Consider the following 72089-nt stretch of genomic DNA (forward strand, 5'->3'; position numbering starts at 1 on the left):
TTTAACATTCCTAATTAAACTTTTAATATACATCAAAATTAAACCATTTAATCAAAATTTAAATTCCAAAACTTGAGGGCAAGTTTTGAAACCTTTTTCAAAACATTTGGGTTTCAACTATTTAAATTTCAAAACAACAAAACTTTTGGGTTCAAATTTAAACTATAAAACCTAAGGGGAAAATATGAAACTTTTCATAACAACAAGGATCAAATAAAAAATAATCTAAATTAACAATTAATCACATAATTATCCATATTTGATTTATTTAATGATTTCTTGCAAAACAATTTACCAATTTAATCAAAATAATTAATCAATTATCACATAAGGAAACAATTATCCTATTAATTGATAAATATCTTCAATTAGATCAAAAACATAGTCAAATATATCATATAATCGGATTAATATTGATCTAACATGATAAGGTAACCATCCATAATAAAAAACAGCAAGAAATCCCGAATATACCTCTGTCTGACGCACCGACTCGCCGAGTCGACGCAACTCGCCGAGTCCACAGTGGGACTCGCCGACTCCATCAAGCAGAACACCAAAAATCGAATTTTTCAAACATATCAAGCATCAATACAATAGAAACCAGTCAAGGCTCTGATACCACTGATGGGTTTTGGTCATAAGACATCCTATGTGCTCATACAAACCCTAATGCTTGGATCTAGGTTTCTCTATTATACATGCTTTGAATTCAAGACTATAAACCCTAATTCTAGCATATGGAAATCAATATTAACATATAATTAGGTTTATGATATTACCTTGATTGTTATGTAGCTATAACAATCCCAATTCCTCCTTGAATTGACTTTGGAAGGCTTAGAGTCACAAGTGTCACTCCTCTAATGGCTCACAAACACCAAGAGCAAATGGAGAAGGTATAAAGAGAGAGGATAGAGGTAGGAATTCGTCCTAAGGACTTCTTGGGAAGGCTTAGACAAATTCATGAGCTTTAGGGGGTTTATATAGGTGTAAAGATTAGGGTTTTAGTCATTATCCTTATCTAGTTGCTTGCCCACCAAGCAACCATAAGATAAGTCTTAGAAACCCTTATCCTAGTCGAATTCTAAGGCATTATCTCCTTAAATTCGTTCACCCTATATTTAAGATAATCCTTACCTTATTTTGTAACTATCACATAATTACAATTCAGCCGCTCTAGTTTAATTAATTACACTTGATCACAAAATTAATTCTTAATTAATTATTGACCAATATTAATTAAACAAATATGATTTCTCCTTTAATATATTATTCTTATAACATATTAATAAATCATAATAACCTCTCTCTCTATTTATTTCTCCAATCAAGTTGCTTTGGTGAAGGCAACCCAAAAGGACCATGCACCATTGGGTCAAGTACATACCAAAATAGTTATGGACTTAGACACTAATCCAACAGTAATGTCGTTGACTCGTCGATTTGGTGTAATACGGATGATCGAATTCGATTGCGTTGATTTTTTTGGTGTATTACGTGGGTTTTGTTGGGTAACGATCGATAGAAAAGAAGTTCGAATAAGCAATCATGTTAGGAAAAAAAATGTGACTTTTCATATTCAGTTCGGTCCTTTTGGACCGAATAAGCCCTTATTTGGGTAACCCGAACCAAATAACCCGAAAACCGAATAAGCCTTATATAGATACCCGAAAACCGAATCGAATTGCTTATTCGGGTCTAATTCGGTTCAGTCCGGTTCGGTTTTCGGTTCGGTTCGGGTTTTCGAGCCAAATTTTCATCCCTACTGGACACATTGCCAAAAATTGTCCAAATCACGCATGTGTTCCCTACTATGCACAATGCTGACAGAACGCACAAAGAGGGAGCTTTTCTAAAAGAAAACCTTCGAGGCCACGTTTTAAAAATGGTTATTGGAACGTGCAGAAGGCCAAAAATCAAAATCCCAATGTCAAGAAGGGAATGCCGGCCAAGAATTCCAATCCAAAAGATGCTCCAGTGAAACCAAGATAGGTTAGATGAAATTCATCTCGAAGATCGGCTTCAAGTTCAAAATCAAGTGTTGAGGCACCCATCTGCTCGAACAACAAATGGGTTAAACCCAACTACAGTTGGGTACCAAAGGTTCAATCTCCCAAAGCGTCTAATGATTCTAACATTTCTTCATCTTCTGTTTGTGATAAGCAAGATATGTCATGGGAGAGAGTACCTTGCAAAGATGACAAAGGTCGACTAAGTTTCAAAATGGACTGGGTTCCAAAGACCAACTGATCCCGCTCTGTGCTGGAGTAGCTATGGAGGCATATCATCATACTTTGTTTTGTTGGTAGTGGATGTTCTAGGCATATGATAGGAGACATCTCTCAACTGTACAACATTCTGAACTTTGTTTGAGATTATGTGTCCTTTGCGGGAAGGGAAGAAAGGAAAGGATCACACATGGGGTTTGTGCTTAACGATGTGAAGAATTTTCGGATCTGTTTTGAGATCAAAATATGCATGCAGTTATCAGACCTTTTGAATGCAAATTCAATCAGTGACTTATGGTTTGAGTTTTCTTCTCGTTTCTCCTGAGTTTATCTTAAAATGATTCGTTTTGAAGACTATATTTTATTTTCTTATAGTTATTTGTTTGTAGGTATTGTTTGGGAAGTGATATGAAGTATAGTGCTAAAAGGAATTTATGATTCGTGTAATGCATTAAAGCTGAATTGTTTAGAATTTGTGTTTAATGTGCTGGTAGGCACAAAGGATTCAAAAGCACTAGACATAGATTGACAATGAAAGGACTAGGCAATATGAACATATATAGTTTCATTTGAACTAACCATACGATGCTTGGGTGGATTGAGCAGTGAGATAAACATGGGAACCTGCGAGATACATTAAAAATAAATCATCTAGAACTGTGGCTCAACATTTCATTGATTTATGGACTTATGTCCTTAATTCTAGTACTGATAGGGCAACTGAGGGTTCTGATAAAGTAGGTCTATAGGAAATTATTTTCTTGCTTTCAATTTGTCAGTCATATGTTGGCTCCTTTGTGCTTTTGGAACTTATATGACCTGGAATGCAACATATGCAACTCTATTTCTATGCATCTTCTGATCTATGCAATTCTTTTTATCTGTTAGCCATATGTTGTTCCCTCTGCGTGATCAGAAGATCTGAACTGGGACACAAAATATTCACCCTTCTACTTCTCTGTCCCTCTATCTATGTTAGTCATATGTTGTTCCCTTTGCATGATAAGAAGACATCCGACCTAGGATACAACATATACATCACTAAATCTGACTTCTTTCTTAATGATTGAATACTCACCTAAAGTAAGGACTTCTTTGGAAGTTCTTGATAACCAGGGTATATCGGGAAGTGGGAAAAACGTTCTAGTGCATCTAAAATTGAACAATTTAAAAGGTTGTCTGTAGATCTCGCTGCTGAATTTAAGTGGACAACAATATCCTTGGTCGTCGTCAGCTAAATGATCTATTTAGGAATATAGGTACAACTGTCCTGTCACTTATAATCTATTCAATTTTTAAACATCCTTTGTGTTTAAGTGGACCACAATACCGGTGATTGACCAGATCTAAACATGCAGGTGTGTGCTGATAAACGATATTGAATCGCTTGACAACTTTGAACCCAAAAGTTTTTAAATTTAGTCATCATTTTTGTTTTTGTTACATTTGTTCATAGTTTTCCTCTATGAAAAAATTTAAGGGGGAGAATTAAAAAAATCAAACAAAAATCATAAAATTCAAAAATCCAAAAATAATTGTACTTCTGTTTTTATTTATTTTTTTAGAAAAATATGAAAAATCCAAAAATATTGTGTGCTTAGTTTGTTTTTAATTTTGTTTTTATCTCAAATTTCATTTGCCTTGAAAGGTGAATTCAGATGTAGATGAGACTCAAGGAGAGTGTATCGAGATTTTCTGAGCCAAGGTTGGGTCCTTGAATAATTGTGGTGAGAACGGTTTTCATAACTCTGTGATCCACAATGACTTTTTAGTCATGTTTACTTTTCAAGGCGCATTCGGGATCATTGAAGAATTCTCATTCGAAGGAACAAGAAATGAAGATTATTCTTTAAAATACCATCTTTCAACCCCAGAAGCAAGGTGAAGCTGTACTTGAAGATCATGTGACAGATTGCGTTGATGCGTCCTCAATCAATTTGCTGCTATCTATGTACCTGCTGAAGTGATCCAAAAGATTTGATCTCTCTGATATTCTCTCTGAAGATTCTCAAGCTGAAAGCACAGATTTTCAAGAATCTATACAAGAATCCTCCACACCTAACATGTTTTCAAAGTCAAATTTTGAAGAAAAGCTTAACTGTTTAAGATGAAGCCATTCACCTAGAAGATCCAGTTGTTTATCTTGAAGTTGTGAAGAAATAGAAGACAAAAAGCTGGAGCCAAGCTCCAAATGAAGATTGATAATAAAAAGCAGCTACATTTTTAGGGGGATTTTGTTGTGTCAAAGAAAAGAAAGCTATAAACCAAGGGGGAGATTGTTGGGTCAGAAGTATGGTTTATACTTTGCTTTTCTATGCATTTATTGTTTTTAGTCTTGGGCCGAAAATAATATTTGGCTTATTTGTAGCATGGACTGGAAACTAATGGGTTTTTGGTCAGACCTTTGTATTTTTGGCTTGGGTGTAGTCCATAAGTATAAATAGGGTGCAAGGGGAGTGTTTTAGGAGGATACGAGAGGATGGGGGACCATAACAAAAAGGGAAGACATTGTTGAGGGGGAGAGAGATCTAGAGAGAGAAACAAGTGAGAAGTGTGAATCTTATGTAGTGTTCTTCCTTCTTATCATCCAACACATCATAGATTCATCAAGTTCTTCTTCTTCTTCTTCTTCTTCTTCTTCTTCTTCTCCATTCTATCTTGCATCATCCACTTGATTGGGATTACGCACCATCAAGTGGATCTGATTGATACATCAAGCTAATTTTTAGGACTTACAACCCTGACCGAAGATCAATCTTGGAGAACTAAGATGCACCCCGAAGTTGATCAAATAAGTCGTCAATCCTCGGAAGTGGATAACAGTTCTTCACCGTTAGCTTGTTCAATTCCCAATAATCTATGCATATCATATATGACCCATCCTTCTTTTTCACGAATAGAATCAGTGCTCCCCATGGATAACTGCTTGGATGGACAAAACCCTTGTTTAGCAGCTTTTGTAGTTGTGTAGACAAGTCCTGCATCTCAGGAGGGTCTAGGCTATATGGCGCCTTGGCAATCGGAGCCGAACCAGGCATCAAATCAATCTAGAAGTCAACTTGCCTCTCGGGAGGCACCCTCGGCAACTCCTCAGGAAAAACATTAGGAAAGTCCTGCACAATGGGTACCCTGCTGAAGTCTTTCGTGGTCTCAACCTGCGTATCTGAAACATAAGCCAAAAATCTAGAACAACGCTACTTAAGAAACCTCCTAGCCCTTGCAGCCGAATAGAGAACTGGCCCATGCGAATCTCTCTCACCAGGAATAACCAGTTCTATACTTGGGGTTTGAACTCTAACCAACTACCGCTCATAATCAATCACGACCCCATTGCGCCCCAACCAGTCCATGCTGATGATCACCTTCAATCCCCTTAAGGGAATCGATACCAAGTCGATAGGAAACCTCTCACTGAAAATGTTCAGAATACATCTTCAGAATACCCTCGCAACACTCACCATATGATCATCTGTAATCTACACCTCCATAAGGGAATCCTAAGTCCCTAGAGCATCTCGAAACTTCTTGCTGAGTGCAAGAGGTACAAAGGACCAGGTAGCCCCCGAATCAAATTAAACTTGAGCCAACATAACAAACATAAGCATAACAAGAAAACAATAAAGATAGAGATAAGTCACATACTAGTAACGACATCCGATGCTGCTCGGGCCTTATCAGCGGTCAACTCAAACACTTTACTCTTCACCGCAGGAGCCTCCGCCTTGCCCTGGCGGCCATCCGTAATCCTCATGGTGGCTGGCGTAGGTGATACCACCGCTTCACCAGACAACCTCAGACAATCAGTCTTGTGTGACCGGTCAAGTTTCAATGAAAACAAATCAAACCCTTCTTGAGGCACTCCTTACTCATGTGGCCCGATTGGCCACAGCTGTAACATGCCGAGCCTGCTACCCAATAGGCTCCACTATGCGGCTTGCCACACTTGGCATAACGGTCCCGACGCTGCTGGCCTCTACTAGAAGTATCAGAGGTCTTGGGCTTCTTGGCTTGGCCCATTGCTGTTTGAACTTGTTTTGGTTTCCGCTTCGTCTGGAGTTCGAACTCGATTTCCCGATCACGGGCCTTCTCAATCATGTCATTCAGGGTCTTGCACCTTGAAAATCTCATGAACTCCCAGATATCATCCCTCAGCATATCATGATACCTTGTCTTCCTCATCTCCTCCTCCGTAGCGTACTGCGGAACTAAAAATGCCCTCTCCCTGAACTTGGTGGTAATCTCCGCCACAGTCTCCGTAGTCTTGTGAAGGTCCAGGAACTCCTTCAGTATATGTTACACCTTAATGGGCGGTGAAAAATCCTGATTAAACCTCCACATAAAATCCTCCCATGTCATCACTGCCACACCCGCCGACCCTACCTCATGGGTAACCTCCTGCCACGAATCCCGCGCTTGGTCCTTCAGCATACAAGATGCGAATCCCATCTTTTCTGTGTTGGGGTAAAAGCTCATGCACTGTGCATTCTCCATGTCAGCAATCCAGTGACGACTAGCGATGGGGTTCTTAACCCCAAAGAACTTAGGTTCTATGCATGCCTTGAACTCCCGGAATGAGTGAGTTCGAGTCCCAATCTGAACCGCACCAATCTCGATTTGGAAAGACCTGATCCGCTGCTCCATAATCTCCATGATCCCCTCCTTGACGGTACCGAAAATCACCATGGTAACGTCAAGGATGCCGTGAGTAACCTCGGCTGTGATAAGCTTGTGCAGCCTCTCATCAATCGGCTCGGCACTGGAACCTGAACCCGATCCTAAACCTGATCCCGAACCTGAACCTCCTCGTGTAGCCATCACCATCCTCAAACTGAAAATACAACATAGAAAGCAACCAATAAGGAAGTTCGAAGGGATTCCTCCTCACCGGACTCCTTAGAGTTTCCAAGTCTGCCCTTGTCTTGGGTACATGCCATATGCTTTCAGTAGGACGGGCCCAATACTACCTTCCACACCTACCTGTACCTACCCCAAGGTCATACTTGATACCCCTAATTCACCCTACCATACTTAAAACATGACCCACAAAACACAGAACATACACATATCCTATACTCTTATAGGATTTCTCAATCCTCACTGAACTAGAAACCTCAATCAACACCACAGGTTCCCTTATGCATGCAAGTTATACATAAATAGAGTCGCATAGACTGTCAAATAAAATTTCTACCCTAATTCCACAACCAAACAAGGAACTAGAAATGAGGCAGAATCCATCATTCTAGGGCTATGCAATCCTAAGCATATATAACTTTGAAAGCATACACTTAGAAAATAACAGAGTTAACATTGATTCCGAGAAATATATAGCATTGAATTTTCCTAGGCTACAAGGCATCACACAAATCAGAAAATTTTATCACATAACTGCTAAAGGTATCCTTAGCCATACTCTAGCATACACTTCACATATTAACATACTAGTTGCAATTCATAAGCATTGTTTAATTTTAGGAAACACTTAGGGGCTGTTTGGCAGGATCTAAATTTTTAAGATCTGAATTTTTAAGAGGTTTAAATTTCTAAGAGGGTCTGAAATTTTAAGAGCTGAATGTTTAACATCCTGTTTGGTTGGGACCTCTGAATTGTTCTGTTGAGTTATTAAAATGACCATTTTACCCTTCTGTTTTATTTTTTATTAATTTCAACTGTTTATTTAGAAAATAACCTAATAAAATTTTTTAATTATGTATTAAAAAATATATAAACACCATATAAAATCCAAATTTAGCATAAATCAAAATTAAACACAAATCCAAATCGAACATAAATATTTTTAAATCCACAAAAACATACTAAAATCCAAATAAAATCCTACAAATTTAAATTCACCCCAATTGATTCGCAATCTGGTCACGTAAATTATCCATGTATTCATTTCCTTGTGAACCCCATTCCATATCGTGTATGTTTTCGCCATCATTTTTCCCCCCTTATGCTTGAGCATTGTTCTCCTCGAATGCCATAAATAACTCATCATGAATATCACATTTCCTTATGAAATTGTGGAATGCAAAACAAGCAATGACTATATCTCTTTGCACTGAAAAAGGAAAAGGATCCATTCGCTTTAGGATTTAGAATCTCGCCTTCAAAACACCGTAAGCACGTTCAATAACATTTCCGAGTTGCGCATGTGCATGATTGAATTTTTCTTCCTTAGTTAACGGACGTCACCGTCGATAGTCGGCTAACCAATACCTCATGTTGCGGTAAGGAGTCATAAATCCACGAGTGTTGGTGTACGCAGCATCGCAAAGGTAATATTTATCTATACACATGAGTGAAGGAAGTATTATATATAGAAATTTAATATTGTATCTTAGAATAAATTTAAAAAGAATTAAAAACCAGGAGGAGGGAATGGAAAGCCTGAAGTCGGGTTACATGCAACTTCTTTCAAAACTCTCGAATCATGTGTTATACCCTCCCAACCGGCCCATACGAATGTGAACATCATATCAAAATCACAAATTTCTAAAACATTTTGAAAGCATTCACCTTTTCCTCTTCCCCTATAGCGAGTTTGTTGATCAGCAGGTACGGCTGCATGTACAAGAGTTCCATCTAGCGCACCTATTGCTCCAGGAAAGATTTCTTTTAGCTTACGATGCCTCTCTGAGGAATTCACGGTTGCATTAGAATTCGTTGGCACTATAACTTCTTTTGAAAAAATCATCATTGCATTTAGCACCTCATGAAAGCATCTATGAACTGTTTCTGTGGAGTGTTGAAACCTTGGTTTGATAATCCTGAACCGTTTATTATGTGCTATAGTTGTCAAGAACATAGCCATCTTTTCTTTAACGCTTATATGCCTACTACTTTGCAACCAATTGTTTCGTCTAAAATGATTGCATAAAAGTACATATGCTTCACGTGAAAGATGCATCAAGTCATGACATTGTGTAAAAGTTCCATGTAACAATTCTTGTGTATGTTGATGACCACTCATTCCCGAATCATTATCAATTGCCCTTCCAATTCTGTTGGATGCTAGATTCAACCAATAGCAACATAGTAACATGAAAAATGCAATTTCTTCATCCGAATCCATAAGCAATCTGTTATTTTGAAAATACATAACAATAATATTAACAACATATAACATAAAAATTCATCAAGTCATTAATATCAAATAATCCAAAACATCAAGTAATCCAAAACATCAAGTCATTAATGTCAAGTAATCCAAAAAAAACCATCTAGTTCAAACCAAACATCAAGTAATCCAAAAAAAACCATCTAGTTCAGACCAAACATCTAGTTATCCAAAAAAACCATCAAAACATTCAAAAAATCTACTTAGCGAAACATTCCATAATGTGCTCCAACAATCTTGACCCAATTCTCACAAATAGCTGAATCAATGGTTAACCACACGTGCCTCTTATCTGCACTTTCACCAAAAAGAGCAACAGCAGTAGTGTATCTTGGATCAAATATTCCCCATCCTAACTTCTCCAATTTTTCCATACACGCATCCAAATTTGAAGAAGAATGCTTTTCCACAAATATTTTAGCAACTGTGGCAATATCTTCACTGATTTCAAGCAATCTTGAGTTGGATGCATCTTTACCCTTATCTTTACCCTTGTCTTTACTTTTATTTTGACTCTTTGCCATATCTGTAGTCTTTTGTTTTATTATTGAGCAGATGACTCGTCACTGAGACCTACAGTTTCTTGTTGAGTGCAATCGATGTCATCAAAGTCATGCAAACTATAGTGGCTTGACTCTTGAATAGGACGGGGAAGGGTAGAAGTTGGTCCCCAACTATTTATGCCTGTCGCAGTTGCGCCTTCAAACAACTGTGTGCAAAGGTCGGGTAGGGTAATGGCATATGTCTGAAAAAATCCACATGTTTGTTTGACTGTTTGAAAAAAAATATTTTATTACTTAAACATGATAATATGTTTTTTATAACTAAACAAAATACCTTTGATTCTAATTCCCATTCTTCTTTGGAAAGGTTGAAGGTATTGGTTGTTGAATTGTACACGTTGCCGGTTTTTTTTTTTAACTTCAAAAAAGCACCAAACTTTGACTTTAGGTAGTCATAGCAGTTCTTCATTTGTTTTTGGTCCGCAATAAAGTTGTGTTCAATTTTTAATGTTTCAGCTACATTCCTCCAAGATAATGCTTTCAAACTACTCCCTTCCCGCTCATTCACCGTAACTTCACGTAAACAAGCTTCTAGAAACGTTTTTTCTACACCTTGAACCTTCCAACTAATCCTATCCTTCTTTTCTCCCATTTCTTTGATCAATTCAACAAAAAAATGCATGTTTTAATAACAAGTTAAGCATTTTAAAAACACATTTTCAACAATAATTTAAGCAACATAAAGGCACCTTATCAACAACTATTTCAACAAAACAAGTGTATAATGTCATGATATAAGCAAGAATATATATTTCAAAACTAATGCACATTGTCAACAAATATTTCAACAAAACAAGTGTACAATTCAATAAAACTAATGGATATTTCATGATATAAACAAGAGTATAAACAACTATAACATCAAACATAAATATAAATATTTCATGATAACAACAACAAAAATAATGCATATTTTCAACAACTACAACATTTCAACATAATACTCAACTATAAAAACAGTTTAGAAATTGGTATATAAAACCGGTTGTTGTTGAATCACTCAAACTGCCACCAATGAACTTACCTTCTTATATGTGAATTTGGATTGTTTTGTCCCACAATTAGGATTTATTTAAACACATTCAACCCACCAAGAAGTGCTTCAACACTTCTCTATATCATATAAAAAAAATTATTTAGATATGATTCATCATGTTTATATATATATATATATATATATATATATATATATATATATATATATATATATATTCAGTTCCAAAACTTAACATTCAAAGGCACACCAAGAAACCCTTGAATCAAAAACCATTTTTAGAACCATCTTATAAATTCACGATGAACAAAGAGAGCATTCATTCCAAAAACCATAATCAAATTCAAAGCCACCGATCATAGAGAAGAGGAAGAACACCCATTCCAAAAACCCTAATCGAGTTCTCAGCCAACAAAATTGAGCATATAACAGAAAGAAGAGGAGGCAAACATACCTGTTGCGGTCGATGAGTCAATGGAGACGGAAGAGATAACCACCACCGGGAGCAGCGACGCTGGGACGTCGTCGACGATTGCGCTGGAGGGAGTATGTGTCAACGATTCTTCAAAACAGATGGGAAGAATGGAGGGAGGCGCATATGCGAAGTGAAGAAAGAAGAATCGACGGTCGATGAGTCGATGTGTTTAGGGTAAATTAGGACGCGTCTCTTTTTTATATTTTTCAGACTTCATTTAATATCTGAAAAAATAAGAGGCATCTTTTAGTTTAAGAGGTAAAAAATAATACTCAAACAAACACTCTGAATCTGAAATTTTAAGACACTACCTCTTAATTTTGCAATTAAGAGGTAAACAAACGGGACCTTACTTGAGCTCGGCCGATCACATGCATTACACTCTCCCTTTTTACTTAAGAAAACCCTTTTCAGAAAAACTTGAATTTTATTCTTTCAAAAATGTTACCATTTCCTCAGTTTGAGTTCTGGCACACCCGAGGGTGTGCCTGAATCCCTCAAACCAAGGCTCTAATACCAACTTGTAATAGCCCAAAAACCGAATAAAGTTTTGCATTTTCAAAAATAAGAATTACAATCATAATTTGTTTCCAAAGATCCGTTACATCATAACATGTGAAATTATCAAAGTATCAATATCAATGAGTGCGTAAAAGGTTGGAGAGTGTATGATGCACTATCAGGTCGATACCCTCCCTTTAGTACCGTAAGTACCTGAAAACACCCAAATAAACTATAAGCAAAATCTTAGTGAGTTCCCAAAATATCAAATAACATACAACCACAGAATACCATGCGACATACATATAGTTGCCATGGGCTACCCCCATGGTTTGATATCCAAGTGCCATGGGCTATGCCCATGGTCTTCCATGCCATGGGTTGCCCCTATGGTATTCATACAAGTACCACAGACTGCCCCCACGGTCTTCAAACAATTAAATACGTAAAAGACTGTCAATCCACATGTTAGGTAATGGGCCGACATTCGTGCCTTTGACCCATGGATATAGTAAGAAGACTCACCTCAGACTGTTGATAAATAATTACTGCTCGACTACCAGTCCGGAAATCTCACACAGTAAATATACAATTTAACCTAATTAGAATTATGATACAAACTCACTCATGGGCCCAAAATCCCAAATTCCAAACTCTTCAAATCCGGCCCAAAGGCCTTTCTCCTTTAATATGCCTAACTACCCTTGGTTCAAAATCAATAACGGCCATAAGGCGCAAATGGCCGAACAATGCCACCTAAGGCCCATTCCATGACACACAAGGTCCACAAAGGAAAATTGAGATCCCTATTCTAAATGGGCCATGACCTAACACTAGATAAGGCCCAAAAGCCCAAAACATGCTTCATCTTCCCGGAGGATATAGGCACAACGTACAACATTAGTACACTTAGAGTAGTTGATCTTAAGGCAATAGGCGCATTGTATATCCCAGTATGCCCAACGTACAAGGCTGCTAAGCATAACCAACCATTAAAAGCTTAATCTAGGCATCCACTTCGTCAAATTCCAGATCTCGGTCATTTTAAAGGTCCTAGGGCATACAGTTGGCAACTTTTTTCCTTTTCATGCTTAATGGGAGCCCAACATCCCATTTTTTCCATTAAGACTCACTTTAAGAACTCAAATCGATGCATGGTGCCATAACAACCATCATTATAGCATTGTTATGCTTCTAACATGCCAAAGGGACCCAGATCTAACATTTCTAGCTTTCGGAGTTGCTCAAACTCACAAAAGAGGATCCGTGGACTAAAAATGAACTCACTACCAAACCTTAACTCAAACTAGTAAAAGGATTAGCAAGTTCTAAACTTTTTACCTCTAAAAGCTCTCCAAGAAAATGTAAATGCATGATCTTGAAGCTCAACCACGTCCAAGGCTTGTTCACAAAGCTCTTTTTGCAAACTCACTAAAATGGTCACCAAAGACACTTTAAAGCTCAAGGATCATACTCACTAGAAAACTAGGGTTTAAGATACGAAAATAAACATTGGAGGCTGATAAGGGTGAGGTCTAAATGTCATAAGTGATCTTAAATAAGGCTCATGTCTTAAGATTAGGGATTTTGTCTCTAGCCACGTACACCCCGTATACACCTTAGTACGCTCAGCGTACGTGGTTGTAGTCCGCGTTCATAACACCCATGTACGCTAAGCGTGCGCATATGTACGCCCAACATATGGAGGGGGCTCTTATGCAAAATACATTTTAATCCAAGCGCTAAAAGGTAGCATACTTGAATTCCAAGTGCTACAAAGTTCGTCACGAACTTTATGATATTCTTCTTGAGGACACTCAATTAACATTTCATTCATGCCTACTCAGTGGATGCATACTCAGGGTAGAACAAAGCTCTCTCGTGAGACATCTTGGTGATCTTAGTCACCGTCTCTGTCGTCTATCGGCGTGATAGGTACTACTGAGCCAGTTGCTGCCTCTCCACCCAAGGAACATACTCGTCTCGAAAAATCTCCATAAATCAATCTCATATCAATTTGGCCCACTCCATAGGTGAATAGCCTATAGTCACAAACTTCCACCAGCCCTTCGCCCCTAAGCGAAGTAGGTTCAATGCAAAGCGAAACCTCAGATCATCTAGAGAAGAGTTGGTGAAAAAAATCCCTTAACATCAGCGATCCACCACAAGGCCGCAATCGGGTCCTAGACCCCATCGAACTCCGGGGGATTCTTATTGTTGAACTCCAAATACTACATTGAATCACCCCTATGTGGTCTCGCAGCGGCAATAGCTGCGATCGATGCAACAGTAGAAACCTCAGTGTAACGCCTGATTCCTGGTACGTATTTAATTTAGTAATTATTCAAATTTATATGAGCAACTCGATGAGTTGGAAGCCCCAAACTCGTTGACTAGAGACTGTTTGGGCAGTGTGGTTTTAGGAACCTACTCAACAAGTTGATAGGCCTCCATCTTGACGAATAGGCTGGAAGAGGTGAAACCCTAATTTTTGGGGTTTGCACCCTATTTAAGCATCTTAAACCCTCCATGTTGGCCTCATTTCCAGCCTCTAAGTCCCAAAACCTAAATCTCTAAACACCGATGCATTGTGTGAGTTTGTAAGTTATCCTTGAGAGAGTTTTGTGTTTTTGAAGCTTGTGGAAAAAGTAGAAGCTTGAGGACTCAAGAAGGAGTTTGTAGATCCATAATCTTAGCTTCATTCTCGACATTTTTCTGGTATCAAGTTTGAACCTTTCCTAGTGATTATTTAGATCTTCTTTTGGGGCTATTTTGAATGGTTTTGATCCAAGTTCCATGGTCTTAGGGAGTTGGACGTCCCAAGTGAGTACACTTCTAGATCTAGGACCTTGAAGGGCTTTCATTGCATAAAGGTGCAAACTTTATGGCCATTGAAACCCATGCAAGCTTTAGGATGTCATTTTGGCCTTTTAAGCTCCAAAAGGCCACGCATGGAGAGAAAGTCAAAGACTTTACGTGTTCATGTAGTATCTAGGGTCTAGATCTCAGTTTGTATGCCTTAACTTGAAGTATTAATGGCTTTTGGATCAAGATATAGGTCTTAAAGAGTTAGGGTTTGAGCTAAATCCATTAAGGAAGGGTATTAATGGGTAAAGTTCAAAACTTTACCCTTAAAAAGGACATTTTCAGTATGAATATGACGTATGGAGCTTAGATCTGAAAGATAGGAGCTTCATCCATTAAGAAGGGCTTAATAGACTGAAGAAATCGACGAGTCATGAAGGAACTCAACGAGTTGGGAAGATTTGTCCCAATCATGTATAGGGTAGAACTCGACGAGTCTGAGGAAGGATTAGTCGAGTTGACTCGTTTTATCACGATTCTGAGAAGTATGGAAACTCGTCGAGTTAGGAGATGACTCAGCGAGTTGAGTCAACCCAAAATGTTGATTTTGACTAGGGTTGTAACATCCATAAATTTACGCCAAATTTAAACTTTTTCAATCATAAATAACAAGCATTGTTTACAAAATGTTTTCAAATCATTTTTTCCATCAGAGCATCCCAAAAATCATAACATAAGGATGAGGAGCGGTACGGTCACGCCTTCGCCTTTCCATGATCTCCTGAAGTACCTGAAACAATAAACTGAAAACTGTAATCCTGAGGGCTTAGTGAGCTACCTCCAAAATACCAATACCATACTGAAAGAAACCATATCAATAACAATCAATCAATCAACATGCATTCTGGGCCATCGTCCTGACTGGTCCGCCCTACTGGGCCTACAATCTATCTAGATCCATCCCGAGCCTTCGGCATGACTGGTCCGCCACGTGGACGTACAGTCTCCCCGAGCCGCTCATAGGGTATGTTGGCCTTGAGCACGAAGCAGGACCGCCTCAACCCAACCAACAAGCAAATAATCATGTGCGCATAATTATGATGTACGAGCATATACAAATATCAAGCATATCTATCTCACTGATCATCAATCATGAAATTCTCTAGACACTGACCCAACAACTCACTAACATACCGATCCATACGGATCATAAAAGCATACGTACTGTCTATCCTGACTCCAATCAAGCAGATCATAATCACATGTAGCATACCATAACTATAACAACCAATGGGTCGGACTTGGTGCCGTAGACCCTATCGATATAGTGAGGATAACTCACCTTGCAATGTCGACTCGCAGAAATAAGCTCCAACCCTCGGATCACTGTCCCGAACTCCACCACCTATATTTATCACGAACCATACACGTAAATCCCTAATCTTTTCCAATGTTCTCAAAAGTAAAAGGGTCAACCCATGATTAGTAGTCAAAGTCAACGATCTAGGTCAACCGTCCATGTTGACCCGACTCGCCGAGTTCCATCGGCTACTCGCCGAGTTTCTTGGACTACTTGCTCACTCGCCGAGTCATCGAGTGAATTGTCGAGTTTCCTTCATTTAGCGATCGGACTCTAAAGCCACTCGTCGGGTTTCCCAACCAAAACTCAACGGGTTCACACTCAATACGTAACCTTGGGAAAACTCATCCGACTCACCGAGTTGTTCTTCAACTCGTCAAGTTTTATGACCATCTTCATCCAAATTGCCGATTTGTTCATCCAACTCGTCGAGTTCATGGCTTTCTTCATCCGACTCACCGAGTTGCTCATCTAACTCATCGAGTTCATCCAATCCTTTTTCCATACATGCCTATTTTGAGCCATGCAACGGCTCAAATTCACAGATCTAGGTTTCTAGAGCATACTTATTACGTAAAGTTGCAAACTTTACGTACATGCATTGCTTTAAAAGCTCTTAATGCCAAAACCAAGATCTTAATGGGTCTCCATGGACCAATGGAACCTTAATCTCGACCAAAGCTGGAACTTTATGCTTCTATAATCTAAAGAGGGTCCAGATCGGAAGTTACAACTTCAGGTCTAGCCCATAGCTTGTCATACCAACTTGATATCCTTATAAAACCCTAAAGCTCACTCAAAAGGGAGGTCTAGACTGAAATAAATGAGGGTAATAGCTTAATACCTTCCCAAGATGTCCACAAAAGTAGATTCGGATTTTTTCCCATCTTCTTGCCTCAATCACTTGCTTCCCCAAACTCCCACACCAAAATCTTCTCTCAAAGCTTCAACACACAATGGGCACACACACATATGAGTTAGAGACGCAAAGGGGGCTGCAAAGGGACTGAAAGAGGCTTGAGCTTCTATAAATAGGGGTGCAAACCCCGGAAATTAGGGCTTCTCCTTCCAGCTCCTACTCGCCGAGTCCCACAAAGGACTCGCCGAGTAGATCACTTAATTCGCGATCCCACCCGCTGCTACTCGACGAGTAGGGCAACCAACTCATCGAGTAGGGCCAAAACCAAGAAATTTTTATTTAAAATAATACCTGAGAATTGGGGCGTTACAAGAGTGTTGACTTTGACTTTGACCAAGGTTGACCCATGAAGGGGTTTTTGGTATGGAATGATATTTAGGGGATTATTGGATTCTAACTAAGTATTATGTTGGTAATGACAGCTTGGGGAGCCGTTGGAGCAGCCGTTAGAGACCCCTTGCCATGAGATTCTATATTTAGCTTTGCGAGGTGAGTTTTCTCCTATAGGAATGGGTCGAAGGCACAAATATTAGCCTGTTTATGTATGTTAGCATATTTCGGACTAAGGTCCGATGCCGGGTAGTGCCTGATGTAGTTGTATATGTGTTTCCAGACTTCGGTCTAATGCCGAGGAAAGCCCAAGGAATGTTTGTATTCTTGATGTCTTCATGATTCTTGCATGTTCTTGTTTTATATGTTTCTGGACATCGGTCTGATGCCGGGTAATCCCGTGGAATGTTTATATGTTTCCGGATCTCGGCCCGATGTTGGGCAGTGCCCGAGGAATGTTCATATGTTTATGTTATGTGTTTATTTATGTGTATTTGTTGATATGTTATATGTATACCGAGCTTCGCTCGATGCCGGATTTCGGTCCGATGTTGGGCGAGGCCCGATGTAGCGGGGCAAGGCCCATGTTAAGTTATTATGTGATTATGCGTATGGTATGTGGTAGTTCGAGGAGAACCACTAAGCTTTGTGCTTATAGTTTTTAGTTTTGGTTTCAGGTACTTCCAGTAGCAAGGGGAAGAGCTCGGGATGATTGAAGTGCACACACCATTTGTTAGCCTGGGATGTTTTTACTCTAATACATTTGACACATGTTATGATATTTTGAGATATATGACTTATGATTTTTATGTGATGAATTGTTAATTATGGTTGTATTAATTATTTAAAACGAAAATTTTGGACTGTAGTTTTGGATGTTTCACTCATTGATAGTGGTGTAGCGATCATTAAACATCTCAATCAATGTGGTCTTGTGTAACAACGTAAATTTTCAAAACAGTTTTTCACATTTAAAACACACTTTCATTCATAATGGTTATAAAAATATCATTTGTATCACATATCAATCCATAACATTACATCCCAAGATCAAAACATATCCAAATCCATCGGTGTGTGTACAAGTCAAGCCGGCGTGTTCCCGCGATCATCACTAGTACCTGAAATACATAACACAACACTGTAAGCATAAATGCTTAGTGAGTTCCTTAAAATACCACATACCACATATACGCCTTTCCAGACCATACTCTATGGGATCTTCCGATCCAGGTGTGTCAGGGGACTTCCGTCCCGAACTCCGATAGACCTTTCGGTCTTACCCGTATCAACCTTCCGGTCCGTATCCTCTTGACCTTCTGGTCCATATCGTCTTGACCTTACGGTCCTTAGCATACATAACATACATAGCACATACATATCACATAACTGCATATTGCACATACATATCACATAGCCGCATATAGCACATACATCCTATTATACAAGACCTTCCGGTCACACATAGGTACCCTTCCAGGTATAGTATAGTGAGATGACTCACCTCGGTATCTCGGATAATCTCAAACTCTGTGAATCGGGTCTAGCCTCCACCTAATCATAAAAAACACTTCACATTAATACATTTCCCCAAGGCTAGACTCCTTCCTTTCCTGTCATTCTCAGGAGGGTAAAAGACCATTTTACCCCTCTCATGGCTTAAATACCCTAAAGTTGACCAAACCCTAAAAGTAAAAAAAAGTCAACTCTCTGGGTTACGCTGCGCGTACCAAACATGTACGCTGGGCGTACTCGGTGCCTTCATAGAATCGGGGTGCACGACCCCTTATGCTACGCGTATTGGGATTACGCCCAACGTAAGTCCCAGTTCAGCTACTTTATGGATTTTGGTCTTAAACGGTTAACCTACTTCTCCAACTTCCAGATCTGACTCCCTCAAAACCTCTTATTCCATAAAGTCGGAACCTTTAAGCCTTTGCATGGCTGTAAAGGCCCTTACACCCTCAAAACACCTTTCCTCTCTCTCTATATTAAGTCCATATCTCATGCATGACTCAATATCCACGACCAAGATTGGATTTTTATGAACTCTCATCACATAATACATTGGGAAAGGCTAGATCTAAGCTTATGGAGACCCTTTGCACAAAAAGTCTCCACCTTTGAACCAAAAACCCTAAAAATGGGTCCGTAAAGCAAAACTCATGAAATGAAAGGAAAGCTTTGAGCTTTTTACCTCAAAAGGAGCTCCAACCTCTATATAACTCGGATCTACTCTTGCTCTCCATCTTCTAGATCTAACAACGGATTCCTCTTCTCCTTTTTCACCTTAAAAAGGCACCTTCAAGCTTAAGAACACACATACAAGCTCAAAACGAGTTTTCTGCACTCTTAGGGCTCACTCAATGAAGTATGGTGGATGGGGTAAAGGACTTAACATTCCTTTTATAGTGCACAAGCCATAATTAGGGTTTGCATCTGGGCACATTACGCCCAGCGTACCCAAGCAAGTCTGCTTCCAAAATAAGCGCGCGAGTACGCGCGACGTACGCCTCATTACGCCCAGCGTACTCATAAGTCCAATATTCAAATAAAGGGACTTATCTTGACTACTTGCAAATGTAGAAGGGTTATAAAGCTTACCCGAGTTTCGTGATGTTACATCTTGATAGATCCAAATACCTCCGTGATAGCCTCCCTGACCGCGTAGCCACTTTTATAGAAATGATCTTATAGATCTCATCATCACTAGCACCCTGACTCTCTGGACTGCTAGAGCCTAAACCTCGGGTGAACACGATATTAAAATACACAAGGGAAAAAAGTCAAAACCAAACTAAAAGCATACACAGACACTATAGATATCATAGAAAATCCCTTAGCACACTCGAGATTCTTTCTAAAGCGCATAAAGATCCTGTGCTTTCAGTAGTACGGGCCCATACTACCTTCCACACATATCCATAGTCAACTTAGAATTCTTCCCGAGGTCCTAAATACCAAAATTACTCAATTCTTCTTGTAGCTATGCTCTCACACTTAAGCGTTGTAAAGTCCTACACCTCAACTCCTAGGTAATCATCGTAGGCTCCTATCAGCCACAAATCCGCTCTGCGGGAGTCTATACTAATCTCACCAATGGCCCCGCATATACAAATTGTACATAACCCGAATTCGATAGATGTTTGAATAAAATATTCCACCCCAAATCCACAACCAAACAAGAAACATGAAGTAAGGCTAAACCAAGCATGCTAAGACTATAAAATCCTAATTATGTACAACCATACAATATATACAAAGCAATTTGCAATCTTAGTTTCGACCTGTCACACCCCCGAACCAGAACGATGGAAACATCCGGGGGCGGATTACCTCATGTACATTATCATAACAATTGAATATAAATGAAACATAGCATCACAACCATTACATTAAATGTTTAATAATATTACATTGTTTTCAAATACTGTTTACATGACATCAGTTGCATGTGAAAAAAATGAAGGAAATGTTGTGGCGGCATTCTTTCCTCCAAAATTCTTGTGATTACCTGTTACTGATTTCCTAAGAATACAAGTGACTTTGAAAAGTGTCAACATTTAAGTTTGTGAGTTCATAAGTATTTTGTAAGAAAAAGGGTTTGTAAATGTTTCATGAAAATGATAATGTATACTTCCAGAAAATCCAATATTTTCTTATAAATGAGCTGTAAGTCTTAAGTACCAAGACTAGAAAAGTAAGTAATACTGTACTGTGAAATGATGTAATGAAGTTTTATCTTTATATAAAACTACTTGTATGTTACCCTGTAAGTCAAATGTGTTGTTTATACCCTATGTGAGTTATTATAACCATACTAATACGATTAGTGGCCTGAACGACGTTCTTCGGGCGTCAGAACTGTTATGAAAATTTTCACCCCAGACCTGCTGGTCTAACTGTAGCTAATAGTTTAGGTGCGTGGTTGTCAATCCCATATAGATCTATTCACAAGTGTCACGTTCTCCCCATAAGAGACTCTGGTTATAATTTAGGACTTTGATGTGTGCTCTAGTGGGTACGGTAAAGCTATCTATCTCACAAGGTTATATCAGTCGATTTACGTGTACTGAAAACTCTTTTTGCTTGTAAATAAAATAATTATGTTTTCAAATAATTATTTAACTAATACAAATGGATAATATAGTTTTATGACACCCAACTATACCTATTATAGTTTATTCTGTATGTTTGTTGAAACTTTGTATGTAATATTTTATATAAATATAAAGTTGTCATCTTGTGCCCAATATACGTACTCAAACATAACACTTTTGAGTTGTGACCCACCAAAATTGTATAAAGGATATAAAATATAGCTTTTTCTTAGAAAACTACCTTTTTATAGAAAAATTCTAAAATCATGTAGTTTTACAACCATAACTTCATATAATGTGTTTGTTTTTGTAGTTTGGCATTCTTAAAGCAATTATCATATATATTTGTAAAATGATTAGTGATGAGGGTATCTTGAACATATAATGACTTGTAATTCAACATTTAGACAAATCATTGAAACATATGTATAACAAAATTTTTTTTAACTTGTAACCCCCCCGTAAAACATAAAAATCTCTAAAAAGTGGAGGTATGAACTCACCTTGAGTGAGATATTGTGGATACTTTGAAGTGATGAGATGAAGATTTCGAGCCTAAAACACTAGAATGTGTTTGATGAACTCTTTGAAGATTAGGTTACCCTAAGGATGTCAACACATAATAAGGTGTGTAAAGATGATCAATTTAACATAAAAATGTGTAAAAACACTAGAGGTTTACGAAAATGCTTACCAAAATCTAATGGACAACTTGAAGGTGAGCATCTTGGAGGACTTTTGCTCTTGGTCTTGAAAGAAGTAAGTGATGAAGATGAAAGGAGATAAAGATGGTGAAAGAAGGTGATGATGAATGAAATAAGGCCTTTTGGCCGACGTTAAATGAGAGAAATGGATGGAGTGAGTTCATGGATATTTGGATGGTAATGACATGAGTTGCATGGATATGTGCTGGGTAAAATGATGTAAAGTTGAATCATTCCATCACAAGGTCAACACCCACCCTTATCCTTTCCTAATCAAAATCATATTAAAAAGGGGCCAATATGGTGATTTCGGTCCTAACTCTCCCACCAAATATGATTTCGGCCTTAATGGGCTCATCCTTAGAGTTTTCGGCCTTGATGGAATTATCTTTGGAGTTTTTGTTTTGGTGTTTTCCATTGGGAGGTGGTTCCGGTCCTAGGATGTGCGAAATCCCTAGCTTAGTGGAGTACTAGGCTTAAACTATGAAGTAATGTTTTAACTCTCTTGATTTGCACTAATTATTTGACTTGCTTAACTTTAAGTGTTTACTACAAACATGATTTTCAACATGAATATATTTTTAATCATACAAATAATTCCCTCTTGGCTTTCAATGAATTATTATTGCATCAAAGTTATATAAATATACATTGTGGGTACACTTATACAAGACCCCTTAGACCTTGTTTGACCCAAAATTTTCTAGTTGTCATATCATCCCCCGCTAGAGGGAATTTCGTTCCGAAATTGGCATCTTGAACGGGTTCTTGCAATTAGAGGAAAAGTTGCGGGCACTTCTGTTTCCTTTGATCTTCCTGCTCCCAAGTGAATTCGGGTCCCCGTTTGGCATTCCAACTGACCTTCACTATAGGTATTTGACTTTGCTTTGTCCTCCTAACTTCCCTATCCATTATTCCTACAGGCTCCCCAATGAAGTGGAGATTCTTGTTTACTTCAATCTCTTCAAGAGGGATGACAAGAGTTTTGTCAGACAGACATTTCTTCAAATTGGACATGTGGAAAATAGGATGTATGTTGCTGAGTTCTTGTGGTAACCGAACTCTATAGGCCACTAGACTGATCCTGGTGAGGATCTTGAATGGTCCAATGTACCTCAGATTCAATTTTTCATGCTTCCCAAAGCGTATATCCCTTTACAGGGAGAGACCTTTAACATCACGTGATCTCCGACTTGAAAAGGCTTTCCATCGTTTATCCGCGTAGCTCTTTTGTCGGTCCCTAGATGCCTTTAGTCGTTCCCGAATTTGGACGATCTTCTCGGTGGTCTCTCTGATGATCTCGGGACCGGGGAGAGTGTTGTTGGGGACTTGCCCTCTTGCCAGCTGTATGTCTCCCACCTCAGCCCAACACAGAGGTGATCTGCATTTGTATCCATATAGAGCCTCAAATGGAGCGATCTTGATGCTAGTGTGATAGTTGTTGTTGTATGAAAACCCAATGAGTGGCAAATGGGTATCCCATGCCTTGCCAAAGTCTATCACACAAGCTCTTAGCATATCTTCTAGTGTCTGAATGGTCCTCTCACTTTGCCCGTCAGTTTGAGGTGGTAAATTGTACTTATATCAATTTTGGTTCCTAAGGACTTCTGAAGAGACTGCCAAAATTGTGAGGTAAATCTAATATCTCTGTCGGACATAATGGATATTGGCATGCCATGTAATTGCACGATCTCTTTTATGTACGTCCTCGTTAGCTTCTCCATCTTGTTGGTCTCCTTTATTGGCAGGAAATGTGCGGATTTGGTCAAGCTGTCAATGATCACCCAGATGGTGTCAAGTCCGCCTGCTGTCTTGGGCAATTTGGTTATGAAGTCCATGGGTATCCACTCCTACTTCCACTCGGGTATGTCTGGTTGTTGTAGCAACCCCGAGGGCTTCTGATACTCTACCTTGACTTTGGCGCAAGTCAGACACTTGCCAATATATGTAGCGATCTCTTCTTTGGCGCAAGTCAGACACTAGTGGCCTGAATGACGTGCTTTAGGCATCAGAACTGTTATGAAATTTGTCACCCCAGACCTCTTGGTCTAACTGTAGCTAACAGTTTAGGTGTGGGGTTGTCAATACAATATAGATCTATTCACAAGTGTCACGTTCTCCATATAAGAGAATCTGGTTATAGTTCTGGACTGCGACGTGTACTCTGGTGGGTACGGTGAAGCTAACTATCTCACAAGGTTATATCAATCGATTTACGTGTACTGAATACTCTTTTTGCTTGTAAATAAAATAATTATGTTTTCAAATAATTATTTAACTAATACAAATGGATAATATAGTTTTATGACACCCAACTATACCTATTATAGTTTATTCTGTATGTTTGTTGAAACTTTGTATATAATCTTTTATATAAATATAAAGTTGTCATCTTGTGCCCAATATATGTAGTCAAACATAACACTTTTGAGTTGTGACCCACCAAAATTGTATAAAGGCTATAAAATATAGCTTTTTCTTAGAAAACTACCTTTTTATAGAAAAATTCTAAAATCATGTAGTTTTACAACCATAACTTCATATAATGTGTTTGTTTTTGTAGTTTGGCATTCTTAATGAAATTATCATAAATATTTGTAAAATGACTAGTGATGAGGATATCTTGAACATATAATGACTTGTAATTCAACATTTAGACAAATCATGCAAATCTATATATAACAAACAAAATTTTAACTTGTATCCCCCCTAAAACATAAAAATCTCGAAAAAAGTGGGGGTACGGACTCACCTTGAGTGGATTTTGTGGGTAGTTTGAAGTGATGTGATGAAGATTTTGAGCCCAAAACACTAGAATGTGTTTGATGAACTCTTTGAAGATTAGGTTACTCTAAGGATGTCAACACATAATAAGGTGTGTAAAGATGATGAATTTAACATTAAAATGTGTAAAAACACTAGAGGTTTACAAAAATGCTTACCAAAATCTAATGACCAACTTGAAGGTGATGATCTTGGAGGAATTTTGCTCTTGTTGTTGAAAGAAGTAAGCGATGAATATGAAAGGAGATAAAGATGGTGAAAGAAGGTGGGGATGAATAAAAGAAGGCCTTCTGGCCGAGGTTAAATGGGAGAAATGGATGGAGTGAGTTCATGGATATTTGGTGGGGTAATGGCAGGAGTTGCATGGATATGTCCTAGGTAAAATGAAGTAAAGCTGAATTTGTCCCATCACAAGGTCAACACCTACCCTTATCCTTTCCTAACCGAAATCATATTAAAAAGGGGCCAATGTGGTGATTTCTGTCCTAACTCTCACACCAAATATGATTTTGGCCTTAGTGGGCTCATCCTTAGAGTTTTCGGCCTTGATGGACTTATCTTTGGAGTTTTTGGTTTGGTGCTTTCCATTGGGAGGTGATTTCGGTCCTAGGATGGCCGAAATCCCTAGCTTAGTGGGGCACTAGGCTTAAACTATGAAGTGATGTTTTAACTCTCATGATTAGTACTAATTATTTGACTTGCTTGACTTTAAGAGTTTACTACAAACATGATTTTCAACATGTATATATTTTTAATCATAAAAATGATGCCCTCTTGGCTTTTAATGAATTATTATTGCATCAAAGTTACATAAATATACATTGTGGTTACACTTATACGCAAGACTCCTTAGACCTTGTTTGACCCAAAAATTTCTTGTTGTCGCACAACCCTAGCAAAGCATCCATAAATAATCTCTAGGCTATAAGGCATCACAAAACCAGGCAACCCTAACCTGAAACTCTTGAGGGCTCCTTATCTTATCACTCGCATATATTTTTATCAGCTCAAATAACAACAATTATAATACAACATATCACACCGATATGGATATTTTAGGAGATAACTTCCTCGAGCTTCGGTTGACTGTATAATCTTTTTTCTCTGTTATTTTCCTTGAAATTCATTCTTTTTGTAAAAAGGTTTTTATAAAAGTTTTTGATCCTTAGTTTGAGTCTAGAATCCTACGAGTGTTCATCTCATTCTTTCAACCTAGGGCTTTGATACCAACTTGTAACAACCCAAATTTTCAACAATTTTTTTTCATTTTAATATAGAAAACCTCAAGTGTTAAAAAACCAAGACAATAAAATCCTAGGTATGTCAAGTACAATCATCCCAAATCGAAGCTTTTCAGCTCATGTATGTCCAATGCGTGACTTGAACACTAACTAGGTCAATAAAGAGTGAATGAAGCCAAAACTCATGCTTAGAGTCTAAAACCACCACCAAACCTCAGATCTGAAACCTGTACTAAATAAGAGGTCTCAATGATCCATAAAGTTGCTAACTTTATGGATCACATGCATGCTATCCAACCCAAGCATGAAGAGAGGTGAATAAAACTTAGATATAGAATGCTAAATAGAGAAAAGCAAGAGCTTTAGGACTTACAAAGGTCCAAAAACAATGCAAGGTGGTGATGAGGGGACTTGATTTCAAAAAAGATGCACCCAAGGAGTCTTCTTCTTCTTCTTCAAGGAGCCAAAAATCACCAAATGAACTCTTGAAAGTCACAAAGGAGGCTAACTTCGATTTGGGCAGGAGGAAGGTGATGGAGGCTGAGGGTGTGCAAACCCTAGCCCCCCACTTCCTTTAAATATGGCGTAAAACACAAGATTAGGGAAAACACATCCTTACGTCGCGACCACCCATAGGCCACGTCGTGATGCACGAAGATGGACACACGTTTCAACCCAATGGTCATGTCGTGAGGCTTCCATCCTCATGTCGTTACTAACAATTAATTAGGGTTTTACATTTTTTTTGTTAAATCAAATATTAAAAGATCGAATACCTGCATTAGATGTTACAACATCCTAACATACAATGGATACATACTATAATATATAGTATAGTGAGAAAACTCACTTGAATAGTCTCAAAACAGCTAAGTAGTTTGGTTTGCAAACGGCTCAATCAACGCGTAACAACCAAAATACTATACTAGTTACTGACTATATGAGCATAATAATTAATATCTAGATCATTCACTAATCCCAACAATAGTGGATTGACTATCAAAAAAGGATTTGTCAGTCAAGACAATTAGGAGGCCGAGCCATTTAAATATATAAGCTTTCTGAAATCCAACAACCAGGCCAACATATCTATGCTAGATATCTCCTCATAAGTAGACCAATCAATACTTTAAATGTAATTAATGAATAATCTAGTAACTGTAAGTGTAACTTACTCGGTTAACATAATCCGGACGACTGCGAGCATATATTTGACGATTCATTTCCTTATAAGTATCCTTTCAAAACGTCCAAAGCTTCACTAACGAGATTACAAAACGAGAAATCGAATCACGAGGGACTAAGATCTCGAGAGGGAGAGAGAGATTCTTAAAAGAGAATACTGCAAGAAATAAGCGAGACCAAGCCCTCTATTGTATTGTCTTTTATTTCATGAGCTCAATAAGGCAAACAAACTACTTAAAAAGATCTGAAAAGGGGAAAGAAAAACATGTGTAGGGATATGAAATGCTAAGATCCTAAATACATAGTCTTCTATGAGATCATCTACATAAATAACACTGTAACACTAATTTAGTATGCTAATCAGTATTTTCGGCCTTCTGAGTGTTTAGAATAAGATGTCGAAGGCCCCAACTATCAACGACTTAACCTTTTTAACTTGTGATAGTAGTTAGAGGTGGAGATTCACTTTCCACTCTATGATTATATTATTATTAGACCATCTATTCACTTGTTTATGTAATGTTATGTAACAATGTATTCTTTGTAATTTATCATGTTGTAAAGTAATTGTTTATGAGTTAATGTAAAATTGTTGTTAATTACTAAATAACAAACCAACTATCCACACAATACGAGGGGATAAGAACATTACATTAGCAAAATGGTTTTTACCCATCACGTAATGGTTTTTACCCATCATGCGCCATCAATGTATGGTTACCTCGAAACTCTTAAATATATGGAAATAGATAACATTGTCACCTTTGAGTCTCTCCGGTGATTAAAATTTATGACCGTGTGTGGATGGTTGCATTTTATATTAGGAACGAGCAAAACATTAATTCTTGCTATGATAAAGGTCTCGCGAATCAAATCGAACTTTATTGGACGCGGACCTTTAATGTATCATGAATATTCCCAGGAATTATATTAAATTCGTCAAATTTCACTAGAATTGAATTTTGTCATGGTAAACATTCACACAAGTTCGCACTGATATGTTTGCGAGGATGTTGGCTATTTTATTAAATTCAGAAAAAATGGTTATACAACGACATAATACCTCCAAACATAGTCATTTCTATGCATGTATCTAACATTATCTCATATATTATATGGTGCTTTTATCGATTAAAGATAGAAAGAAAATTAAAAACAAGCTCCCCCAAAAACTCAATAAAAGACGTCTATATAAAGAGAAAAAAAGTTATATATATATAAAAGATGAAAACAAGCTGGGACATGGACACAAGTGCAAAACGTGAATTCTCTCGTTTAATCTATATTTCTTGTTATTATTTTATTTGTCTTCAAATACACGGCGGTTTGACTTTGACTCTGAAATAACAAGCGGCCGATGACTTGGTCGTCTCCTCCACCACCAAGATGATAATTATTAAAGCTTCTTTGCTCCATAAATGGATGCCATTAACCAATTGTCTACCACTTTATCATGCAAATTTTCCACACAGAAAAAGTACAACACCATTTTGGTCAAACAGAATTCCAGTCAAAGAAACAAACAAGAACCTGCTTTTATTGATCAAAGAATCGATTGATATTAATAGTTACATTTGAAGAACAAGAAAAAGATTCAAAGATGTCCACTTGATTCTGTTCGATTGAAAGGAAGAAGTAGTCGAAGGAGTTTAATTTTGATCATGGGTGCTTGCTTTTCTTCTTCTTCTTCCACTAATCAAACGACGAACACTGGCAATCTCAGTTCAGGTACAAAGATGGAATCTTTCTTATAGTTTTGCGTAGATTACGTAATAATATATCTGGGTTTTGTTCGTTTTCGATAGATTATGTAATCTTACATTTGGGATTTGTTTGTTCAGATAGATTTATATGTATATTATAATAGAATATGTGTGGGTTCATCTAAATATTGTTCGTTAATTAGTATAAAATAATATAAAATCTCCCTTTTTGTTTTTTTCCTTATAGATTTTGTGTTTATGTTTATGGGTCTTATGTTTATGTTCTATGTTATTTATTAACTATAAAATCTCACTTCAAGAACACATAAAGCTCAGATTTTTCCCATTGAATTGTGTTTATTTGTTTTTTTTTTTTTTTCTGTGACTTTTATTTCCATATCTTATTTTATTTCATCTCATTCTTATTAATTTAGCATAATAACATACTTCAAGAACACTTCAAATCTTGTATGATTTCATCTCTCTCTCTCTCTCTCTCTCTCTCTCTCTCTCTCTCTCTCTCTCTCTCTCTCTCTCTCTCTCTCTCTCTCTCTCTCTCTCTCTCTCTCTCTCTCTCTCTCTCTCTCTCTCTCTCTCTCTCTCTTTTTTTCATTTGGTAGCAAAAACAAAAACCCTTGTCAAGTTTTGTTTTCTTTATCTTTGAGTTTTGTGTTTGATTAAAATCAACTCCAGTTTGTATGTAAACATATGAATTTTCGATCATATCATCTCACTCTTTTTTCTTGATTTCTATATAACAACAGCCATTTCACAGACCACCATCACCAGCACTACTACAAATTCATCATCATCAGGAATAAGCAGCAATGTCTCCGGCAACAGCCAGTTCTCGGCGGCAAGTGGCGGTGATGACCGACAGCCTGGCGGCCAGATCTTGCCCCATCCCAATCTCAGAGTATTCAGCTTTGCTGAACTCAAAACTGCCACTAGAAATTTCAGAAGTGATACAGTTTTAGGAGAAGGTGGTTTTGGAAAAGTCTATAAAGGCTGGATTGAAGACAAGTCAAGTTCAAAAAATAGTGTAATTGCAGTCAAAAAATTGAATTCAGAGAGCATGCAAGGGTTGGCAGAATGGCAGGTAAATGATGACAATGAAAAGGGTATTTAAGTCTTTTTAACACAAACAAGAGATAAAAGAGTGAAACTCTAACATACTTTGTCCCACCTTTTTGGATAAGACATGAAGATGCAACTTTTGTCCTATTCACAGTATAATGCAGAGTACGCTGTACAATTCTGTTATGTCATGTCATGTGTAATAAAACATACTGCTACCATTTTTATGACATTTTGTGGTTTATTCCATCAGGCAGAGGTGGATTTTCTAGGAAGGCTTCAACATCCAAACCTTGTGAAGCTATTGGGATATTGTTACGAGGGTACAGAGTTGCTACTCGTATACGAGTTTATGCAAAAGGGAAGCTTGGAAAATCACTTATTTGGAAGTAAGAAAACTTACAAACACAAATCTTCTAACATTATCATATTTTTGGTGTATTGTAGATGCAATAAATGAATATTGGACCCAAAATTAGATAGTTGTTGGGTTGTTTCTCATTTAATTGACTTGATAGAGACAAATTCATCTAATAAGTTATACCTGTGTTTTCTTAATGAACGACTTAATAGAAACGGTAATTGAAAGTTAATATTCTTCTTATGTAGGAGGCTCAACAGTTCAACCACTTCCGTGGGATCTACGGCTAAAGATTTTGATAGGAGCGGCTCAAGGGTTAGCATTTTTGCACACTTCTGAGAAACAAGTTATCTATAGAGATTTCAAGGCGTCAAATATTTTGCTCGATGGGGTAAGTTCAATCACTTGTGTGCAATGTTCTCCAGTTTATAGTCTCTATGTTTTTCTTAGTAGTGAAACGTTTTCTTTTCTTTCTTGTTTTGGTTAGTCTTATAACGCAAAGATATCGGACTTTGGGCTTGCGAAAATTGGCCCTTCGGCTAGTCAATCACACGTAACAACTCGGGTCATGGGGACTTACGGCTATGCTGCTCCTGAATATGTTTCTACAGGTAATTTGAGTCCTTTAGGCTTATAAACCACATCAAACGACTACATTTAGACCTGCATTGGACCGGAACTAGAACTCAGATGAATGTCAAGGAGACAAGAATTTTAATTGTTTGTGCCTCCTAAAAAAATGGAACAAGATGGGGTATGGAATTGTTCTCAATCTTTTGTCTAACAAAAGACATAAATGTCCTCCTCATTCTCTATCATTGAAAATGGTTATAGTGTATTTGGCATGCATTAGAACCTCAATGAGACAAAAGCTGTAATTTTTGTCCCCCACAAAAAGGTGGGATACGCACTCAAACTCAATCTCTCGTTTGCACAAAAGGTGTAATGCGCTTCTCGTACTGTGTTTGACTTGCATATGAGATGGATGTCGACGATATGACAAATGTCGAACACGATAAGATAGGGATTTTTTTTCTTGATCCCTTGTTAGCGAAAAGACATAATTGCCCTCATCATCATCATAACTAGCCTATAAAGCTTGTCCTGTGTATAGTACAAACCTATAATGAGCAATCTAAAAAGGCTATATTTATTATTTTCTTAACAGGGCATTTGTATGTGAAGAGTGACGTCTATGGTTTTGGAATTGTATTGGTTGAAATGTTAACGGGCTTGCGGGCACTTGACACTAACCGCCCGGCTGCCCAACAAAATTTGAGCGATTGGGTGAAGCCCTATTTAGCTGACCGAAGGAAAATGAAGGACATAATGGACTCGCGGCTCGAAGGAAGATACCCTTCAAGGGCTGCGGGCCAAATTGCCCAATTAGCCCTCAGATGCATGGAAAATGAACCGAAAACCCGCCCCTCAATGAAAGAAGTGGTTGAAAAGCTAGAACAACTTGATGCCATAAACGGAAGGCCAAGGGTACCAAGAGTACACCATTCCTCTCATCATTACTCACAACCTCAACATACCCAACAACGTTCACCTCATCATCGTCGTTCCCCACAACCTCATGCTGTGAAAGAAGGGAGCCGAGGAAGCCGTCGCTCACCGAAAGGGTGGTGAAATTACGGTTTTACCCTTGGGATTATACCGGATATGTCAAGCTCATCCTCATTCAGAAAAAATTTCCAACGAGGGCAAAAAGCTTTTTTTGATGGAACATTGATAGTTGTGGCAATGGGGGCAAATTACAAAATACCCTTAAACTATTTATGTATGTTGTTGTTTGTAGATAATTATAATAGGTATTTATAAATTTATGTATGTTATCATTTTTTTTAAATTGTTGTGGGGACAAATTATTGAGAAATGTTGAAAGAGCCTCCTAATTAAGTGTCTTAAACTATTTACAATCACAATGTTGAGTTGTTTTTGTTGGTTTGAGTTTCAAGATTATGTTTGACTGTTTTTTGATCATGGTGATTTTGGATCAACTAGAAAAAGCGTTAAAATTCCCAATATAAGAGCTTCCATGGGAATTCATCTAACAAACAAAACAAAACACAGGTGTTATCATACCTCCCGCCATTTTGAGCAGCATGAGAGAATTAAGTAGGGCTCTCATCAACAACACTAACAATCCTGAATTAGCTTGGCAGATCTTCAAACGCATCGCCTCCAATCCCAACTTTCCATCCGATGCTCTCAACTTCAACCAATCGCTGTCTGTTCTTACCCGTATCCTTATTGGAGCCAAAATGTTCACCCAAATCAATGCCCTTCAGCAACTCCTCCTTTCCTACCCATCCCAGACTTCGCACGACTCCATGGTCTTGCTTGTTCGTGATCTTGCTAAATCAGGTCATGTTAGTCTCGCTGTTTCTCAGTTACAAACACTTCGAGCTCACCACCCCAATCAACCTCTTTCAGTTTCCTTGTACAACACACTAATCAGGTCCTCGCTTCAACAAAATCTCCCAAGCTGTGTTCAATTGCTGTATGAAGACATGATTATTTCTAGGGTTATCCCTGAAACTTACACTTTCAACCTCTTGATTGGAGGGTTATGTGATTCAGGCTATTTAGACGATGCACGGAAGGTGTTTGATAAAATGCGTGAGAGAGGATGCCTACCTAATGAGTTCACCTTCGGCATTTTGGTTCGTGGGTATTGTAGGGCTGGGTATGCTAGCCAAGGTTTGGAGCTTTTGGAGGTAATGAGAAGTATGAAAATTGCTCCAAACCTTGTTATTTACAACACCTTAGTTTCAACTTTTTGCAAAGAAGGTAAGACTGATGAAGCAGAAAAGTTAGTGGACATGATAAGAGACGATGGTCTTTTTCCAAATGTAGTTACATTCAATTCCAGGATTTCAGCTCTATGTAGTCAAGGCAAAGTCTTGGAAGCTTCAAGAATTTTCAGAGATATGCAAGTAGATAAGGTCTTAGGGTTGCCTCAACCTGATATGATTACTTACAATTTGATGCTTCAAGGGTTTTGCAAGGAAGGAATGATAGATGAAGCACAAACCCTAATTGAATCCATGAAAGTAAGTGGTTTCACTTTAGAAGTAGAAAGTTACAATATATGGTTATTGGGCTTAATAAAAAACCAAAAGCTTCTAGATGCACAATTAGTTCTCAATGAGATGCAAGAAAATGGCATATCACCAACTGTTGTTTCATACAATATAATTATAAATGGTCTATGCAAGAATGGTATGCTTCATGATGCAAAAATGGTTATGAGTTTAATGAAAAAACATGGAGTATCTCCTGATGTAATCTCTTATAGTATCCTACTTCATGGATATTGCAAAAAGGGGAAGATCAATGAAGCCAATAAACTTCTACATACCATGATAGAAAATGGTTGCTTTCCAAATAACTACACTTGCAATAGTTTGCTAGAAAGTTTGTGGAATGAAGGGAAAGTATTAGAAGCCGATGAATTATTAAAAAAGATGAAAGAAAGTGGTTATGATTTGGATTCAGTGACCTATAACATTGTTCTTGATGGACTATGTAAAATCGGGAAAGTAGAAAAAGCAATTGAAACCATTCATGAAATGTGGAATCAAGATTGTAAGCCTGACTTAATCACTTATTCCATTATAATTAATGCATTATGCAAAAATGGGAATCTTGATGAAGCTAAAAAGAAATACATTGAAATGATAGGGAAAAACATATACCCAGATTCAATTATATTCGATATATTTGTGTATAGTTTATGTAAAAGGGGAAGGGTATCTTCGGCATTTCGGGTTCTTAAAGACATGGAGAAAAAAGGGTACAACAAAACCTTGCAAACTTACAACTCTTTGATACTCGGGTTAGGAATGAAAAGTCAATTCTTTGAAATGTATGGATTAATGAATGAGATGAAAGAAAGAGGCATATCTCCTAATGTTTTTACTTACAATAACATGATAAGATGTTTATGTGAATCAAGTCAAATCGATGATGCAACTAAACTCTTAGATGAAATGTTGAGTAAAGAAAGAGGCATCTCTCCAAATATTTCCACTTTCAAGTTATTAATCAAACCCTTATGTCAAATAGGCGAGTTTACACCAGCACTTGAAGTGTTTGACACCTCATTAAGAATCTATGGTCATAAAGAAGTGTTGTATAGCTTCATGTTTAATGAGTTAGTTTGTGGAGATGAACTCATGGAAGCTAATAACATTTTCATGTCGAGTTTGGATAGATGTTTTGATATAGGGAGTTTTTTATATCAAGATTTTATTCAAAGACTTTGTAAGGTTGAAATGTTGGAATGTGCAAGTGATGTGTTAAAGAAAATGGTTCAAAAAAAGTATTCTTTTGATGCTGCGTGTTTTATGCCTGTGATTGATGGTTTGCGTTTGAATGGGAATACGCGTGAGGCTGATGAATTTGCTGAGTGGATGTTGGAGATGAATTCGGAGGTTGAGGTTTCTAATAGAGTTGACCGAAATTTTAGAATGTTTGACCATAAAAAAGTTGGAAAAAGTGAAAAGAATTGGCAGAGTGTGCTCCATAGGTATGAAATTTCAGACTGTTTGATACTACAATTAGATCCGACTTATTATATTTTGTATAAAAATTTATTGTGTTTATTTGATTGTTGCAGAGATGATGGTAGTAGTGTGACACTGAAAATTTTGAGTAAGGTAAAGAAAGGATGGGGTCATGCAAATATATCAAATATGAATTCCCAAAAGTATGACTTCATTGATAATAATGATTGAAAGTTACTATTTGGAGATATGTTACGTATCTTATGTGAAGATTATTGAATTAGTTTTTGTAATTTGTATCTCTATGATGTAGTGTACATTTTTTTTTGTTATTGTAATTATAGGGATCCCTGATTTATATACATAATACAGGGATAAATATGGAAGATATGTTAATCCATAAGAGAAATTAACAATATATAACAGTTGTACAATCATATAGAAATTGAATTGTTAAAATGCAATTGTTCCCGGAGTTTAATGGGTTTTACTAATCCACCATTTGTTTTGTTGAAGAATAAATGAATCAAAAGTACCGGTTTTACTTTTCATTCCTATATTATCAAATATTTGTATAAATGGTCTCTATATAACTGAAAATTTATAGAAATGATCCTTATATGTCATAAAATTAGAGAAATTGTCTTTGCCTAATAGCGTATTTAAATAAATAGTCCCTCTATTTCACAAAATTACAAAAATGGTCCTTGTATTTCAAAAATTACGGAAGTGGTCCTTGCTTAACCGAAACTTTACAGAAAATGGTCATTTTGTTTCACAAAATTACAAAACAATTTGTTGTCTATTAGCGAATTTACCTATATGGAGATGACCTTATGTTTATTTTATAAGTATCATATGTCGTTCTTGAGCTAAAACATTCCTTAGGTTTTTCTTTTTACTAACTATGAAAGCAGGGTTTGTTTAATGAGAATCGTGCTCCATAATACTATCTCCAACCCTCTCTTTCTAATACCAAAAAGCTTTAGCTGGAGGGACAGATAGATATGATGGCTTTCTCTTGAAAAATTTCAAGATTTTTATTACCTAATTAGGGTTAGATGGATACTTTTAGATTTATAAACTGAAGTAGTTGAGTAAAATATGATTTACAGTGTACACTGTTGATAGCTGTTAATTAATACACAAGAAGATATCGAATATAAATAAAAAATGATAATACAACTTAGACAATCTATAATGACACATAATTGATAGTTTGGATATTCCTAATACATTATGCCAAAATAGTGGTGTATTGGAGATTTAGGGTCATTTCCTCACTTCCACACAAGAGATGGCCATGCAAGAAACTCTATCATGAACATGGAGACCGTATCAAATATACAAGAAGCTTATGATTTGAACACGAAAGGCACGTTGCATAGCATGATCACAAACACACATACAACCAACATAAAGTACAAAAAATTCAAATTAAAACGTGTAGACAATGCTTTTATGCATCAGGATGTCATGTGTATTGATGTAACAATGACATAACCAAATTACAACACTAAAGGACAAGTAGGAACGAAGACACCACAAGTACTGGCGATATTGCGAAAATATTGGTAGTTTGGTGATCTCATTCTCCACAGAAATTAGAAATGGTGAACCTTTTGCAATTAGAGATGGATAACAATCCTTTATATCTTTAATGAGATTACACTCTTGACTATGAACATCACCCAAAAGCAGCATCATTGGAACAACACTAACAAGAATAAAAGTCGTGTTCTTCATTTTACTAATCTTGTGATTATAACTTGAAAGATATTAATATAAACAATGGAGAATTTTGGTTTCTTATTACATTCATTGTGATATATATACAAGGGAATTTACTTTATCCTTTAATGTTTACTTAAAGTGTATAAAGCTTTGTGACTTTGTTGAATCCTATAATGGGGCATGATTAAGTTACATAGTTGTGTTTGATTATGGATTTCAATGTAATTTGGAGTATATAGAATTTAAATTTCTTTAAAAATTGTGTTTTGTTGACAAAACCAAAGGAATTAGAATTCTTACGTGGCACAACAAGGCTTGTGCCAGTGGCACAACAAGGCTTGTGCCAGTGGCACAACAATCAAAGGAACAACATACATGATGGAGCACCTTGTGCCATAGTGGAGCATCATAATGTACAAGTGGCACATCATGAACACTAATGGCCCAACATCCATCATTGTGGCATAACATGGTGTATATATTGAGCAATACCAACTTCTGAGCATCCTTGAACGATCTTGAGCATCACAGAGGACTTCATAACATACTTGGATCATCAAGGACCAAGATGGTCCATCTTGCACCATGATGGTGCAACAAGTGTGTGGATGGTGCAATAGGCTTCAAGTGTGGCACAAGAAATTCTGTTTTGGATCAACATCATCTTCATTGGCGCAAAAAGGATCTTCTTGGCACAACAAGGACATGCTTGGGACAACAAAACCTACTTGGAACAACAAGGCTTCTTCATGGAGTAAGAGGGACTCTACATGACGCAAGATGGATATGCTTGGCACAAGAAGGAATGCCCTTGATGCAACAACATCCTTCTTGTCCTAACGCTTTATGAGATGGCACAAGAAGGTCCCCTTGTTTCTCCATATCACTCCTAAGTGCTCGAAACCCCCTTTTATATGATCCGTTCCTTTGGCACTTGATCCGTTCCTTTGTCAGATGATCCATTCCCTTCTCAGATGATCCTTTCCTTTGTCACATGCTCCATGAACCCCAAGTAATCCATTTAACTCCTAAGTTCTCCAATGCTTCATGAGAATGCTCCAAATGCTCGATTCACATTTAACAATCTCCACCATGACTTGAGCATCCTCTGAACTCCACCTCGAATAAGAACTTCCTCTCCTTTCTTTCCATCAAGCCCCGTAGGGGCTTACCTCCTACGAACATCTACCAAGTCCAAGCAAAGCTTGAACTTCTTCATAGGCAACGACTTTGTCAAAATATCTATTGGGTTGACCTTGGTATCAATCTTCAGTACTGAAAAGTTGTCTCCTTCCAAAATATCCCGAATGAAATTCAAGTTGACATCAATGTGCTTTGTCTTTTCATAATACACAGGGTTCTTAGCAAGACTCAAAGAACTTTGACTTTTACAATACAAGACAGACTTCTCCACATTCAAACCAAGACTTTAAATAAGCCCTTACAACCATATTTCCTCTTTTATCTCTTCCGTCACGGACATGTACTCAAATTCAGTTGTAGATAAAGCAACAATATGTTGTAATGTTGAATTCCAACTGACGGCACATCCGAACAAAATGAATATATAGCACGTATGTGACATGTGCTTCAATAAGTCACCACCATAATTAGAGTCACATATCCCAATAAGTCTCTCATAGAATTAGCTCCATACACTAAGCAAACATTTGTTGTTCCCTTCATGTATCACACGATCCACTTTACAGCTTCCTAACGAGTCTTCCCTAGATTGCTCATAAACCTGCTAACCATACTAACTACATGAGCCAAATCAGGTCTGATAAAGACCATAGCATACATGAGATTTCCAATAGCACTTGAGTATGGAGCCCTACTGAAGTACTTCCTTTCTTCATTAGTAGTGGGTATAGTGTTTGGACCAAGTTTAAAGTGATCCGCCAAAGGAGTTCCAACCGGCTTGGACTGATCACAATTGAAGGATTGCAGAACTTTCTCAATGTACTTCTGTTGAGTAATACATAATTGCCCTATTTCTCTATCCCTTTGTATTTCCATTCTAAGTATCTTCTTTGCTACTCCGAAATCCTTCATTTCTAAATCATTATTCACGGTTGCCTTCAAAACATTTATTCCAACCATATCCCTGGTTGCGATGAGCATATCATCAACATATAAGTATAAATATATGTAGGAATTAATCTAGTGATAATTCCTTTGAGTAAACACAATTGTCAAACTGGTTCCAAGTGTAACCATTCGAGATCATGAATGAATCAAATCTCTTGTACCATTGTCTTGGAGACTGCTCAAACCATACAAGGATTTCTTCAGAATACATACATGATCCTTCTTATAATCAAGGAATCCTTATGGTTGGGACATATAAATTTTCTCTTCTCAGTTCCCATAGAGAAATGCATTTTTCACATCAAGCTGTTCATGCTCTAAATAAAATGCACTCACCATGTCCAAAAGAACCCGAATTGTGTTGTGTTTCACGACTAGTGAGAACACCTCATGATAATCAATTCCTTCTTTATTAGAAAACACTTTTTCCACCAACCTTGCCTTGAACCTAGATGGTTCAACTCCTAGTATCCTTTCATTCTTCTTAAAGATCCATTTGCATCCCACTGGCTTTGCTCCCTTTGGTAATGGAACAAGATCCCATGTTTCATTCTTCTCTAAAGATTTCATTTCTTCATTTATAGCCATCAACCAGTCATTTGCTTCTTTACTCGCCACAACCTCTTTATATGATTTAGGCTCCTTAATATCAATGTCTTCTCTAGTTGATAAATCAAAAACAATGGAGTCAAGTTCACCTGAATTCACACATCCAACATATCTATCAGGTTATCGAATGACCCTCCTTGATCTTATTTTTTTATAGATCCATACCCATCATCCTTCCTGACATCAGCACCACTGGATGAAGATCCCATGGGTTGCTCTTAGGTTTCATCTCATCCAAGTTGTTCATTGGCACCTTGCTCTTAGTCACATATTAGAAATCTGTATGGATTTTGATTTGCAAACTCCACCTTCTAGCTAGCACCCTGATCTTTCTTCCCTGCTTGACTTGTATCACCTCCTCCCTACTTACCCATGGCAGATTCATCAAATGTTACATCTCTGATCATGATAAATTTAGGAGTTTTTCCTTCTTCTGTACAACATATTCGATAACCTTTTACTCCTGTTGCATACCCTATAAATACACACTTTATTTCCCTTGGCTCAAGTTTACCATCATTCACATGAGTATATGTGGGGAAACCAAATATACGTAGGTTTCCGGACCATACCTCTTAGGGAGTCTTAGAGTCTATTGCAGTTAATGATGATCTGTTCACCATATAGAAAGCAGTGTTAACTGTTTCTGCCCAGAATTGCTTGGATATGTTAACAAATATGCACATACAACTTACATGTTGCCTGAGTGTTTGGTTCATCCATTTTGTAACTCCATTTTGTTGTGGTCTATGATGTACATTGTGGTGCCTCACTATAACTTCTACTTTGGAAAAATTATCAAATGGAGCATTATTGTAGAACTCTATCCTATTGTTAGTCCTCAGAGTCTTGATCTGTTTCCAGTCCTTTTTTCAACCATGGTCTTATACTCCTTCAACTTACCAAACACCTCATCTTTGGTCATCAGAAAGTACAACCAAACCTTCCTTGAATAATCATTAATAAATGTCACAAAGTATGAGATCCTCCTTGAGACTTCACTAGTGCAGGACCCCACAGATCTGAGTGAACATACTCCAAGATTTCCTTGCTTGTATGTTGATCGGTATCGAAATTCACTTTGCGATGCTTTCCCTTCTCACTCATGTGACCCAACCTACGCTACCATAACTCCGTCTTGTCATTGATGGAAAATTTAGGTTACAAAAACAATACACTAAGCCGGAAAACATTTAACAGTTAAATGATTAAGGCACATACAACCTAAAGGGATTTATGTCTTTCACATAAAGCAACATACTATGAATTATCAAACTACAGAACCCTAATGAAATTAGAATTCATAAAGGAAGATTACATACCTTTTGAGTTGTTATTATAAACAAATCTAAATTCCTTCTTCAAATCTTTTGGAAGCGAGCACCAGAAATCTTGTGCCTCTAATGGTTGGATATCTCGATCTTTTATGGATTTTAGGTTTTGTTCAGGAGTTTTTAAGGTATGGGTGTGTTGTTAGGAGTTTAGGCTTCTTGCCACCTTTTCTTGGATATAAGATTCGTTGGAAACGGACTAAGGATGAGGGAGTTATGGTATTTTGAAGTTATTGGCAAAATTGACCACTGGATGGAAAAGCTTGCATTGCGCTCCCATGCATGTAATGTGGCATGCACGTGTTTAGCTGGGTACGCCCAGTGTAAGCTGGGGTACGCTCAACGTATAAGGTTAAGTGGTCGTGGGAGGTTTATGAGTACATCGTGGGTACTAAGAGGTACCGAGGCGTACTCCCTTCAGAGCAAAACCGTAATTTTGGAGTTCCTACCCTATATAAGCAACATTATACCACCCCTTTGGTCATTTTAAGTCAGGCACCATCCCTTTTGAGGTTCATGAAACCCTAGAGTGCCTTGGGTGAAGCTTGGAGCTTGAAAGAAGATTATTGGTGTTTCGTGCAAGAGAAGAAGAAAGTGAAAGACTCAGCCTCTAGAGAGGAGCCTAGAGATCCAGTGTTAGCATCTCCGTTTCGAGACTTTAGAGGTATAAAGTCTCTATCTTGGCTATTCATTGTATAGATCTACTTTGGGTTAGTTTTGGCCATTTTAGTCCCTTTTGTTTGGTCTTGGTGAGCTAGGGTTGTTTTAGGAGCTCAATCTAGTAGATCTGGACATTTTAAGGGCCCTTCATTCATCAAGGTGTAAGATTTGTGGAGTTTTGAGTTCAAGCATGATTTAAGACCATCCATTAAGCTCTTTTGAGCTCTAGGGTCCCATTAAGCCATGCATACTAGTAAAGTTGCCAACTTTACTTGAAAAGTCATCCATAGGAATCAGACTGGAGAGTTTGGAGCAAGGGTTGAGGTGATTAAGTGATTAATGGAGAATTTTGTAGTCTAAGGGAGTACGATGGGCGTAGCCACCTAGTACGCTATGCGTACTGGCCTCAAAGGGTGTACGATGGGTGTACCAGAAGAGTACGCAGGATGTACTCGACCTGGTTGACCCTTTTTGCTTTGTTAACTTTTTGGGCTTTGGATCATGGACCAGGAGTTGGTTAGGGTTGACCATTCAATCTTTCAGGCCTTTTTGGATATTGGACCTTCCCGGGATAGGTCAATGATGGATTTGGGCCTAATTGGGGTAATTAGGTTTTATTGGGCATTGTGGTGTCATTTCGAGTTTGGACTATCATTTGGGCTTGTATTGTTTGAGGTTTAGTTGGGGGATAGCTATTATTATGTGTTTTAGTTTAGAAGAAGTAAATGGGATTTAAGGAAAAGGCCTATGTAAGGGTTTGGGCCCAATTTGAAAAACTAGGCTATTAGTGTTCTTCTATGGATCTTGTGGTTTGGGGCTTGTTTGGTTTTTGGCTTGGGCCTTAGTTGTGAGTCTTGTTGGGCCTGGGGTAAAATGGTTATTTTTCCTCAAGTTTTATTATGGATCATAGTTTGGAACCTAATTGCTAATTGGGTGATATTTTGGTATTGTTTGCTCAGGAAGTTGTCAGGGCAGCAACTAAGGATTTCTTGTAGTGAGCTTCAGCATTTGACGTGAGTCTCCTCGCTGTTCTATGAGTTGAAGGCACCAATGCCGGCCTATCTGGTTTTTGTATGGTAGGAAGACCTGGGAGTGACACTTGGCATTTTTTATGGAAGACCAGGAGGCGGCTCCTGGTTGTTTGTATGAAAGACCAGATTTTGAACTCTAGCAAATGTTAGTTAAGTAGTTGTAGATTGTATGCTAGTTGTCTTATTGATACTTGCATGGAAGACCAGGAGGTGGATCGTGGCACTTGTCTTTAAGACCCAGGGTTGTGGCCCCCGACCTGGAAAGGAAAACCACGAGGCGGCTCCTGGCATAATGGCAAGACTATGGTTGGCACATAACACTCCTATTGATTATGTTTATGTGTGATATGTATGGCTCATGATTATGTATGCTATGTAAGGCTCGTTTGATATGTATGGTATGTGGTATTTGGGGAACTAACTAAGCTTCGTGCTTACAGTTTGTGATTTTCAGTTAGAAGGGGAAGGGCCCGACTTGATCGCAGTGCATACACCCGTGTTTTTCGCAACATGTGATTTTGGGAATGAACTTTGATAAATGTTTTGTATTGAAATGTTTTACGATATTTGGAAAGGATTACTCTAGTGTTTTGAATATAATAAAAATGAATTTTTTACCCTTGATTTTTGGGATGTTACAGAGTGGCCAAATATTGTAGCTCATAGGGTCTATTTATACTTGAATTAGGAAACCTAGATAACCCAAATTTGAATAAAATAATATTAATTCAAATTGGCAATTATTCAGCTTCTTATTTTTCTGTAAGGAATATTCTAGATACCTTGGAATACCCTTAGAAACCCTCTACCCCCTCCAAGGAAGGTTCTAGAATCTCTTGCTCAACTATTAAACAATTACAATTAGACCCATGTACTTTATATTAATCCAATTAACCCTAAAATTAGTTCTAATTAATTTCTTATGTAACGAACAAATTTTTACAAAGAAAATTTTCATTTTTAGTTAATCAAAACCAATCTCATAAACCATAAATTCCCAAAACAATTTTTTTTTTCAAATCAACATTCATTACATCATTGTTTTTTTTTTTTTTTTTAAATATCAGAGGGTCCCAAACACTTAAAAGAGAGATAGAATCACGCCTTGCCCTTGCCCTTGGGCTCAGAAGTACCTAAAACAAATCAACAACCTATAAGAGATATGCTTAGTGAGTTTTCCAGAGCATATCACACACATTCACATACACATATCCTGATAGCTAATAAAGCTATAATCATGCCACATAAACAATGCAATACGATTCAGCAAGAATGCCATAGGCTAACCCACATGGTATTTACCTAGGACTGCCATGGGCTACCCCACATGGCCTTACATCCAATGCCATGGGCTACCCAACATCGTCTTTACCTAGGAATGTCATGGACTACCCCACATGGTCTTATATCCAATGCCATTGGCTCCCCCCGGGGTCTTCCATACCAACAAAATATCACATAACATATCAATTCATAAATTAATAACACACACATAACATGTTCACATAATGGGCCGGCCTTGGTGCCATAAACCCATAGGTATGGTGAGAAGACTCACCTCCGTCCGATGAATACGAATATTGTCCTCCTAGTAATCCGCAACCTCCTAAGCTGAATAACAACAATAATAATATAATCAATGTTAAGACCGTAAATTACCCAAGGAAAGGCCCAACCTTCAAACTCTACCCCAAGGCCTAATTACCCTTTTTTTGCAAATGGGCCCCAAAGTCCAAGTCCAATATCCTTAATGGGCCCCTTGGCCCAATAAGGCCCAACCGATAGGTCCACGGCCCAAACAGATGAAAAGGCCTCTAACTCACAGAATCCAATTAAGCCCAACAACCAAATGAGGCCTAAAGGCCCCAAAACAGATTAGGGCCCAACTGAGCTGCATACGTTGCGCATACCACCCTGGTATGCGCAACGTACTGAAGGTTTAGGGACTACGCGCCGCGTACAACTAGTTATGCCCAACACACAACCATTTTAAGCACTCTTTCCATTAAGTGGTTAATGCTCGAATCCTTCATGTCCAAAAGCTAGATCTAAGTCCGAAAAGATGTCCTAAGGCATAAAGTGGGCAACTTTATGCCCTTGCATGTCTCCTACACACCCAACTACTCCATTAAGACCTTTCTAAGGTCTTTTACCCATGCATGAGGTCAAATCTCCCATCAAGCTTCCATTTTTATACTTCTAAATGACTAGGGGACCTCATATCTGCCTTTCATATCAAATGGGGAGGCTTAGCTCAACAAAAGAGGTCCAAAGTTCATCCAAGGGTCCAACCATCAAAACCCTAGCTAGATCTAAAGATTAGAAAGGAAAGATTCAAGCTTTTTACCTCCAGAAGCTTTGCAAGATGATTTTGGTGTAGGATCTTGAAGCACCCACTTGATCTAAGCATGCTTGACCACCCCTTCTTCTTGAAATACACACTAAAAGGCCACAAATGCATTCTTTAAGGCTCAAGAATGATCTCACAAGGTTTCCAGGAGTATATGGACGTTCTAAGGTTGTGAAGGCTCTCTAGGGTTTAGTCCAAGGGGCTTAAAGTTGTTTAAATAGACCTCAAGTCTGGAAATTTAGGGTTTTGTGTCCCTGAAGCATACGCCCCGCGTACCCTGATTCCTCCGCAACCACTTCCATGCAGTACGCTAAGCGTACACTTAAGTACGCCCATCGTACTTAAGGGACCATTTATGCAAAAATTATCATTGCTTAGGATTTTAAGAGATACCATAATTTTGGATGTTACAACTCTCCCCCACTTAAGGTAGACTCCGCCCTCGAAGTCCGTGGCTGAAAACAGTTCGGGGTAATGCTCCCGCATCTCCTCCTCTGGCTCCCAAGTCCATTCGAAGCCCCTTCGGTGCTTCCATTGCAACTTTACCAACTTTACTTCCTTTTTCTGAAGTCCCTTCATCTTCCTGTCTAGGATGGAAACCGACCTCTCGACATAATTCAGGCCCCCATCCACTTGAATATCATCTAAGGATATAACTGCGTACTTGTCAGCAACAAACTTCCGAAGCTGAGACACGTGGAAGGTGTTGTGAATCTGACTAAGATCCTCTTGAAGCTCTAACGATAGGCTACCTTGTCCACTCGGACTATGATCCTGAATGGGCCTATAAATAGAGGCCCTAACTTGCCTCTCTTACGAAACCTGATAATCCCCTTCCAGGGTGACACCTTCAGCAAAACAAAGTCCCCCACCTGAAACTCAAGATCCGATCACCGTCGATCAGCATAACTCTTCTGAAGGCTTTACATGACCTGCAACCGGTCGCGCACCTGCTGGATCAACCTGGTGGTCTGGAGTACCACCTCCGTGCTTCCCATCACCCGATGTCCAACCTCATCCCAACATACTGGGGTCCTACACCTCCAATCATATAACATCTCAGATGGAGCTCGATCGATACTGGCATGATAACTGTAATTATACGAGAACTCTGACAGTAGGAGGTACGTATCCTAACTTCCTCCATAATACAACACGCATGATCGCAGCATGTCCTCCAATGTCTGGATCATGCTCTCACTTTGACCGTTAGTCTGAGGGTGATATGCTGTACTGAGTGTAGTTGAGTACCCAGTTCCTCGTGGAACTTTTTCCAAAACCTGGTTGTAAACCGAACATCCCTATCCGAAACCACTGACACCGGCACCCTGTGCCTACCCACCACTTCTCGAACATAGATGTTTGCCAACTTTTCTGCGAATATACTCTCAGAGATCAGAATGAAGTTGGCACTCTTCGTCAGTCTGTCCATGATAACCCATATAACATCCATTCCCATCGCCGTCCTCGGTAGCTTCGTAATGAAGTCCATAGTGATCTTTTCCCACTTCCACATGGGAATGGGTAACGGCTGAACCTTGCCATGAGGCCGCTGATGCTCGGCCTTGACCTTCCTGCAGGTCAAGCACCGTTCCACAAACCAGGCGATCTCCCGCTTCATGCAGGGCCACCAATAACTCAACCTCAAGTCCTTATACATATTTGTTTCACTTGGATGTATAGAAAACTTGGACTTATGCGCCTCCTCTAACTGCCTCTGCCTCACTCCCCTTGATAACGACACCCATACTCGGCCACACTGCGTCAACAAGCCGCGAATATCCTTAACAAACAAAGGATACTGCCCCCGAATTTTCTCCATTTTCCAGTTCTCTTTCTTCACCCCCTCGGCCTAGGCCCCTCGAATCATGTCCAACAAAGGTGAACTCACAGTCATCCTCATACAAATATCCCTGATCGGGGACCCCGTCGCCTTGCGACTCAATGCATCGGCCACCACGTTGGCCTTCCTTGGATGGTATAATATCTCGCAATCATAATCCTTTAGCACATCCATCCATCTCCTCTACCGCATATTAAGGTTCTACTAATCCATCAATTACTTTAGAATCTTGTGATCGGTATAAATAATGAACCGCACCCCATACAGATAATGCATCCAAATCTTGAGGGCAAACACCACCGCCCCCAGCTCTAGATCATGTGTGGGGTAATTTTCCTCGTGAGGCTTCAATTTCCTCGAGGCATAAGCAATCACATGCCCCCTCTGCATCAACACTGCACCCAACCCTGGAATCGATGCATCACAGTATACCACTAAATCATCCAACCACTTAGGCAGTACAAGGACTGGAGCCTTGCATAACCTCCGCCTTAGTGTCTCAAAAGCCCTCTGCTGATCCTCATCCCACCGGAAAGTCACATTCTTCTTGTTTTCAAAATAGTTTAAACATGAGAGTATCCCCCAGAACCATATCACATAGATCATAAAACATGAGGAGCGGTACGATCACGCCTTCGCCTTGCCACGATCTCCTGAAGCACCTGAAACAATAAACCACAACTATAAGACCGAAAGCTTAGTGAGTTCCCCCAAAGCACCCATACACATAAACATATGCATACATCAAAGAACAACATACTATAGGTCCAGTCAACCTTCCGGTTGGAATACCCCTGGCCCTCAACCATCGAGTTGGAATGCCCATACACCTACACGTACAACAATAACTACTATGGGTCCAATCATCTTGCAAGATGGGATACCCCATGTGTCACACCCCGGCCGTCGACGGAAACACCGGGCAATGTAACGTCATTTCTCGTATCATAGTTATCAACTTCCTGAAAACACATGCAATTTAAAATACGTCAACATAAAGTTGGTGAGTCCACAGATTTTGACTCCATATAAAAATAATACATTTTCCAAGCTCAAAAGTATAGTTTTGAAAGTATCATTTTGACTCTTAAAAATTAAGTATATATATATATATATCCTAGGTATAAAATTTTAATTACCAAATAAGTAGTTTACCTATAAGTCTCATATACTATGAATATAAGTGTTTGTAATGCCATACAAATGAAAATTTCTACGTATAAATCTTATTTCAATTCTATACGAGTAAAACCGCTACGTATAAATCTATTTCAATTCTATACGAGTATGTGTGTTAGGTATAATTATCTACTTAGTATACAAGTAGTACCTAGGGTATAAGTAGGGGGAAACTTATACTTAACATTAATACTTGTATAACGACAAAGTATAATGCTTCTAACAATTTGCTACCATGAGTCTGTAACCGATGCTTGACAACAAAACCTCTGACGAAAGAATACACTCATGATTTACCATGAGAAACAATACACTCATGATTTACCATGAGAAACACACACCGCACGCTTCATTGACGCCGGAATAAAAATAAAAGGAACGGATCGTCACTCGCTTGTCTTGGGGTTGTAATTAACAACCACGAGTGGGGTTGTCAACCCGTATCTTATTCATACACGACTTCCTCGCTCACACGGGATAAACGGTTATAGGTCAGAGGACTTCCACTAAGATCCCCAATCTTAGTTGATGAATGAGGTGGCTCATGTAGACTTTGACGGCTTCCTATAGCTCTAACAACAAAAGCATTTTCATGTCTAAAACCCTAAGTTACTAGACAATGCTTTTAAACATTACTCCTAACTTCATAATATTTAGGCAGTATAACAACTATATCTTGAAGTAAAACCAGGTTTTATCTTGACCTAAAACCAGGTTTTATCTTGACCTAAAACCAATAATAGCAGCATATAATGCTCCTAGTTTTATCTTGACATAAAACTATCAATAACAATACCAAGTTTTATCTTAACATAAAACTAACAATAAAAACGTATAACATATCCAGTTTTACCTTGACATAAAACTATTAATAGCAACATACTTTATAACTTAACGTATAAATCTTCCGAATATGACTTCAGAACTATATCGCACACAACATATATATAGAATCTTAAGTATAACTCAAGATCTACATTAGTAAATTAACATACTGATAAGTTGATAATAGGTGTATATATTCAAAATATTATATTTAGAACAACTATACCCCGGTTTTTATAACTATATATTATTATATAGAGATAATAATAACATATATATAATATCTAGCATGTGTTTTCCCCCGAAATATTAGAAAGTGGGGTCGTGAAACTCACCTTAATAGCATGATTATAAAATCTAAACGGTCATAGGCTCGTCATTGTCAGGCTCGGGAAGGGAAAACGGCCTTCGGAAACGAGAGAGAATGAAAGGAGAAGGTGTAAGGATTGAATGAGCTTTGATCGCTATTTATAGGGTGTTCTGGGGCCATTCACGTCGTGAACATGATAGGTTCACGTCATGAACTTCCATGAGTCATCCCATAGCCTTACAGCGTGTTTTCTAGCTCCGATTAGTGTCTGTTGACTCCTCACATCGTGAATTTTTGATGCTTACGTCGTGAGTTCAGTCAAATTAGGGTTTCTGACAGCTGCATCTTCGGAAGGCCATAACTTTTGCATACGAACTCCGTTTTCCCCGTTCTTTATATGCACGCGTAGGTATTTCCGAGTACTACAACTTTCTTTTAGAATCTAATAGCTAATTCTAAGTATATTTTAAATCCCTCTTGTTATAAGGCATTATAGCGTTAGAATTTATCATAACTTCTTCACGCGAAGTCAGATTTAGATGTTCTTTATGTTTTTGTAATCGTATGAACTTATACTTTGAGTTGTATCATGAAAGTTCATACTTTAACATGAATTACATAGTAATTTTATCACATTAATAGTTTAACAAAATCACATTACATGATTGGCATAATCACATGTGATTGTTATTGACCTAATTTTGACAGGTGTTACATTCTCCACCCGTTAGAATAATTTCGTCCCGAAATTTATTTTGTGGATGGGGGTTTGTTAAATAGTTGGGGGTATTTTTGTTTCATCTTATATTCATGTTCCCAAGTATATTCAGGTCCTCGTAAAGAGTTCCATCGAACTTTCACTATGGGAATACGAATTTGTTTTAATCATTTGGTTTATCGATCCATGATTTCGACAGGTTCTTCTACAAAGTTGAGTTTGGTATTGACTTGTATCTCATCAAGAGGTACAACAAGAGTGTCATCCGATAGACATATTTTGAGATTTTTCACGTGAAAAACATCATGTACATTGCTTAGCTCTTAAGGTAACTTGATTTTGTATGCGACATAACCAATTCTTGCTAGAAAAAGGTCCTATATACCATGGGTTTAGTTTGCTTCGTTTCCTGAATCAATTTACAGCTTTCCAAGGAGAGACCTTCAACATTAGTCCATCTCGAACTTGGAATTCTAAAGGCTTACGTATTATGTCAACATATCTCTTTTGACGATCACGTGCAACCTTTAATCGATCCTTAATTTGCATGATCTTTTCAGTTGTCTTGTGGATTATTTCTGGTCTAGTACGTAAGGCATCGCCTGTATGTTCTCTAGCCACCTGCGTGTCTCCGACTTCTGCCCAACACACTGGGGAACGGCATTTTCGTCCATAAAGAGCTTCAAACGGTGTAGCCTTGATGCTGGTGTGATGACTATTGTTGTAGGAAAACTCAATTAACGGTAAATGAGTATCCCACACATTTCCAAAGTCTATTACACAGGCTCGGAGCATATCTTCTAAAGTCTGAATGGTTCTCTCACTCTAACCATCAGTCTGTGGATGGTAAGCTGTACTCATGTCTAGACGTGTTCCCAAGGATTTTTGTAGAGATTGCCAAAATCGTGAAGTGAATCTACTATCTCGGTCAGAAATACTAAAATTTAGAACTCCATGCAGTCTGACAATTTCCTTAATATAAACTCTAGTCAGCTTCTCCATCTTGTCGTTCTCCTTAATCGGTAAGAAATGGGCGGACTTAGTCAACCTATCGACTATTACCCAAATAGTGTCGAACCCACTAGGAATTTTAGGTAACTTAGTGATGAAGTCCATTGATATCTGCTCCCATTTCCATTCAGGTATTTCTGGTTGTTGAAGTAAACCTGAAGACTTTTGATGTTCTGCCTTTACTCTAGAACAAGTCAAACATTTGCTCACATAAGTAGCATTTTCTGCCTTCATGTTTGGCCACCAATAATGTACTTTTAAATCTGAGTACATTTTGTCAGAACCTAGATGCACGAAATATCTGGACTTGTGTGCTTCTTCTAAAACCAAGTCCCTGACTTTACCGAACTTAGGAGTCCAAATTCGGTTCATAAAGTATTGTATTTCGTCATCTTTTCATATAAGTTGCTTTTCCATTCCTCGAAAAGATTTGTTCTTGATGTTTTCTTCTTTTAGAGCATCAAGCTGAGCTTCTCTAATTTGTGCGGTAAAGTTAGAATGGATAGTTATAGTTAATGCTCGTACCCGATGGGGTTTAATATATTCTTTCTGGCTCAAGGCATCTGCTACCACTTTTGCCTTTCAGGGATGATAAGGAATCTCACATTCGTAATCATTCAACAATTTGACCCATCTTCGTTGTCTCATATTAAGATCTTTTTGGTTGAAGATGTGCTGGAGACTCTTGTGGTCGGTAAAAATAGTACACTTAGTACCGTATAAGTAATGTCTCCAATTTTTTTTGTGCAAAAATAACAGCTCCAAATTCAAGATCATGGGTAGTGTAATTATTCTCACGCACCTTAAGTTGTCATGATGCGTAGGCGATAACCTTTCCTCTTTGCATCAACACACACCCCAATCCTTGATTTGATGCGTCGCAGTATACAACGAAATCTTCTGTCCCATCTGGAAGGGATAGGATTGGTGCACTACACAACATTTGCTTTAGTTTCTAAAAAGCAGCTTCTTGTTTGTTTTCCCAGTTGAACTTCGTATCCTTCTCGGTAAGCGGCTTGGATATTTTGGAGAAATTCTCTATGAATCTACGGTAATAGCCAACAAGTCCTAGGAATTGGCGCACTTCTGTTGGTGTCTTCGATGCCTCGTAATTCTTAATTTCTTCAATCTTGGAAGGTTCGACATGAAACCATTTGTTACTAACTACATGTTCTAAAAATTTGTACTTCTCTAATCCAAAATTTACATTCGGAGAATTTGGCGTACAACTTTTCTTTTCTTAGTAGTTCCAAGATTATTTGCAAGTGTTGACTGTGTTCTTCCTTGGTTTGTGAATATATCAATATATCATCGATGAACACTATCACGAATTTATCCAAGTATGGTTTGCAAACACTATTTATGAACATTGTTGGAGCACTGGTAAATCCAAAGGATTAACTAGGAACTTAGATTGACCATACTGAGTCCTAAATGTTGTCTTCGGAACATCGTCTTCTTGTACTCCGAGTTGATGATATCCTGATCTGAGATCTATCTTGAATCTTCTAAAATCTTCAAGTATTTTAGTCTATCAACCACCGTATCCAAGTTTAGTTGTGCATTGGCCTGACCATAATTAAACATAGGTGATCAGTCTACGTTTAGTCGTGGTTCGTCCCACGTACAATAAAACTCGACTAAGTAGTTTGACCTAAAACATTGTGTTGAATTCTTATCGAGGGTTTGGGTTTTCTTCATTTTTGGGTTTTACATGTGTTCTTATCGTGGGACTGAGTTCATACATAAATCTATATCTTTGTGTTTGTTATGTTCATGGGTATTATTAATTATTGTTTGTTACTTCAGGTCTAGCTGATAAGGCACCGGTCATTCAGGATAGTCGGTGGGCAGGATCATTTTAGCATATAGCCGTTCTGAAATCCAGCAACCCAAATCGACATGTCTATCCTTGTCACCGCTCCCGTAAGTAGTCCTTCAGTAGTATAATTACTAATACTTTATATTACTAGGCTAAGGGATATACCTAAACCTAACAGAGTAAGCCCTAAACTATAGTCGTGCTTTCCTAAGAAAGTACTAATTCACTATAGTTAATAGCTTTGATACCAATCTGTCACACCCCGGCCGTCGGCGGAAGCACCGGGCAGTGTAACGTCGTTTCTCGTATCATAGTTATCAACTTCCTGAAAACACATGCAATTTAAAATACGTCAACATAAAGTTGGTGAGTCCACAGGTTTTGACTCCATATAAAAATAATACATTTTCCAAGTTCAAAAGTATAGTTCTGAAAGTATCATTTTGACTCTCAAAAATTAAGTATATATATCCTAGGTATAAAAGTTTAATTACCAAATAAGTAGTTTACCTATAAGTCTCATATACTATGAATATAAGTGTTTCTAATGCCATACAAACGAAAATTGCTACGTATAAATCTTATTTCAATTCTACACGAGTAAAACCGCTACGTATAAATCTATTTAATTCTATAAGAGTATGTGTCTTAGGTATAATTATCTACTTAATATACAAGTAGTACCTAGGGTATAAGTAGGGGGAAACTTATACTTAACATTAATACTTGTATAACGAAAAAGTATAATGCTTCTAACAATTTGCTACCATGAGTCCGTAACCGATGCTTGACAACAAAACCTCTGACAAAAGAATACACTCATGATTTACCATGAGAAACAATACACTCATGATTTACCATGAGAAACAAACACCGCGCGCTTCATCGACGCCGGAATAAAAATAAAAGGAACGAATCATCACTCGCTTGTCTTGGGTTGTAATTAACAACCACGAGTGGGGTCATCAACCCGTATCTTATTCATACACGACTTCCTCGCTCACACGAGATTAACGGTTACAGGTCAGAGGACTTCCACTAAGATCCCCAATCTTAGTTGATGAATGAGGTAGCTCATGTAGACTTTGACGGCTTCCTATAGCTCTAACAACAAAAGCATTTTCATGTCTAAAACCCTAAGTTACTAGACTATGCTTTTAAACATTACTCCTAACTTCATAACATTTAGGCAGTATAACAGCTATATCTTGAAGTAAAACCAGGTTTTATCTTGACCTAAAACCAATAATAACAGCATATAATGTTCCTAGTTTTATCTTGACATAAAACTATCAATAACAATACCAAGTGTTATCTTAACATAAAACTAACAATAACAACGTATAACATATCCAGTTTTATCTTGACATAAAACTATTAATAGCAACATACTTTATAACTTAACGTATAAATCTTCCGAATATAATTTAGGAACTATATCGCACATAACATATATATAGAATCTTAAGTATAACTCAAGATCTACATTAGTAAATTAACATACTGATAAGTTGATAATAGTTGTATATATTCAAAATATTATATTTAGAACAACTATACCCCGGTTATTATAACTATATATTATTATATAGACATAATAATAACATATATAATATCTAGCATGCGTTTTCCCCCGAAATATTAGAAAGTGGGGCCGTGAAACTCACCTTAATAGCGTGATTATAAAATCTAAACGGTCAGAGGCTCGTTATTGTCAGGCTCGGGAAGGGAAAACGGCCTTCGGAAACGAGAGAGAATGAAAGGAGAAGGTCTAACGATTGAATGAGTTTTGATCACTATTTATAGGGTGTTCTGGGGCCATTCACGTCGTGAACATGATAGTTTCACGTCATGAACTTCCATGAGTCATCCCATAGCCTTAAAGCATGTTTTCTAGCTCCGATTAGTGTCTGTTGACTCCTCACGTCGTGAATTTTTGATGCTCACGTCGTGAGTTCAGTCAAATTAGGGTTTCTGACAGCTGCATCTTCGAAAGGCCATAACTTTTGCATACGAACTCCGTTTCCGGTGTTCTTTATATGCACGCATAGGTAATTCCAAGTACTACGACTTTCGTTTAGACTCAAATAGCTAATTCTTAGTCTATTTTAAACCCCTCTTGTTATAAGGCATTATAGCGTTAGAATTTATCATAACTTCACGCGAAGTCAGATTTAGATGTTCTCTATATTTTTGTAATCGTATGTACATATACTTTGAGTTGTATCATGAAAGTTCATACTTTAACATGAATTACATAGTAAATTTATCACATTACTAGTTTAACAAAATCACATTACATCATTGGCATAATCACATGTGATTGTTATTGACCTAATTTTGACGGGTGTTACACCAGGCCCCTCAACCATCGGGTTGGAATGCCAACATAATATGCGTCTAATCATCCTACCGGGATGGAATACTACTACTACGGGTCCAATCATCCCTCAAGATGGAATACCCCAGGCCCACAACCTTCGGGTTGGAATGCCAACCTACTACGAGTCCAATCATCCTACTGGGATGGAATACTCTTGGCCCACAACCATTGGGTTGGAATGCCCTACACTAGCAAACATGCACACATAATAGGCAACCACATAGCACTCTACAAAATCAACATACTAGGGCCCTATCATCCTACCGGGATGGGATACCCTCTGCTACTTCTCAACATACATAACCCGCAGGTAGCCTCCTACTATCGTACATAAGGCAAGACCAACTACAAGCCTATAAATAACCACCACCCAACTACCAGGGCGCTGATCCAACAAAATTAGCCATCACTTAACTATTCATTCCTCTAGGATACTAAGCTAACACGGCATATCCTCATATCATTATCCTATCTACCAGGATACTATTAAGCATATCGTCACATAACATAACCAGCTCTAAACAACAATTCAAAGGGCCGACCTTGGTGCCTTAGACCCTGGAGTACAGTGAGGATAACTCACCTGAAATGAAGAACCGAACCACGGAAGCACACACCCGAAGCACTACTCCAAACTCCAACCCCTATTGCCATCAATGGACCATTGACATAAATAACCAATCACCGTAACACCCTTGAAGGTCAAAGTCAAAGTGGAGGCCAAAGTCAAACTTCCTGACTAACCCTACTCGCCGAGTCAACTCATTGACTCGTCGAGTCCTTATACTTTGAAAACTCTTAGAACACAACACAACTTGCTGAGTCACCCCAAGACTCGTCGAGTCCAACGATATCCGAGTCCCATCCTATTCAACTCACAGAGTTACTCCTCGACTCACTAATTTGAGGCTGAACCAGAAGAGGTTAGGGTTCCACGACCAGACTCGCCGAGTCCAAAAATAGACTTGCCGAGTCTATGGCAATCGTCAACAGACTCGCCGAGTTGTTCTTCCAAATCGCCTAGTCCATGCTTATGTTCATACAACTCGTCGAGTACACCCATGTGACTCACCTAGTCTCTCCAGTTCTCAATCCATACAGAGACTTTTTGAGCCATGTAGGGGCTCCAATCCATAGATCCACTCTTCTACAGTCTAACCCTTACATAAAGTTGGAAACTTTACGTGAAACCAAGGAGATATAGACCCAAAACACTCTAGGGATACGGTTTATGACAAATGGGGTTCACCAACAACTCTTAGACAGAAGCTTTATGATATTTTGGACCATCACAAGCCTAGATCTGAACTAGCAACCTCAGATCTAAAGCTCTAACTCTAAATAGCTCTCAATCATACCAAAAATGCCTCAAATCGCAAATGATAAAAGATCTTGATGCAAAAGAGCCCAATCAACAGATTGTTACCTCCAATATAAGCTCCAACTGAAGTAGATCCCGGATTTACACCACTCCTTTGCAGCAAGACTCTTGATCTTCAAGCCCCTTTCAAGATTTTCTCCTCCAAAGCTCTATTCTCTTTATTAATGGAAGCTCACTCGATTCTAGGGTTTCTGGATCTGAAAAGGGTAGCCAAGAGGCTGAGGGTGGGTTATATGGTGCTTTATATAGGGCACAACCCCCGGGATTAGGGTTTTCTCTCTTCAGCACCAACTCGTCGAGTCCAAGCTGCCGACTTGGCGAGTTTGCCACTTAAACCGCGACAGAATCCCGCTCCGACTCGGCGAGTAAGCAGACCTACCCGTCGAGTCCCATTCCTAAATTTACACTTTTGGCCCTTCATTGAACATTTCAAAAATTTGGGGTGCTGCAACATCACAGCCTCCACCTTAGCTGGGTCAACCGAAATACCCTCTTGATTGATGACATGCCCCAAAAATTGCACTTCCCGTAGCCAGAAATCACATTTGGAGAAGTTTTCATAAAGCTTCTCCACGCTCAAAGTCTCCAACATGTCTCTCAAGTGCTGCTCATGCTACTCCCTGGTTTTGGAGTAAACTAGGATATCATCAATAAAAATGATCACTGACCGATCCAAAATCGGTTTGCACACCCGGTTCATGAGATCCATGAACGCTACTGGGGCATTGGTGAGCCCAAATGGCATCATCACAAACTCAGTATGCCCATAACGAGTCCTGAAAGTTGTCTTCGGTATATCCTCATCCCTAATCCTTATCTGATGATACCCGGACCGAAGATCAATCTTGGAGAACGAAGATGCTCCCTAAAGCTGATCAAATAAATTGTCGATCCTTGGCAAAGGATAGCGGTTATTCACCGTCAGTTTGTTCAGCTCCCTTTAATCAATGCACATCCTGTGCGACCCGTCCTTCTTTTTTCACGAAAAGGATCAGTGCTCCCTATGGAGAACTTCTCTGATGGATGAACCCTCGGTCTAGCAGCTCTTGAATCTGCGTAGATAACTCCTGCATCTCAGGTGGTGCCAACTGATACGATGCCTTGGCTATCAAAGCGGCACCCGACACCAAATTGATGCGAAACTCCACCTGCCTCACCGGAGGCACCCCAAGCAACTCTTTGGAAAAAATTTCCCGAAAATCCTGCACTACTGGAACATTGTCAATATCCGATACCGCCTCTATTCGCGTATCCGAAACATAAGCCAAAAATCCTGTGCAGCACTGCTGCAAAAACCTCCTAGCCCTCGCGGCTGAACAAAGGGTCAGGCCCTACGAGGCCCTCTCAGCCTGAATAACCAGCTCTCCCCCCTTGGGGTTCGAACCCAGACCAACTGTCGCTTACAATCGATCATGACCCCGTTGGCCCCCAGCCAATCCATCCCAATGGTCACCTTCAATCCTCGCAATGGTATGGGAACTAAATCAACGCGAAACCTCTCGCCATGCACATTCAGGACAAAGTCTTGATATACCCTCGCAGCACTCACAGTGCGATCATCTGCAATCTCCACCTCGAGAGGGGTATCTAGAGTCCCCGACGCTTCTCAGAACTTCTTGCTAAGCGCAAGAGACACGAACGATCGGGTAGCACCCGAATAAAAAAAACATGATTCGTCATACCATTGACCAAAAAGGTCCATATATAAAACATAATACATACATATAAGCATTTAACAAACATAAGGCAAAGAAGAATAAACACATACCAGCCATGACGTCTGGCGCTACCCGAGCCTCCTCGGTAGTCAGCTGAAATACGCTGCTTTTCACCGCTGGAGCTTCCGCCTTGACAGGGCGGTCGTCAGTAGTCCTCATAGTGGCGGGCGCGGGCGCCGCCACTGATCCTCCTCCTCCTCCCTGCAACCTCGGACAATCGGCCTTTTTATGGCCTGTCTGGTTGCAGTGAAAACATATCAAGCCCTTCTTGGGGCAATCCTTACTCATGTGGTCCCTGCTGGCCACAAGAGTAACATCATGATATCCCGGCTGTCCGACAAGCCCCACTATGAAACCTCCTGTATTTGCCACACCGGCCCTGGCCCTGCTGGCCCCTACCCGAAAAATCAGAGGTCTTAGGATTCTTAGCCTGAGCCCGTGCTGCCTGAACCTACTCAGTCTTCCACTTTGTGCGGGACTCCAACTCCATCTCCCTCTCACAGGCCTTCTCCACCATCTCGTTCAGGGTTTTGCACCCTATAAAGCTCACAAACTCTCGAATATGATCCCTCAGCATAGCATGATATCGGGTCCGCCTGATCTCCTCATCCGTAGCATACTGAGGAATCAACAAAGCTCGCTCTCGAAACTTGGCGGTGATCTCCGCCACCGTCTCAGTGGTCTGCTGCAGCCCATGAAACTCCCTCACTAACCGTTGCACCTCAATAGGTGGTGAAAACTTCGTATTGAAACATCGAACAAACTCAGCCCACAACATCTCAGCCACACCGGTTGCTCCCACCTGGCTAGTAACCTCACCTACCTATCTCGGGCCCTGTCCCTCAACATATAGGAAGCAAATCCAACCTTTGCCTCCACCGGGCAAGAACTCGTGTGCAGGGCATTCTCAATGTCTGCTACCTAGAATCTGCTCATAATGGGGTCCTGACCCCAGAGAACTCTGGAGCTCCACATGCCTTGAACTCCCGAAATGAGGGAGTTTGGGCTCCACCCTGACTCGTAGAAACATCAGCCATAAATGCCCTAAGTCTCTCCTCCATGATCTACATCATACCCTCCTTGACCGTCCCAAAGATGACCGGGGTAGCGTCAAGGATGCCCCTCGTAACCTCGGCCGCAATCAACTCACGCTGCCTCTCATCAATACCATCAGTAGTGCCGCCTGACCCAGCCTCGGACCCAGATCTCGATCCTGATCCTCCTGCTCCAAACCGTGTCATCACCATGCTGAACCGAAATACCAAAACAGAATGATCAAGATACCTATAACGAGGGTTCTTCCACACTGGTTTCCCTCCCCTTTGGAGCCCCAAGTAAAACATGGGTTTGGGTACAGGTCATGTGCTTCCAGTAGTATGGGCCCAATACTACCTTCGACACCTACATGTACCTTTCCCCCACTGCTCTACCTAATGACTCCAATACAACCCAACACAATACCATATCCCACAACTGCCACACAAAAAAAATCTTGGGCTACCCTATGATTTGTCCTACCCATGACAATCAAACCAATCACTACAGGCCGCTTTATGCATGCAAATTATACACAGAAAGGATCAAATAGACTTTCGAATAAGAAATTCTACCCTAAGACCACATCCAAACAAGGAAAAGAAAATAAGGCCAAATCAATCATTTTGAGGCTATAAGCTCCTAACCGTATACAATTTTTTTTAAAAAAACATACACTTAGCAAATTCCAGATAATCAACAAAGCTTAATATCAGTATCACATGGCTATTCAAATTAGGGAAACTACTTACTTGGCTCGGCTGATCACGCGTGTCACACTCTCATCTTTTGGGTTTCTTTTTAATCCTTTTTAGGTTACTTTTTGAAAACATTTTATCACCTCCTTAGTTTGAGTCCTGACACACTCGAGGATATGCTCGAATCCCTCAAACCAAGGCTCTGATACCAACTTGTAACGACCCAATTTTTACAAAGAAAATTTTCATTTTTAGTTAATCAAAACCAATCTCATAAACCATAAATTCCTAAATTTTTTTTTTCAAATCAACATTCATTACATCATTGGTTTTTTGAAACATCAGAGGGTCCCAAACACTAAAAAGAGAGATAGAGTGCACGCCACATCATCACGCCTTGCCCTTGCCCTTGGGCCCAAAAGTACCTAAAACAAATCGACAACCTATAACAGAAATGCTTAGTGAGTTTTCCAGAGCATACCACACACATTCACATACACATATCCTGATAGCTAATAAATCCATAATCATGCCATAGAAACCATGCAATACGATTCAGCAAGAATGCCATGGGCTACCCCACATGGTCTTTGTAACACCAGCAAAAATTAGGTCAAAAATAAATTTGTTTAGTAACCATAATTGGGATGTACTGAGTGGTAGATATCGTAACAAGGTTTCCAAAAATATAAAGAACACTATAATCCGAGTTATAACGAAGAAGTTATGACCAATCGAAGATCCGCGACAATACTGATAAAACGTTGTTAAGCATAATTTATGAAATTTCCAATAAAATACTTTTTGGCCTTAGGTATCTAAATGAAAGTCGTAGATATCCCAAAACCGTAAACTTACATAGAAAGGACGCCAAAATCTGACTTCATATGAGGAAGTTATGATTTTTCGAAGTTTCAGACATAACGGTAGACAGCTAAAAACTCGAAATAGAGATCGAGCGACTTTTAGCCAACGCGACCTAAACGAGAATTGAAGATCTTGTCAATGGTAATACAACGATAAAAAGACTGACAAAAACAGGCATCAGATGAAGAAGTTATGGATTTTAACGGACTTTTCCAGTCCCAACCTGTTAAAAATATACTATTAAAAATAAAGTCAGAATTAGCCGACAAAGTCTAAATGAGAGTTGTAGATCATTTTCTCACCTACGCGTGGATATAAAGAACGTTGAAATCAGAGCTCGTACGCGCATGTTACATATTTTACAAGTTCGGGGTGCAAAATACGAGGCTGGCCCAAGAAGGAACACCCTGCGTTCTTCGACTAGAACCATCCCATCGTCCATCAGAGGAAAATACGTAAGCATTGACCTCACAGGGGGAACGCACTGTGTTCCATAAAGGAACACCCTGTGTTTGTGAGTACCCCTAACACTATAAAAAGGAGGCTAAGGCTCCGGGTTTTGTTGCTTTTCTCTCAACTCCTTCACCCTTAAACGCCTCTCTAGCCCCTCTAAGCTACCTTAAAGCCCCAATATTACCGCTAGATAACGACGCAAGTCCTGACGCCCCCGAGATTCCTGAGAAATCGACTTTCTCCATTCGAAGTACTGCTCGAGTTTTGTCTCGCCTTCTTTAAGCTACCACTTCTACCAAGTGAGTTCATACCCCTACAAACACACTTTAAATACATTTTTAACTGCTTTTAAATAATTTTATGGGGGAATACATGTAAACAGATGGTCAAAATCATGTGAAAAACATCAATCTTTTGCTATACTTTTTATTATATAATCAATCATATGTGATTTATAACTATCATACGAAAACATTAGCATGCAAAACATCTAACGATACCATTTTGCGCTTGTGGAATAAAACATGTATATATATATATATATATATATATATATATATATATATATATATATATATATATATATAAAACTATGTTTCATTTGTATGTTCATATAACATATCATAAACACGGGTAACCATTTCAACTATAACATTATGCTTTTACAAGAAAATTAAACTCATTAGTACGCATTTGTTAACACGGTAGAAAAGGAAATCATTTCATACAAAAGATTTTTCAACATATTACTCGTGAACTCGTTGTTAGCAATCATGTGATGCATATGGCTTTTCTTAGTATCAAAGAAAGCCCTCATCTATAACCAGAGTCTCCTGGAGGGAGAGCGTGAACTTGTGTATAGATCTATACGGGGCTGACGACTCCGCACCCTGACTGTTAGCTATAGTCAAGGGGTGACAAATGTCAACATTGGTACTATCTTCTAGTATGGTTATGAGAGACTCGCACGCGGAAACAATGACTCATGCTCGTAGTAATACACTTCTCGAACACCGCCATGGAATAGTATCTTTATGATTGCTTTTATATAACTAGTTTGTATTAAGTAATCGTAGTAGGATATTACTGTCACATTCAGGATCGGATTTAAACACTTCATTAGTGATTTTATTATTTTAATAATAAAACTATACATTACCAGTTTAAGTATGGCATATTTACTTTCATTCATGGTCTTGGTTCATATAAGACTATACCACACTTTTAGGAAAATATAGGATTTTCTTGTCATTTTGTACAATAACGATTTAGAACATCATTCTTAAGAAAATATCGGATTTTATGGAAAAAAAGCGGACTTTTCAAATGACATTCATCTACACAAATAATAGCTTATGAACTCACCAACTTAAATGTTGACACTTTTTCTTTGAAATAACTTGTATTCTCAGGAAATCGCTAAATTAGGTTAGCAACTGCTTTTGAAGACCTACGCTCAGGCATTTGTTTAGTCTTTTGGACATCATATTGTAATTGACTTTTGCAAACGTTTAATACTGCAATCATGTAAACTTTTTAATTATGTATATGATCGTTGTGTGTACTTTGTTTACTATTCAATTCTTATGATACTGTACATGACGTCCTCCGCCCCCGAATGTTTCCACCGTTTTGGTTTGAGGGTGTGACAGATTGGTATCAGAGCATTGTTTATAGTGAACTAAGTATATCAAAACCATTTTTAATATAAAAATATGAACATAACTGGGAAAAAACCCTCTAACTAAGAGTTATACTTTTTAAAATATATATTTTACAAAAGTATACGTGCATGCATTATATAACAAAGTCATTATCATAATGAAAACAATATAGAAGTATTATAGATGTTTTGTGCAATACAGGTATGCCTTGGAATATGTAATCGGGACTGGGATGAATATAGCTTGATCAACTATATTTGTCTGAGAGCCGACCAACATATGCCAGGGGATAACTACAGTGGACAACAAGTCTAAAACTTACCAAACTTATAAACCATAGAATCAAACATAACATTTAGAATACTATAGGAGTATTTTATGCATACAATAGTTTAACTTTGATGTTCAACCTTATGTGTGTTAGTTCTAGACAATTCTTATATCCCTATTCTCGTACAGACGTAATGGCCGGATTCCATCTACCAGGGGATCCCTACTACCCAAACTAAGACAGTGGAGGAGGGATCGAGAATGATTCAGAAGAAGAATTCAAGGAAGAAATGCATGAAGACTCCGACCCCAAAACCAATAACTTACCCTTGGTAACTCTGATCCAAAATCCTACTCCTCGATCAAGATTTCAGGGCCCAACACCTCTGTGGGTAGTGAACCTGAATAAGTGGAGTAATGAACAAGGTCAATCCCCTCCGTACACAGGAGACCGAAGCTTCTACAATCTGAGTGAGGGAGGCTCAGCAGACATAGTCCTTTCTATATTGGTTCATCGAATTGCTCGCAATGATGAGCAAGGAAGGGCAATTATCCAATGAACCGAGGAGAATGATGTGAACACCGGAGTCAATACAGTTCGCATCCGACAGTTTGAATTAGCTCATGGTAGAGCCGTAAATCAAAATGAAGCTTGGCAGAGAGAGCTAACTGCAACTCAAGTTGAAGCCAGGGAGATCCGTGCTAACTCTAGAGTCAACACAGTTCGTCTTCGTCATCTGACCGAGGACCAGGACTTTGAAAGGTCTCGTACTGACGCCTTACATGTGGAGTTGGATGCCTGACGATCTAAGACCAAGGATCTTCGTCAGAACCAGGTGACACTGCAAAGACACGTTAGGGAAGCGGAACAGCAGCTGGCTGAAGCCAGGGCTGAATCAAGTACCAATCACAAAAATTCCCCTTGCAAGTAGAGTCTACTCTACTCTTTCTTTTGGATATAATTTAGGTCTTTGTATAGACTCTAGTATTAACTTTTTGTACTGTAGACCTGTAGATAAGGTCAAATTTTCTCAACATTTTGATGTATCCACGATCGATATATATATATATATATATATATATATATATATATATATATATATATATATATATATATATATATATATATATATATATATTAATGCATTTGCGTTGCGTGTAAAATTTCATGGTTATCACTCCAATTAATAACTTTATCTATTATTATATAATCTCTCATTATGAATCAAACTCAAAACCTTGTTAGTTCAAATCCAATTCATGAAATGTTCAAAATAGATAACTTATTAACATGCGGCTTTCAATCATTAAAGACTTATTGTCTTCATTGTTACTTCTTTGGTAGCACGATACCGTCTCACAATCTGCATGTCGCGTCAACAACACAACACCTACGCCACCGCCACCGCCACCACCTCCACAATATGATCTCATCATGGTACAGGCTGCTATCACTGCAGTAGTAGCTGCTGCTCTTACGCAAATAAACACTAACGGAGCTGGTGCAACTGGAAGCAATACTTTCTTTGATCGAGCCCTCACCTAGTGGAAGGGCCATGTAAATGCCCTATCCCTCCTAGTTGCTATTTCCTTGAGCTGGGAAGATCTCAAAATCTTGATGCTGGAAGAATACTGCCCGAGGGGCGAAATCCAAAAGTTAGAGCATGAGCAATGGAACCTAAGGATGACCGGATCGGACCTAGTCACTTACACAGGCAGGTTCAGTGATTTGTCAGCCTTGTTCCTAGGTATGGTAAACCCAAAATCGAAGAAGGTGGAGAGGTACATTTGGGGATTATCACCCCAGATCCAGGTGCATGTGCTGGCCTCTAACCCAATCACGTTTGACAGCGCTAAGCGTTTGGCTCAACGATTAATTGATGACGGTGTTAACAGGGTACTATTACCGCTGTTTCGGAGCCACCGAACGATATAAAGGACCGAAGGAAACCCTGGAATAAGAGATAGGGGGAAACCATGCAAGAGTACCCCAAGAGGCAACAATTTGTGACAACTCACGTTGTTACTGTACCTACCACCCCACACCCATAAGGCCGTACAACGGCAACCATGGTAAGTGCAACCGATGCAACTTTCATCATCACTGACCCTGCCGTGAAATGCATTGCACTAGGTGCAACAGTAAGGGACACATCGTCCGCTACTGCAGGGAACCAAACCAACCAACCGCTCCAGCCACAAATGTCGTAGTAGACCGTACTTGTTATGAGTGTGGAGCAACGGGGCACTTCCGAATGGACTGTCCGAAGGCAAACAACAGGAATGCTGGTGGAGGAGGTCGAGTATTCGCAACGGGCCAAGAGGAGGCCATTGAAGACCCCACGGTTATTCCAGGTATGTTTTTCCTCGATAACACATTAGCATGCATTTTATTTTATAGTGGAACGGAGAGGAGTTTCGTGAGTCACAAATTTAAAAATCTATTCAAACAAGCACCCCAATCATTAAGCAAAACCTTCATAGTAGTAATAACAAAGATAGATTTAAAAAAAACTGAAAAACATGTGTAGAACGCACTATCACGCTAATGAACACTCTTCCCATCGACTTCACACATGTTATGATAAGAAGTTCCCAAATAGCTACTAGAAATAGATTCGCTTGGTCTTTACCATGCCAATTGCATGTGCTATGAAATGACCCTTCACTTTCACCGTTGCCTAACGAAACTCTATCGATTTATAACAACAAACCCGACACAACTCCCAAATGGTTTCTAGTTTCAAAATCCCATAACACTCATGTGAGGAGTACTATATCCCTTTCAACCTTCCCGAAGTATTACCGACAAACTATTTAGGAATAGCACACGTACGACGAGTCAAGTTCAAATGTAAAGGCTAGGAATGATTATGGTTAACCTATCACTGCAAATGTGTATGCAACTTGTATACACAAGGCGGTGATAAGTGGACCAGGTAAGAATTCAAACATGAACTTCAAAACGAAACGAGATGTATTACGAGTGAACAATGATAACATGTAGATGAACATAGTCAAACAAACCCAAATCCACATGACCTTTACCGGAGAAGCAATAGACGGAGTAATGAAGGTCCGCAGGAACACCCATGCTAGGATCTGGGTTCACTAGAGAACAAGAAAATTCAAATGGAACAGAAGTACACACATCTTTCCTCAACTATTGAAGTCCCAGTCAAAATGCGAATTTCGGGACGAAATTCTCTCTAACGGGGGGATAATGTAACACCAACGAAAATTAGGTCAAAAATAAGTTTGTTCAGTAACCATAATTGGGATGCACTAAGTGGTCGATATCGTAAATATAAAGAACACTAAAATTCAAGTTATAACGAAGAAGTTATGACCAATCGAAGATCCGCGACAATACTGGTAAAACGCTTTTAAGCATAAAGTACGAAATTTAAAATAAAATACTTTTTGGCCTTAGGTATCTAAATGAAAGTCATAGATATCCCAAAACCGTAAACGTAAATAAAAAGAACGCCCAAATCTGATTTCATATGAGGAAGTTATGAATTTTCGAAGTTTCGGACATAGTGGTAGACAGCTACAAACTCGAAATAGAGATCGAGCGACTTTTAGCCAACGCGACCTAAACAAGAATCAAAGATCTTGTCAATGGTAATACAACGGTAAAAAGACTGACAAAAACTGACATTCAACTACACAAATAACAGCTTATGAACTCACCAACTTAAATGTTGATACTTTTTCTTTGAAATAACTTGTATTCTCTGGAAATCGCTAAATCAGGTTAGTACCTGCTTTTGAAGACTTACGCTCAGGCGTTAGTTGAATATTTTGGACATCATATTGTAATTGACTTTTGCAAACATGTAATACTACAATCATGTAAAATTTTTAATTATTTATATGATGGTTGTGTGTACTTTCTTTATTGTTATGATAATTGTTATGATACTGTACATGACGTCCTCCACCCCCGAATGTTTCCGCCATTCTGGTTTGGGGGTGTGACAGCCTTACCTAGGACTGCCATGGGCTACCCCACATGGCCTTACATCCAATGTCATGGGCTACCCCACATGGTCTTTACCTAGGAATGCCATAGGCTACCCCATATGGTCTTATATCTAATGCCATGGGCTCCCCTCGGGTCTTCCATACCAACATAATATCACATAACATATCAATTGATAAATGAATAACACACACATAACATGTTCACCTAATGGGCCAGCCTTGGTGCCGTAGACCCATAGGTATGGTGAGAAGACTCACCTCCGTCCGATGAATACGAATATTGTCCTCCTAGAAATCCCCAACCTCCCAAGCTGAATAACAACAATAATAATATAATCAATGATAAGACCTTAAATTACCCAAGGAAAGACCCAACCTTCAAACTCTACCCCCAAGGCCCAATTATCTTTTTCTTGCAAATGGGCCCCAAAGTCCAAGTCCAATATCCTTAATGGGTCCCTTGGCCCAATAAGGCCCAACCGATAAGTCCACGGCCCAAACAAATGAAAAGGCCTCTAACTCATAGAATCCAATCAAGCCCAACAACCAAATGAGGCCCAAAGGCCCCAAAACAGCTTAGGGCCCAACTGAGCTGCGTATGCCCAACGTACCACCCTGGTACGCGCAGCGAACTTAAGGTTTAGGGACTACGTGCTGCGTATAGCCAGTTACGCCCAACATACAACCATTTTATGCACTCTTTCCATTAATTGCTTAATGCTCAAATCCTTCACGTCCAAAAGCTAGATCTAAGTCCGAAAAGATGTCCTAAGGCATAAATTTGGCAACTTCATGCCCTTGCATGTCTCCTACACACCAAACTACTCCATTAAGATGTTTCCAAGGTCTTTTACCCATGCACGAGGTCAAATCTCCCATCAAACTTCCATTTTTATACTTATAAATGACTAGGGTAGCTCAGATCTGCCTTTCGTATAAAATGGGGAGGCTTAGCTCAAAAAAAAGTGGTCCAAAGTTCATCCAAGGGACAAACCACCAAAACCCTTGCTAGATCTAAAGATTAGAAAGGAAAGATGCAATCTCTTTACATCTAGAAGCTTTGCAAGATGATTTTGGTGAAGGATCTTGAAGCACCCACTTGATCCAAGCTTGCTTGACCACCCCTTCTTCTTGAAATACACACTAAAAGGCCACAAATGCGTTCTTTAAGGCTCAAGAATGATCTCACAAGGTTTCCAGGAGTATATGGACGTTCTAAGGGTATGGAGGCTCTCTTGGGTTTAGTCCAAGGGACTGAAAGTTGTTTAAATAGGCCTCAAGTCCGGAAATTTAGGGTTTTACGTCCCTGGCGCGTACGCCCCGGGTAACTCAAGGTACACCCATCGTACCCTGATTCCTCCGCGACCACTTCCATGATGTATGCTAAGCGTACACTTAAGTACGCCCAACGTACTTAAGGGACCATTTATGCAAAAATTATCATTCCTTAGGGTTTTAAGACATTCCAAAATTTTGGATGTTACATCTTATTAATTCTTAATTAAATTTACTATTTCTAATTAATATATTATATTCACAATATATTAATAAAATCAGTTATTGCTATTTATTAATCATATAATAAATCAATCTCTCTCTCTTTCTCTCTCTCTCTCTCTCTCTAAATGTTATCCTATTCAATTACTATGTTTGAGAGCATTCCAAATGGACCTTGCTAATAATTCAAGATTATACTAATTCAGTTATTTACTTAGACACCTAATCTAACAGTCTCCTACTTGGATAATTCTATAACTGCAATTACCAGTATAACTTCTAAATTAGACAGTAAAGAGTATTTCCATAGAAATTGCCGACCTCTGAAATAAAAAGACATTGGTCCTAAGATAAGTGATCAAATATTCATCTGTTCTTCTAGATATCTTACAGACATGAGACAGGGATGCAAATCAATTTCATTGTCTAAGTTTTATTTCCTGATTTCCTGATTTGTGATGATGACATAAGACCTCAGTTGAACACAACAATTGAGGCCTAGATGGGCCCAACACTATAAGTCAACACCAAAGAGGGGTCCAAAGATATTGCTTTTCCAGTTAGGGAAAAAGGAACAAATAAAATTTAACTTATATGCTTGTATCATTTACTCACTAGATAATACATAACACTGCGTTTTATAACATCATGTTACTGACACGTTTTCACAACACCAATGTACAACATATTTGTAAATTACAGCTCATATATCTCTGTTTCAATAATTTAAGATATTATCATCTTAGAATTACTCGTGATATAATCCGTGAAGTAATTCCTTGAGCATGGGTTTATCCAATACTTAAATCTCCATTTCTATGTACCCATGAATGTTGTAGCAATACAATTGCTATTTCTAACTCTCTTAGACAACTTACAATCCAATTCATGACAATCTTAATTCACTACTCACTTCCCAAAGTATGAGAGACTGTGAATTTGGAATAATTAAATTATTTGGGAGGTAAAAGATGCTAAATGAAACACAAGAATAAATAATTGATAAGGCAGTAAGCATACTAGTAAATAATCTCTATGAGTTAATCACCAAAATTAATTACATTTATTTTGTTACAAGTTTCAAACTAATCATCTAACTACTAAAACTCATATCATCTCTCAAACCAATGTTGATAGCATGCTGATTATGCCTAATCCTACTCAGAGCCTTTGTGAGAGGATTCGCAGGATTATCTTCTGACGAAACTCTCTTCACTATGAGAAGACCTTCTTTAACTCTGTGTTTGATATAATGGCACTTTCTGTCGATATATATTGACTTGTTATTGTCTCTCAGCTTTTTAGTCAAAGCAACTGCTCCTTCATTATCACATAAAAGTTCTATTGGTTCCTGAATGGTTGGAACTACTCCAAGATCTTTGATGAAGTTCCTCAACCAAGTTGGTTCCTTTGATGCTTCACTTGCCTCTGTGTACTGTGATTCGCAAGTAACTTCACCACTATTTAACTTAAACACCTAGAAAAATTGAGAATGAAAGTTGCCTTTGTCTTTCTAAAAACTGGCATCATTATACCCAGTCACTCTCAACGTATCACCACCTCCAAAGACTAGAATCATGTCCTTTGTCCTTCTTAGATACTTGAGAATTTTCTTCACTACTATCCAATGAGCTCTGCTTGGATTTTCTTGATAGCGATTGGCCATGCTTAAAGCAAAGGACACATCAGGGCGAGTACATGTCATAATGTACATGATTGACCATATTGCCAAAACATAAGGAACTCGACTCATATAAGCTATTTCATCATTCGTACTTGGGCTTTGAGTCTTACTTAGTTTGGCTTTTCTTTGAATAGGTAGCTCTCCTTTCTTGGAATTTTCCATACTAAATCATTTTAGTACTTTGTCCAAGTATGTACTTTGACTAAGTCCAGTTAATCTTCTCTTTCTATCTCTCAAAATCCTTATCCCGAGAATATAGGCTGCCTTTCCTTTATAGCAAAGCAATTTCCAAGCCAAGTTTTTACTTCTTCCAAGGTTGGAACTTCGTTTCCTATAAGTAGTATGTCATCAACATACAATACTAGAAAGGTTACTATACTCCCACTAGCTTTGACATACACACAAGACTCATGCTCACTTCTAGAGAAACCAAATTCTTTTAATTTCTCATGGTAGCAAAGATTCAAGCTACAAGATGCTTGTATCAATCGAGAGATGGATTTTTTAATATTGCACAATCTATTGGGAAACTTTGCATCAATAAAACCCTCTGGATGACTCATGTAAACATTTTCAGCCAACTTCCCATTAAGGAAAGTGGTTTTGACATCGATCTTCCAAATTTCATAATCATGAAAGGCAGCTATGGCGAGCGTTATCCTAATAGATTTATTCTTAGCCACAGGTGAGAAGGTCTCATCATAGTCAATCCCTAGGGTTTGAGTAAACCCCCTCGCAACCAATCATGCCTTGAATATGTGCACATTCCCATCCATGTAAGTCTTCTTCTTGAAGATCCATTTGCAACCAACTGTCTTTCGACCAGGTTCTTGATCAATCAAATTCCAAACTTGGTTGTCATACATGGACTTTCACTTTAAAGCCTCCGGGTCCACCATTTCTTCCTTGTTGTTAGTTGGTTCTTCCAAATTTACTAGTGTATGATCACTGATAAATGTATCACCATTTTTAGTTAAATGGAAACCATAGAACTCAATTGGCATGCTAACTCTACTTGAACGATGAAGAGGTAATGAGATTTCAACTGGCTCAACTGGAATTTCTTCCTTTGGTTGAGTGCTAGTGTCTTCTAAGGTTCCTTGACTTCCTTCAATGCTTGACTCTTTAATCTCTTCAAGGTTAATTGTACTCCTACTGTCCTCTTTCCATATGAGCTCTCTCTTGCGAAATACTCCTCTTCGTGCTATAAAGAGCACGTTTTCACTAGTTTTGTAGAAAAAAATATCCAAAGGACTTTTTTGGGTAACCAATGAAAATACACCTCTCACTTTTCGCCTCTAGCTTGTCATGAGTCTCTCATATAACGAAAGCTTCACAATCCTAGACTTTGATTTGTTCTAACGAGGGAACTTTCCTTGTCCACATCTCATGAGGTGTTTTGGAAACCTTCTTCGTAGGGAAAATATTAAGGATATGAGAGGTTGTATTTAAGGCATACGCCCAAAAGGAAATGGGAAGAATGGCTCTACTCATCATTTAATAAACCATGTCCAGGTCAGATCTCTCGATCACACAGAGGAGGCAACATATGGCTGACGGATAGAAGGAAAGAAAATAACTTTCTATAGACCTAATTTTATCGGAATTCCCCGGTCACCCCGTCAATACCAAAATTAAGAACAAAGTTCGTACATCGAGGGAAAGTTAATCCACAATTCTAGATACAGATCATTTAATGTATCCGCAGATTCCCATGTATATCTCCCTGCTCAATCTATCCGAGCATCGTATTGTCAGGCTAAACAGATCTATCCAGGTCAAGATTTGTCAAGTCTCTAGATTCCTTAAGCTCATCTATGCCTACTCAAGTCCATATAAATCTTTCATGCCTACCAGCGCATTGAACATAGAGTCTAGAAAATTCAGCTTTGGTACCTTACACAGATTCAGATTGCCCGTCTTAACTTGTTGATATCACTTCCCTAGTCACAACACCTACAAAAA

General features: G+C 38.6%; 3 protein-coding genes across 3 annotated transcripts; 2 read left to right on the forward strand and 1 right to left on the reverse strand.

The window, feature by feature from the left end:
- Positions 1-9898: 9898 nt before the first annotated feature.
- On the reverse strand, positions 9899-10509 carry LOC111910584 (uncharacterized). Its single transcript, XM_023906410.2, has 2 exons — positions 10290-10509; positions 9899-10125 (listed from the first exon to the last, which is right to left on the reverse strand). The coding sequence occupies exons 1-2, from the start codon at positions 10507-10509 to the stop codon at positions 9899-9901; spliced, it is 447 nt and encodes a 148-aa protein (XP_023762178.2).
- Positions 10510-28696: 18187 nt separating this feature from the next.
- On the forward strand, positions 28697-32371 carry LOC111910586 (probable serine/threonine-protein kinase PIX13). The gene is made up of 6 exons (XM_023906413.3): positions 28697-29043; positions 29783-30117; positions 30349-30484; positions 30705-30847; positions 30944-31067; positions 31625-32371. Exons 1-6 carry the CDS (start codon positions 28977-28979, stop codon positions 32086-32088), a joined length of 1269 nt encoding a protein of 422 aa, XP_023762181.1. The 5' UTR covers positions 28697-28976; the 3' UTR covers positions 32089-32371.
- A 57-nt stretch (positions 32372-32428) lies between these two features.
- Positions 32429-35440, forward strand: LOC111910585 (pentatricopeptide repeat-containing protein At2g17140). The gene is made up of 2 exons (XM_023906411.3): positions 32429-34993; positions 35084-35440. Exons 1-2 carry the CDS (start codon positions 32565-32567, stop codon positions 35199-35201), a joined length of 2547 nt encoding a protein of 848 aa, XP_023762179.1. The 5' UTR covers positions 32429-32564; the 3' UTR covers positions 35202-35440.
- The last annotated feature ends 36649 nt before the right edge of the window (positions 35441-72089 follow it).

Source organism: Lactuca sativa, chromosome 8 (genome assembly GCF_002870075.4).
Source record: "Lactuca sativa cultivar Salinas chromosome 8, Lsat_Salinas_v11, whole genome shotgun sequence".
NCBI lineage: Eukaryota > Viridiplantae > Streptophyta > Magnoliopsida > Asterales > Asteraceae > Lactuca > Lactuca sativa.

Excerpts from the sequence above, each read along its gene's own strand:
- LOC111910584 (XM_023906410.2), bottom strand. The coding sequence starts at position 10,509 with ATGGGAGAAAAGAAGGATAGGATTAGTTGGAAGGTTCAAGGTGTAGAA. Across the intron at positions 10,126-10,289 it reads CTACCTAAAGTCAAAGTTTG|TCAAACAAACATGTGGATTT; the intron begins GTGCTTTTTTGA and ends TTTTTCAAACAG.
- LOC111910586 (XM_023906413.3), top strand. The coding sequence starts at position 28,977 with ATGGGTGCTTGCTTTTCTTCTTCTTCTTCCACTAATCAAACGACGAAC. Across the intron at positions 30,118-30,348 it reads AAGGGTTGGCAGAATGGCAG|GCAGAGGTGGATTTTCTAGG; the intron begins GTAAATGATGAC and ends TTATTCCATCAG. Across the intron at positions 31,068-31,624 it reads TCCTGAATATGTTTCTACAG|GGCATTTGTATGTGAAGAGT; the intron begins GTAATTTGAGTC and ends TTTTCTTAACAG.
- LOC111910585 (XM_023906411.3), top strand. The coding sequence starts at position 32,565 with ATGAGAGAATTAAGTAGGGCTCTCATCAACAACACTAACAATCCTGAA. Across the intron at positions 34,994-35,083 it reads TGGCAGAGTGTGCTCCATAG|AGATGATGGTAGTAGTGTGA; the intron begins GTATGAAATTTC and ends TGATTGTTGCAG.